The sequence below is a fragment of the Panthera uncia genome, chromosome D4, assembly GCF_023721935.1.
Source record: "Panthera uncia isolate 11264 chromosome D4, Puncia_PCG_1.0, whole genome shotgun sequence".
In the NCBI taxonomy this organism is placed as follows: domain Eukaryota; kingdom Metazoa; phylum Chordata; class Mammalia; order Carnivora; family Felidae; genus Panthera; species Panthera uncia.
Window position 1 is genome coordinate 32,805,173 of NC_064807.1, and position 72,089 is coordinate 32,877,261.

At 36.7% G+C, this 72,089-nt stretch overlaps 1 long non-coding RNA gene across 1 annotated transcript; it reads right to left on the reverse strand.

Moving 5' to 3' along the window:
* Positions 1 to 26,754: 26,754 nt before the first annotated feature.
* Positions 26,755 to 37,682, reverse strand: LOC125921415 (uncharacterized). Its single transcript, XR_007457460.1, has 5 exons — positions 37,648 to 37,682; positions 36,997 to 37,050; positions 30,832 to 30,898; positions 30,619 to 30,757; positions 26,755 to 27,737 (listed from the first exon to the last, which is right to left on the reverse strand). It is a non-coding gene; the product is annotated as an uncharacterized LOC125921415 (long non-coding RNA).
* Positions 37,683 to 72,089: the final 34,407 nt, after the last annotated feature.

The window sequence follows — 72,089 nt, forward strand, 5'->3', positions numbered from 1 at the left end:
ATATGTAAGGTACAGATTTGAAGTTATTTGTAATGTCAAAGTTTATAAGGAATTTACATCTATCATTTTTTAAAAATCTCATAAAAATCAACAAGAAAAAGGTGAGAATCAGATAGAAAATGTGCAGAAGACATAAACACTCATTCACAAAAGAGAAAACCCAAAAGCCTAGCAAGCATATGAATTCATTAGTAACTAGATTTACTAAATTTACCATTCTGGACATTATCAAACATTGGTGGAACTGTAAGAGTATGGAAGCCATCAGGTCCTGCTGGTGAGATGCAGCCTGTGAAATCCTGTAAACCATTCTAGCCAAAAAGAATTAAATGTCAGGTACTATGCCTTATGAACTGGCAACATGCCTCCTGGTATATGTATATCAGAGGAAAGTCAGAGAATGTGTGTAAAGGCAATTAAGAGTGACCTTTTTTTAGATAGTAGGGAGTTGGAAGCAATCAAGTTGTCTACAGTTGGGGGACTGGATAAGTAAAATATGATGGATTCACCCAATGGAATACTTTGAGGTATTAGAAGCAACCAACTAGATGCATACATAGCAACATACACAGATCTTCAGAATCAATGCTGAGTGAATCTAGAAAATAAAAATAAGAATTAGCACATAATTTCATTTGTATCCATTAAAAATATATCTTATATTTTTTTAAAGAATATATATAACAAAAAGAATACATATTAAACATGCTTGAATAGTATTGTTACTTATTAGTGATGTGGGAGATAGGAATAAGAGTTAGGGGCAGCAGGGAAGAGAGGAAGGAAGGAAGGAGGGAAGGAAGGAGAGAAGGAAGAAAGGAAGGAAGGAAAGAAAGGGAGGAGGAGGGAAGAAGGGAGAAAGAGAAAGAAGGACTGATGGAGAGAGGGAAGGAAAACAAGCCAGGCCTTGCATGGACCCATCATGACAGTATGCCATGATTTCCTCAAATTTCTGTAGGAAAGGATTGAGGTAGCAACCCTCAAAAATGCTAAGATCCTGGATATTAGTCATTGCTCCTTCCCCCAGGCAGCACCACTTAGTTATTTTCCCCTTTCTCCTGTGCTTCAGAAGTTCAAGTGGCTCAAATAGCCTCCAGAGGTATTGACAGGGAGAGAGGGAGGGAAGTTACAGATGCTTTGCCTTAGCTAACACCATTCCCCTCTGGCCACTTTGTATACACCCATTTCCTTCAGTTAAGGGAGGGATGAATCATATGGAGCAGGAGGGTACAACAAACTCGGTTTTTTTTTGTTTTTTTTTTTTTTTTTAATATATGAAATTTACTGTCAAATTGGTTTCCATACAACACCCAGTGCTCATCCCAAAAGGTGCCCTCCTCAATACCCATCACCCACCCTGCCCTCCCTCCCACCCCCCATCAACCCTCAGTTTGTTCTCAGTTTTTAACAGTCTCTTATGCTAACAAACTCGTTTTAATTTACTTAACTATGTGTGTTTTCTCCTGGCAAAGTGGTTATAGAGCCAGTACTGGATGATCCCAATGGGAGCATGGTTCTAAGGGAGGAAAGCACTTTGATGCCTCATATTCTTCCATAGTAAACACTTCACATCACCCTCTTATTTTGCTTATGATAAAAAAACTAGTATACCCTAGTAGAAACAAAGGGAAATTTTACCACTTGGAGGGTCATCCAAAATGTTGTTTGGAAAGTAAACCTTACATGCACATTCTCAGACTAAGATTATTTACTGCTTTGAAGCTATCAATAACAGAGACAATTAAATTAGCTAGGTTAAAAGCCCATTTGAGCTGAAGAACTCTATTATAAAATTAAAGTTTGTGGAAAGCGGCACTCACCAGCCCTTCTCACATGAAATTGATGGAGAGGCTCTTTGGGTTTGTTAAAATTCAGAGAGGATTAATAGCTTTTACATTGGAAAATATTACTCTGAAAGAGTTCACAGGCTTTAAAATACTTTACCCATGTTGGGGCGCCTGGGTGGCGCAGTCGGTTGAGCGTCCGACTTCAGCCAGGTCACGATCTCGAGGTCCGTGAGTTCGAGCTCCGCGTCGGGCTCTGGGCTGATGGCTCAGAGCCTGGAGCCTGTCTCCGATTCTGTGTCTCCCTCTCTCTCTGCCCCTCCCCCGTTCATGCTCTGTCTCTCTCTGTCCCAAAAATAAATAAAAAACGTTGAAAAAAAATTAAAAAAAAAATAAAATACTTTACCCATGTAAATGAGGATTGGTTTCATTGTTTTATTTTAGATCTTATTTTTTTTTTTTTTTTTAAGAATCAATAGAGAGGAATGTGGGGGGGGTGGTTAGGTAACTTCTTTGAGAAGTGTATTCTGACTGCTCCCAGAAGGTATGCAATTTGTTTGTCAAAGCCAAAACAGTCAATAAGTCAAGTAAGTCAAAGTGGCTTTGGTTCCGTCTTAGAATAAACACTGAATTTCTTTATTAACTGATCAAATACAAAGTTCAAATGGAACTGCAATGTTCTTTTGTGTGGGAAAAATAATGGATTATAACAAATATCTCAGTTTGGGAGGTATAGCAAGCACAGTTTAGTAAGACATTTTCTTTTTTTTTTTTCTGTTTATTCATTTTTGAGAGACAGATCATGAGTGGGGAGGGGCAGAGAGAGAGGGAGATGCAGGATCTGAAACAGGCATCAGGCTCTGAGCTGTCAGCACAGAGCCCAACTCGGGGCTTGAACCCACGAACCGCAAAACCATGACCTGAGCAAAAGTCAGCCATTCAACCAACTGAGCCACCCCGGTGCCCCACAAGACATTTTCTGTGTCAACCTCCAATCACCCTGGCATATTGACAATGGTGACTGAATTTTTTTTAAGCCTCTTTCCTGAGTCAAGAAAAGAAAATGTGTCCTGGCATCTGGTAGCCCTCAATGTAGGTTGACAAGTGCATTCCAGGCTAGGGTTCCTTTTCTCTGATGTTGGTGGTCTGACACCCTTACAAATTCCTCCCTTCCTTCTTTCCTTCCTTCCTTCCTTCATCCATTCCTCTGTCATATTTCCCCTCTCCCTTTCTTTCTCTTCCTTCCTGTCTTTTTTTTCCCCTTTCTCTCAGTTAATGGCCATTTTCTTTTAGTAACAGCCTAACTTCCCAAAGAATTAATTAAATATTTATATCCAACCCAGATATTAAACCAGTTCTTCTTCATTCCCCTTAATGCTAAACCAGCATTTCCAGTTTCTTCTTGGAGTCTCTACTCAGCCATCTCATATTCAACAATTCCAATACTTAGCATAACACTTTCTAGTTCCATCTACGTTGCTACAAAAGGCCATATTTCATTCTTTCTCATTGCCACGTAGTAGTCCATTGTGTATATAAACCACAGTTTCTTTATCCAGTCATCAGTTGATGGACATTTAAGGCTCTTTCCATAATTTGGCTATTGTTGAAATAAGTCATACAGAGAAAGACAGATACCATATGTTTTCACTCTTATGTGGATCCTGAGAAATTTAACAGAAGTCCATGGGGGAGAGGAAGAAAAAAAAAAGAGGTTAGAGAGGGAGAGAGCCAAAGCATAAGAGACTCTTAAAAACTGAGAACAAACTGAGGGTTGATGGGGGATGGGAGGGAGGGGAGGGTGAGTGATGGGTATTGAGAAGGGCACATTTTGGGATGAGCACTGGGTGTTGTATGGAAACCAATTTGACAATAAATTTCATATTTAAAAAAACAATTCCAATGCTGGTTGTATTATCAGTCTCCTCAAATAGGACTCTCTTTCAAATTCTCTGTCATTCATTTCATATCCACACCTTGTCCCAATCTAGAACCATGGGAAACCACTTCTATTTTCTCACAACCAACATTTTCTCAGCCACCTCCATGTCAAACACTTAAAATTAGGCATCCTGGATTCATTCCCTATCTCCAGAACTCTGTTTTCTGACAAGTTACATAAAATCCCTAGCCTCATTTGCCTCATCTCCATCATATGATACCACCTTCCTAGTACGTTAGGGCTAAAATGAGATGCCCCATGTAAAACATCACACAGTGCCTTACATGTAGTAATATCTATAAATGTGAGCTAGTTCTATTTTCCTCCAATTGTCTTTTAAGTCTGTTTCATCCACTGTGCTATAGCCTTCAGCCTTTTATCATCATCATCCCTTACCAAAAATCAGCTTCTGTCTGGTCTTTGCCCACCTGAAAAATCCCCATCTTATCTGGTCACTGCTCTGCTGCTTCAAAAACCTAATATTACCATGTAATTCTAATGTTCTAATCCATTAATTGTTTTACCATTGTCTTTAGATTGAAGTAGAAACCTTTCATGAAGGTATGTAAGGCACTTCACACTGCCCCCATCTATTATCTGGCCTTGTCTCCCACTTTTTTCCCAATTAGCTCTAAACACAGAGAACCTCCATAGTCCCAACAACAGGCCATGCTCTTTTGCACTTCCCTGTCATTATGCTTCCTCTTCCCTCTTCCTGTAATGTTTTTCCCACCTGTCCCCATATAACATTCTGCATAATCCAGCTGCATTCATGATCACCTACTTTATGAAGTCTTCTTTAACTTCTGTAGGTAAGGTAAGCCCCATCTTTCTCCATGACACTAAAACTCTTTGCACGTACCACTGTAGCACTAAGCATATTGCATTATGATGATATGTTTTCAAAGTAGTTGTTTTTGTTTGTTTGTTTTGTTTTGTTTTCAAAGTAGTTGTAAAGGCAAGTTTGTGCAGAGCACCTGGGTGACTCAGTTGGTTAAGCATTCCACTATTGATTTAGACTCAGGTCATGATCTCATGGTTCATGAGATTGAACCCTGCATCAGGCTTTGCTCTAACAGTGTGAAGTCTACTTGGGATTTTTCTCTCCCTCTCTCTGTCCTCCCACCCCCACCCCATTTGCGCTCTCTCTCAAAAATAAATAAATAAATAAACATTTTTTTAAAGCAGTTTTGTGCAAGAGAGGAAAGAGGGCATTTGTTCAATAATTTAATGATCCTGTCTCATCTAGGCACACTCTACCTCTGAAGATCTTCTATGTCTGTTTTTCTCAGTACAGTTCCCTCCATGATTCTACCAAGAATTCCAATGGGGATGATGAGTTCAGTGATGCTCCTTCAATCATTTGTTACATGTAGTCCTTTCCCCGGTTTATCACCACTCATATTAGAACCTGGTAATTCTGGCCTTCATTCATTTTAGTCAAAGATAAAACTACCCACTAATGGACAAGAGAATTTGGAAAAGCAAATAATCAGAGTTAAGAAACATATAAATATAAATTTATTTATTATTCATAAAGATTGAAATAACGATTGCCTTTTACTAAGAATAAGGCCTACCATATGATACTTTAAATTTTCAAAAGCAATTCTGTACATATTCAGTCTTTTCAACAACTGTCTGTTGTAGACAGGGAAAACATTATTATCTCTATTTTACTAAAGAAGAAATTGAGGCTCAGAGAGGGTAAATGTTTTTTCAAGGTTACAGGGCTAGTGAATAGCAAATCCAAGAAACCATATCATCTGATTAATAGTATACTGTTCTTTCATATTTTTTTAATATTTTTATTTATATATTTCTTCAGCTGGATGCCATCCCATCATTCAGAGAGTTCACTAGAATTACATGTGTTAGTAAACATTTTGTTAAAAATTTCAGAGAGCCTTTAAAAAACTATTGACATATTTTTAAATTGGGTTTTTATTTCATGATAATAAAAACACATGATCATGGTAAGAAACTTGAAAAGAAGTCTTTGAAAGAAAGAAAAAATAAAGTATAATTTTCCCACATAGAAGCAAACATTATTAATATCTTTTGCTAATGTACTTTCAGTCTTCTTTCTGTGCCTGATTTATTTGTTTGCTTTACATTGTTATGGTAGTATTTTGTTCAGTATTTTATTCTGCTTCTTTCATGTATTTTACCATGAATATTCTCTCATATTTTGAGAAACATGGGATTACAAACATTATTAATGTGTAAGAATATTCTGTCTTATGTCTTTGTCAGAATTTAAACAGTTTCTTATTTTTGGTCATTTTCCATAACTTTTTGTTATCCTTTGATTGCTATACTTTATTCCTCATTCACCCTGGATCCCACATTTCCAGATGAAAATCAAATATTAAATATACTTTTATTTATTTATAACCTATGTGCCAGGGTAACAAAATTTTAACTTGAAGTTACTGGAAATATTTGGTACTCTATAGAGATCAGAGCATTTGAGTATAGAGATATCACACCATTCTAGATAAGGTAAGTGAAACCAGTGTTAAACCTTCACTTTGTACTTCTTTCAGAACCAGTAGGTCACATCAATAAGCCATGCTCTTACTCTTGGAAGGACCTGGAAGGTGTAGCTCAGATTCAGCTTAGATTTTCTAGACCCATCTTCCAAAATGGCAATGTGTCCCATGAATCCATAGAACCTTTTTAGCTTTCTGAATATTACCTAAAAGTGAACTTTATTTAAGTGTCTTGCCTCCCTCCCTTCGTCCTCCACAGGTGGAGATATAGCTTCAATGTCTCCAACAGCACCATGAAAGAGAGTAGATAGTCAAAGAATATCACACTGCAAGGGACTTTAAAGTATATCTAGTTCAGGAATTAAAAGTATGTGATAGATCGCCTAGGTTTGAATCCTAGGCTTTTCAATTATTAGTTGTTTGAACTGAGACACGTTCTTTAACTTCCATATGCTTCAGCAGTTTAATCTCCAAAATGGTTATAATAACGTGCTTGCTTTATAGGACTATCATGAGAATTAAATGTGGTAACCCATGTAAAGTACCTAGAACAGTGCCTGACCAATACTAAAATCCTCAATAAACATTAGCTATCATTTGAATCACATAATTTCATGGGATCAGTGATGGGCACCTAGGGTCAATAACCTAGGTCCAATTATTTTTACACTAAACCAAACTTAAAAGAAATGTATTGGACATTTATTTTATAGACATCTCGGCTTGGATTGGGAGAAAAATTATTGTACTATGGTTTGGCAAAGTTTTGCTATTTTTTAAACTTGATCTCTTCAAATTGAGCTCTTCCCAGAATTTGTAAACCCTTGTGTATTACAGAGGAAATTGAATCAATAAATTTCTGATTCACTTACCCTTAACTCATCAAACTATCATTAGAGTTATTTGATGTCTGGGGAAGGCTTATGTGCCTCTATGTGCAGAGGTGTGCATATCTTCCCTTTTAAACCAATAAATCTTTTTTAGCCAGCCATAAATAGCAATGAAATGTCAAAAGATAGAAGCAGCTCTAAGCTCAAAATGGTTGAAAACCAAGTGAGCTTGTTCTAGGCAATTCTCATTCTTCAGTCTGACTTAACAACCCTTGATTTTAATCGATAATTATTTCCATTCCAGAATGTGTGCACTTTCTTCCAGCTAATATTTATTGAGTGTTTGCTATGTGTCAGGTACTACTCTGTCAAAAAGGGAGACAGTAAGAAATTTTTCAAGTTGTCTGTGGACATACTCTGAGTTCACACAAGGAATATTCTGTCTGGGAAAACAAGTTCAAAGGGCATTTGAAATAGAGGGGTTCTTCAGTGACTCAGTTTTGACTTCATGGTCTTTGGCCCTGGCTCTTTCAACTAATTTCTCCATGGCTTTGTACTTGCCAGTTACAAATAAATTTGAATTCCATCTTTCAGTCTTCTGCTAGGCTCTCCATTCATTTTGACCTCCTTTACACCACTGGTTCTGATATCTGTTCAAAATTGGGACTGCTCAGGGCACTGACATCTCAGTTCTTCAGTTTTAACATGAACTACTGCTAGCAGAATGGATACTTATAGATTCAGTACCCATACATCTGGAATAGAGACTAGAAAGAAATAGCAACAAGCATGGTAGGCAGACATGTACCAGAAATAACAAGTGAGGAAAGAATAGAAGAACCATCTGGTTTCTCAAAGGAGAATGAGCAGAGGAGACCCTCAGAATATTCCTAGAACTGGTTTTTAGTTCTTTGCTCAATCTGAAGTGGCCACAAGTCTAAGAATACAGTCAAAATGAAAGGTTTATGATTTTTCTAAGGTGTGAGCAGAGTGGCTTATCCTCAGAGTTTTGTGTCCTGAGAAATACTAGTATTGTTCACAGATGTGATCTTGGAATCATTAATATTTGTTTGAAGTCTTATTTAGCTTTTCTAAGCCTCACTTTCAACTGTGGAATTAGGATCTAACTCATAGAAATTTTGTAAGAATTAAATGTGGGTTTTTTGGTTTGCATGTGACTCATTTAAAGCAATATTCAATTAATGTCAGATACTAATACTATATTTTATTTTCCTTAGAGTAAGAACATACCTAAATAAATCCCAAACAACAAAGGATACTGTTAATGAGGAAATATTATTTATTTTGAGGCATCAGTTGCTTGAATTTTTACTTACTAAGCCATGGAGATAGGTAGACAAATCCATAGTTAACTTCTAAACAGGGAGAAAACATAAACAAGCAAACAAAAATAAATAAATGAATAAATAAATAAATAAATAAATAAATAAAATTAAAATGCTGGACCAAACCAGGGAGTCTGATTAGTAGCAGCATTCAAGCTGAGGTCAGCCTTTCAACCTGCTTGCTGCTAAGAAACGCATCTCTGCTAGCAGTGAATTAAAACATCAAGAAAGAGACAGAACTCAAACAGGCAGTGCCTGGTACAACAGTGCTGAAAACCTGACATAAATAAATAGCAACATTGCTTTTTAAAGACTGAAATAATCAATGCAATGTGCCAAGAAAGATAGAAATTTACTCTTTGCTCACTCTGGATACAAATATAACCTCATTGTGACAAGAAGGTCTCCTGCTTTGTTGGACAGGAGGTTTGGGAAGGGGACAGAGGATCTAATCTGGGGTTTTAGTTTCTTATATAACTTCTTTTTTTGAAATGGTAGGAGTTAATAATAAACACTTTGATAGTATGTTGGAAATAACAGGCCACCCACTGACTCAATGAATTTTGGATTTAAAATAACCTGAGCTATGGAATAAGATTGCAGCAGAGATCTCAAAACAAGTTGCAGTTTTGATGGAACACATACTAAGAGAAACATAAGCATTTGACACTTTTACTATGAGGATTTTTAGGTTCTTCTGTGGGCACATTTTTTTCCCTAAGTATGCCTATGGACATATATATATATACCCATATATTTATATTTACCCATGTATGTATATAAATATTTTCAAATAGTACATGAAAATAAAGTTCCCTATTTACCAAAGTAACAAATATTACTTATGGAAAGTGCAGGAAAGTTGGATAAAATTCAAATTGTGGATAATGTTTGGAAGCAGAACCTCTTTTAGCCAGCATTCAGTGTTAGATTACAGAAAACGGTCTAGCAAGTTTAAGTAGAAAGTTATTTAATATAAGAAAATGGGTGTTCACAGAAACCTTGCAGTACCTGGAGAATCAGGCTCGAGTCTGTTTCTAGGAACAACTTCTAAAGCAATACCATGGAACTGGCCAACAGAAGAGCAAATACCTCTGTCACTATTAATAATCTAGAAAATGACTGAGAAGATAGTGCATTTTGAAATCCCCTACTACATCTCTGGTGTCTGGGAATAATCCACCTCTTCTATAATAAATCTGCCCCAAATTTTTGACTTCTACCCTCTATTTCAACCCCTTGCTAGACCATGGGCCACCTACTTCTTTAGAAAATGCAGCATGTCCATGACTGTGCGGCTACAGAAGGAGTGGAAGCAACAGAAGATCAGCCTCATAGGAGTTATTTTCTGACTTTGAAATCTCATGCATGTGATTCTGAATGGTGGCTCCTAAGCCATATCCAGAATTCCAGCTGCAAGAGTCTGAGAAATTCTCTAGACTTAAACATAGGAGGCACCCTGGAGAGATGTGTTGGTGTACAACCTTGGGAACTTCTTGGGTAAAATCTGAAACAGTCCCATAAATGGAGAGGAAAGGGAGACCAAAGAAAGATGCAGAGCAGTTAGATTGGTAGGTGGCAATTTTAATAAGCAAAGCAACCAACAATCATGGCTTATAGTGGGTGGTCTTAAAACAAATCAATGGCCACTCCCACCCACCAGAATCTTAAAAGTTAGAGGCCTTTAAAAGGATTCAGTCACATACACTTTCCAGATGTTCTCAACAACACATTGCTCTATCAAGACTATGTCCTTGAAAATAGTTCCCATTTGGGAACAGTAGGCAGATCATACATCCAAGGACAGAGGAGGAGCCTCCGATTGCTTGGGCTGAGCTTGCATGTCAATTGCAGTTACACTCTCTCAATTACCTCCTTCAACAAGATGTTGAAATAGATAAGGAGAGAAGGAATCCACTGGATCTTCCACAGCGCCAGTGCAGACAGAGGAAACAACAGTAACAAAGACAAGAAGGCATAAAACTATATACCACATTCAGTAAGAAAGAAATTCTTGTGTGGCTTGGATATAGAGTGGATATCAGGGAATTGGAGGGAGAATTCACAATAGGGAGGGTGAATCAGATTAAGAAAGCAACTTTGTGGCCTACTAAGCACTTTGGATTTTATCCAGTAGGTTCATAATTACCATTTTAGCTAGTAGGTTCATACTTCAGACATTTATATACCACCTATACAACTTTTGTCATCACTATGTACTATTATTTACTTTATTCTTTCCCTTAAAGTGATTTTAAATAGTCACCGTGTTTTTATTTAGCCTTATTCACATAATGTCCATTAAATCACCAATTTGATGTGCTAGCTATGATATGTGTCTTTTCCTAATACAAATCACAGTAAGTGCAAAACTTTTTAAAGAAAAAAAATACACATCACCTAAAACCACCTTCTTCTTTTTTTTTCTTCTAAGTTTTTATTTAAATTCAAGTTAGTTATCATATATATATAGTGCAGTATTGGTTTCTGGGGTAGAATTTAGTGATCCATCACTTACATGCAACACCCAGTGCTCATCACAACACATGTCCTCCTTAATTCTCATCACTCATTTAGCCCATCCCACCACCCCCCTCCCCTCCAGCAACCCTCAGTTTTTTCTCTATAGTTAAGAGTCTGTTCTATGGTTTGCTTCTCTCTCTACTAAAACCATTTTCTGTGTCACCAAATGTTATGAGTACCACAGTTTGAAAAATATGGGTATAGATAGTGAGAAACACTGACAGCCTTATAAACATGGATGTGACAAGATCAGATATGTATTTTAAAGACACTGACAATGAATATGATGAATTAGAGGTAAGTTTAAAGGCATGAGTCCAGGTAAAAATGTAATATTATTTGAATTGGGATAATGTTTATAGGAATGAAAGGAGAAAAGTGAGTAAAGAAAAGTAAAATTCAGAACTGGGACGGATGGGATTCAGTGACTGACAGTTTTAGGAATTCAGAATGATGGAGGAGTTTATATTGACTGTAAAGTGCTAGCTTAGCTGACAACTAACTAGTGGATGGTGCTATATTAAACTAAGGTGGTAAACACCAAAAAAAATCTGATTTTAGAATATGTACCCCAAGAAGTCCAGCTGAACATGTTTAATTTTTAAGTGCATTTGGGATATAACTGGAAATTAACACCTTGATAGCTATCAATTCATGTTTAGAGTTCATAAAAACAGTTCTGGGACACAGTTAAGTTTGTGGAGTCATTGACCTAGCTGCATTTGGTTAGTTAGAGTCATAGAATGGGCATAAGACTTAACTGAGAAAATGACGATGCCAAACTTTAAAGTAGGGTATAAGAAGGGGAACCAGAAAAAGAGACTGAAGAAGAACTCAAAGAGTGATCCACAAGCCATTGAAGAAGAGTTATCAGTAAGAAGAGACTGTTGACAAGATCATATTTCCAAAAAAAAAAAAAAAAAAGAGACTGAAAACAAACCATTAGATTTGGCCATTAGGATAAGGATGTTCTGTAATTGAGCAGTTTGCATAGGGTTGTCAGAGCAGAAGTTATACTGTACTGAGCTGAATAACAATTGGGTTGTAAACAAATGGAGATTGTAACTTTAGAACAGTGATTCTCAACCAGGCATGACTTTGTCCTCCAAGAGACAGTTGGCAATGTCTGGGGACATTTTTGGTTATCACAACTGGAGAAGTGCTACTGATGTCTAGCAGGTGGAGGCTAAGAATGCTAATCTATAATACAGGGCAGCTCCCATCGCAAAAATATCATTTGGCTTAAAGTATCTAGTACCAAAGTTGAGAAATCCTGCTTTAGACAAAAACTTTAAAGTCTGGTTGTGCAGAGAAGAGAAGAAGGATGGTGACTTGTTATGGAGGAAGAATCAACATTTTCTTAGAGAGAGATTTGAGCCTAAGAGAAAAAATTAGTGAAGGAGAAAGAAAATAAATACAGAATAGTTCATCAAGTTAAATTTGATTGTGACACAGTTCGTGGGTTCAAGCTCCATGTCAGGCTCTGCACTGACAGCTCAGAGCCTGGAGACTGCTTCAAATTCTGTGTCTCCCTCTCTCTCTGCCCCTCCCCTCACTCGCACTCTGTCTCTTTGTCTCTCAAAAATAAATAAACAGTAAAAAAAAAATGGTGATAAAAGAGAGTATATTCCAAAGTATAACTGAGGGATGAAATTTGGACAGCAGAAGGAATTTCCACCACTCCCTCTTCCCTTCTAAGATAAGGAGGAAGACAAAGAACAGGCAAAAATATGAATGTAGATAAGTGGTACATGGGAGAGTATTGTCAGTTTATGGCTGAGAAGTAGGAAGCCACATTATCATGAGAGAGGGGGAAGAACATAGAAAACAATAAAAAGAACAGACCTTAAGAAAAATGGTAAAATTTGGAGCAGCGAAAGGTGGGATTGCAAAGAGAACAAAAGAGAGATGTGTAAGTAATCCTTAAGCAGCCCTAAAGAACAAGTTGAGTTTTGAAATTACAAATATGTAAGGGAACTGACTTGCATTTTCTCAGACAACACTCAACAACCCATGAGCAGTATCAGAGAAAACAGATGTTTTGGGGTTGCCAGGATACGGGCTTTCCAAAAAGGTGCATTCACCCGACAGAGATTCTGGTGAAATATGGTTTTGACATGACTGTCCCTATCACAAGTCATGTCTTGAATGTAGTTGTATACTCCCAAATATCTAGGCTATAAAACGATTATTGATTAAAATAATCCTTTGGGGTCAGGAATAATATCTTGCTAATCACTCTTCGACAATAGTTTTAATTCCTTTTTCTTTTGTCATCTGCATAGATGCTAAATAAATCAGGGATAATTGAATGATGAAGCTGATAATCTAAACTGAATTTAGAGTTAGAATGTTCTTTCACACAATACTCATTTTTGGTTCTGCATTTATTTTATTATATTTTAATTTTGCACGCTCAGAACCTCAAATTCTCTTTTTTTCCTACTTTCTTCAGTGTGTCTTAATTCTTTATGGCTGATTTTATCATTTTATTATTAGTGCTCCATTTGCAAGTTGCCCATTCTCTCTAGGTTCTTTTGGGCTCCAGGTTTTATATTGCATGACCTATTAATGATATAGCTCATTTTGTGGCGAATGTTACATCCTTAAGACATTTACAAAAACACCCGATATATCTTCAGTTGTAATTAGGTCAAATAATTCTACAAAATTTCTTTTGTTGATTGATTCTATGGACTCATCATGGCTTTTAGTGCTATTTTTTTTTTTCCTGGCACACAGATAATTATTTCTATTACCATCCTCAAATAACAATGCTTTTCTTCTCCAGTCTTTGTCTGGAGCTGCCCATTAGCTCACTGACATCAGAGTTTCTAAAATGTTGTTTTTGTCCACAATTAATTTACCCCAGAAATTTCAGCTGAGCTGCAAGCATCTGGTTTTCAGCTCAGTTCAGCTATTTTTTAATCCAGATCTCTTATATTTTCAAATAAGCATTTTGGAAGTTCGGGTGCATTCTAGATTGTGTGGAGAGGATCCAATTTGGAGGTATAAGTTTATAAACTTACTAGAATACCGTCTTTTTTTTAAAGTGCAGATATATGTTGATTTCATTGCTGAATGATTTTCTCCTCTTCAGTTTTATCAAACTATAACTAGATATCAGCTGATTTTATTTAAATATTTACTTGCCATATTGACTTGCAGACCTGATCTCAGTCAATATACCTTTTGAGCTTTCTTAAACAAAGAACCAGCTATTTTTATAACTCAATTATAGTAAGTCATAGAACAATAACAATTCTAAAGTATAAATCTCTTGGTTCACCTTGTTAGTATATCAATTAGATTTGACCACTATGAACATTGACTTCCTCTGATCAAGGTTACAAAATAGTTCAACAAACTAAAATTCCTATTTTTTTATTGGTTTCAGAATTCAGTGATTCATCACTTACATACAACACCACACATCACAAGTGTCCTTCTTTAGTATCCATCACCCATCTAGCCCATCTCCCATCTACCTCCCTCCATCAACCCTCAGTTTGTTCTCATATCATTAAGAGTCTCTTGTGGTTTGTTTCTCTTTCTTCTCCCCCACACATGTGTTCATCTGTTTTGTTTCTGAAATTTCACATATGAATGAAATCATATTGTATTTGTTTTTCTCTGATTGGCTTATTTCACTTAGTGCCATACACTCTAGCTCTATCCATGTCAATGCAAATGGCAAGGTTTCATTCTTTAAAAAAAAATTTTAATGTTTATTTATTTTTGAGAGGGAGAGAGAGACAGAGTGTGAGCAGGGGAGGAGCAGAGAGAGGGAAACACAGAATCTGAAGCAGGCTCCAGTCTCTTAGCTGTCAGCACAGAGCCCAGTGTGGCGCCCGAAACCATGGACCACCAGATCATGACCTGAGCTAAAGTCGGACTCTTAACCAACTGAGCCACCCAGGCGTCCCAAGACTTCATTCTTCTTGATGGCTAAGTAATATTCCTTTATCTATCTATCTATCTATACCACATATTTATCCCTTCATCAGTTGATGGACATTTGGGCTCTCTGCATAGTTTGACTATTGTTGATAATGCTGCTACAAACATCAGGGTGCATGTACCTCTTCAAATATGTATTTTTGTATCCTTTGGGTAAATATCTAATAGCACAATTGCTGGATCATTGGGTAGTTCTATTTTTGGTTTTTTGAGGAACCTCCATACTGTTCTCCAGAGTGGCTGCACCAGTTTTCAATCCCACTAACAGTGCAAGAGGGTTCCCCTTTCTCTACATCCTCACCAATACCTGTTGTTTCTTGTATTGGTAATTTTAGTTATTTTGAATTGTGTGAAGTGGTATCTAATCATGGTTTTGATTTGTATTTCTCTGATGATCAGTGATGTTAGGCATCTTTTCATGTGTCTTTTAGCCATCTGAATATCTTCTTTGGAAATTGTCTATGCATGTCTTCTGCTTGTTTCTTAACTGGGTTGGTTATTGTGGGGGGGGGTTGAGTTTGCTAGGTTCTTTATAGATTTTCAATACTATCCCTTATCCAATACGTCATTTGAAAATATCTTCTCCCATTCTGTAGGCTTCCTTTTAGTTTTGTTGATTGTTTCCTTTTCTGTCACAGACTATGAGTCCAGAGTTCTCTCTTGTCCAGAAAGAGAGTAGATGCAGAATTGAATATGAGGGAGGCTAATGTCTGGGAGGAGACAAGAGCCTGAAACAGGGGTTTCGTCTCCATATTTATTGAGCTCACAAGATATTACCCACGTGGTGTATGTGAAGAAAACACGATTTTACACATGTGAATGTGGAGAAAAAAAATCAGACAGTAATCAGTAACTTCTGTGTTTAAGAAGCAAAGGGTCTGGGGAACAAATGGAGTTTGTGATCAAAGTGTACATTGGTGTCAGATGGAAAGTAATTTCCTGCAGGTGATCTAACAAGTTACTCATGATCCCATTACAATATCTAGCTAGCTAACCTCAGGTGTTTTTGTTTTGTGGTGGTGGCTTTCTGCCCTAAGCTCTTTTCTAACCAATTTATATAAATAGAACCTAGTTCCCCATATTTTTTTTTTTTTTTTTGTGCAGAAGCTTTTTCTCTTGATGAGGTTCTAATAGTTCATGTTTGCTTTTGTTTCCCTTGCCTTCTGGAATGTGTCTAATAAGAAGTTGGTACAGTCGAGGTCAAAGAGTTTGCTCTATGTTCTCCTTTAGGATTTTGATGCTTTCCTGTCACATATTTAGGTCTTTCATCCATTTTGAATTTATTTTTGTGTATGGTATAAGAAAGAGTCCAGTTTCATTCTTTTGCATGTCACCATCCAGTTTTCCCAACACCATTTGATGAAGAGACTATCTTTTTTCTATTGCATATTCTTTCCTGCTTTGTCAAAGATGAGTTGACCATGAGAGTTGATGGGGGGTGGGAGGGAGGGGAGCGTGGGTGATGGGTATTGAGGAGGGCACCTTTTGGGATGAGCACTGGGTGTTGTATGGAAACCAATTTGACAATAAATTTCATATATTGAAAAAAAAAGATGAGTTGACCATATAGTTGCAGGTCCATTTCTGGGTTTTCTATTCTGTTCTATTTATATATGTGTCTATTTTTGTGTCAGTACCATAATGTCTTGATGATTACACATTTGTAATATAGCTTGAAATCTAGAATCGTAATACCTCCAGTTTTGTTTCTCATTTTCAGGATTTCTTTGGCTCTTCAAGGTCTTTTTTTGGTTCCATACAAATTTTAGAGCTGTTTGTTTTAGCTTTCAGAAGAATCTGGTCGTATTCTGACAGGGATTGCATTAAATGTGTAGATTGCTTTTGGTAGTATAGACATTTTAACAATGTTTGTTCTTCCAATCCATGAGCATGGAATATTTTTCAATTTCTTTCTGTTCTCTTCCATCTTTCATAAGTTTTCTATAGTTTATAGAGTGCAAAAATTCCCGTTTTTCAATAGATTTAGCTAGGATTCCATTTATTCCTTGAAGATAGAGAAGTTTTGATAGGTAACTCTTTTTAAATTTTTTTTTTGTATTTTATTTTTGAGACAGAGAGACAGAGACAGAACACAGTGGGAGAGGGGCAGAGAGAGAGGGAGACACAGAATCTGAAGCAGGCCCCAGAGCTGTCAGCACAGAGCCTGACATGGGGCTTGAACTCACAAACTGTGAGATCATGACCTGAGCCAAAGTCAGATGCTCAACCTACTGAGCCACCCAGGCACCCCATATGTAACTCTTTTATTTATTTATTTATTTATTTATTTATTTATTTATTTATCATATGTAACTCTTTTTAACATATCTTTTGGAAGTCACCTGGGTGATTCAGTTGGTTAAGCACTTGAATCACATTGGGCTCTGTGCTGACAGTGCAGAGCCTGCTTGACATTCTGTCTCCCTTTCTCTCTGCCCCTCCCCTGCTTGTACTCTCTCTCTCTTTCTCAAAAAAAATAAATAAACATTAAAAAATTACATCTTTTGGGATGTACCAGTCACAGTGGACATGTGATCTTTTTTGTTCACCCCCAAAAAAAATCCTCATTCAGATCCATGGTAACAGTACCAAGGAATTTACTTGAATATCTATCCTGCCCTGTTCAGGGCATAAGATATTTAGGCCACTCAGCTCCAGAACTTGCTTCTAATAGATTTAAGCCAATCCTCATGTCTCTACCACTGGCTACAAGGAGAGACTGTAATGAAAACTTAACTCAGTCAAGTCAATGAGATACAAAGACATATTGGCTTGGGTCTTCAGTGAAAGGTGTTTCCACTTTATTCCTAGGATCTTAATAAGAGAGAAGCTTTCTTTATGTTTCTGAATAAGGAAATACAGTGTTTGGGAACAGACACTCTGGAGACAAATTTACTGGGTTGAAATCATGGCTACTGCAGTTATATGACTTCGGGCAAGTTATTTAATCTCTCTTTTCCTCAGTGTTCTTGTGTGTAAAATGGGAATATTAATCATTACTAGTTATAGAGTTGTTTCAGAAGACTACATGAGCTAGTACTTCTTAAGCACTGAAAACAGTGTCTGTTACATAGTAAGCACTATTACAAGAAATAAATACAGTTCTAGGAAGCTGCTTACAGCTATCCTAGGAGCAGTCACTATCAGCAAGGCGGAAAAGGAAGGTAGAGAGAAGAGATAGAAAGTTAGGACTTCAGTGATTGCATTAACTCTGGGCTTTTCAGTTATATGAATCATAAAGTATGTCTTTATTGATCAAACCTGTTTGAGTTAAGCTTTCTGTTACTTAAAATCTGAATATTTCTTGCAAGCAAGTGAAATGCTACCATCTTTAATTTAACAAACACTATTAAGCATCTATTAGCCTTGGGATATAAAGATAAGTAAGGATGTAGTGTCTCACATTCAACACATATTTATTGAGTTCCTATTGTGCAGTCATTCACGGCATCTTTCATGACTCTAAATAATTATAATGCGAGATGTTATAAACTCTTTTTTTTAAACCTTTTTTAATGTTTATTTTTGAGACAGAGACAGACAGAGCATGAACGGGGAAGGGTCAGAGAGAGAGGGAGACACAGAATCCGAAGCAGGCTCCAGGCTGTCAGCACAGAGCCCGACGCAGGGCTCGAACTCACGGACTGTGAGATCATGACCTGAGCCAAAGTCGGAGGCTCAACTGAGCCACCCAGGCACCTCTGTTATAAACTCTTTAAGACAGACATAGATAAGTTACCCTGGAATTCAGAGAAGTCATGTAGAGATTGGGCTATTCAGTAAGTCTTCTTGAGGCAATACTGTTTTAGGAATCCTGAAATAAAAGCATTGGAATGCCTGGGTGGTTCATTCAGTTAAGGATCTGACTCTTGATTTCAGGTCATGATCTCAGGGTCATAAGAGTGATATCTATTTCAGGCTCTGCACTGGGTGTGGAATCCACTTGAGATTCTCTCTCTCATTCTCTATCTCTGCTCCTCCTCCATTCTCTCTCTCTCTCTCTCAAAATAAACAAATAAATATATAAATAAATAAATTTAAAATAATAGCATCCTTTCTAAATATTGCTCATCTATTCATTCATTCAAGGAGTATTCATTGAATACCAATGTGTGCCAGACTTTGTGCTAGGAGCCAGAGATTAAATATTGAACAAAATTAGACATGATCCTTGTTCTCATGGAGCATCAGTGGAGTGGGGGAAAGTCATTAATTAAATAATCACATAATGATACTACAAATACAACTTTGATAAGTGCTATAAAGAAAGTTCACCAAGCTCCAAGTTCAAGAGTCTGAGATAAAGAAAATGTGAAGGTCACTTATAGATTATCTGCATTTTATAAGTGAGAAAACATATAAAAAAACTATATTGCTCAATATCTCTCATTTATTTGGTGTCATAGCCAGAACTGGAATCCAGTACCCTTGAAACCTTACCTACTGATTTCTCCATTATACCAAATATCATACTATTAGATGACATTATGCATTTTGGTTTGAAATAATCCTAGGACAATCATGGTTCCTAGTAAAGATTTTGTTCTCAGAAGACACAGTATCTATTTCTCATGACCAATTAAAATCAACATTTTTAAGAAAATTATTTCATTAGCAGTCTTCTTTCAGTAAGGTGGCAATGCCATTATGCTAGAATAAGGTATTTTATAGCAGCATAAGAAAGGTTAAGCTCTGGGTGTGGGAGGAGATGAACATCTGTAATACATTTTCAGTACTAAATTAATGTCATTTCCAGTTGTGCTGGCCAGATTTCTTGCCTTTCTTTGACAGACTTAAAGAATGAAAACCACCCCAAATTATGTGTACTGGAGGTCACACGTGGCTTAACTGGACTCTTTGGTTGAAGTGTCGACATGTGGCAATTTTGTAGAAACAAATGATCATTATAGGGGGCATGATAGTCAACACAAATAGGATGCAATTAGCATGTGTCACTACTGACTTCTGGTGGAAACATCTTAATAGACAACAAATAATAAAGGTCAGTGTATTGAGACCAGCTCAGTTAATTAGTTTCTTGTTGTTTCTGGGAAAGAAAGTAAGCTATTTTAATGTTGTTTCCCCTCTTCTTTCAACAGATATCACTACTCCCCATGGGAAGAATCAAGATATTCTCTATGGTGTCTCCCTTATGTAAGGAGGACTACAGTTTTACCACTTTCTTTGCAAAATAGGTTTTGTTTTTTATTGCATTTTTCATGCTCAAGGTTTCCCAAAGCAATTTACAGTAATGAGTTTCAACTCTGGATTGACAGTGGCTTGGTAGGCAATCATGTTAGCCGTTACATATTCAAGGCCTAGTTTACACCAAGCCCTGAAATTAAAATCTTTCTCATCACAAGAGGCAATGTCTCTGGGTGACTTGGTTAATCCTCCTCTCTTTATCCTACCCTGCCTCTCCCTCCCCTCCTCTCTGTTTTTCTTTCTTTCTCAACCCACTTGCCCAGCACAGACACCTGCACTGACAATTTTCAGATGGATGTAAAAGGATATCACTCTTACAGAGATATTTGATGATTAAAGAAACTAATTTGGAGAATGTTCAGAGCATCTTGGAAAAACATCAATACACAGAACCAGCTGAATGCAGCTTGAACTGGGTCTGCATGCAATTCTACCAGCAAGGCTAAGCTTCCCTCCAAGAGACCTACAAATTCAATGTCTTTCCCTTTAAACACTCTATGCCTGGTACTCCTAAGTGCCCCCAGAGAACTCTGCAAATCTCCTATCATAATCTTTCATGATATTTATTGTGTTTATTTGTTTACCTGTTTATACCTCACAGTAGACAGAACTCTATAAAAGCAGCAACCTTGTCTAACTTGTTCATTGTTGAAATAATAGTGCTTACTACATTGCCTGACCTAGAGTAGTTGCTAGTAAGTATTAATGAGAAGGAAGAGTACAGAAAAGAGGGAAGTAAGAAGAAGGGAGCAAAAGTGGATGAGAAGGAGGGAAAAGGATGTAAAAAGTGTCAGGAAAGAAAGAACAATTTTTTGCACATACTGAAATAACTTATGATTGGTCTGATTCATCATAGCCAATCTAGAATATTTAGTTATAAAGGTAACTGGTTTACCTTCTTCCTAATGCAGGAATCTCTTCTATCACAACTCTGATGAAAAGTCATTCAGTCTTTGCTCAAACTCCACAACTTGACCCAAATAGCCTTTGATATTTTTGAAAAGCTTTATTATTAGACCACACAACTTATCTCCTGCACCTTTGTATATTTGTCCCAGTTTGTGCTTCCAGCATTAGTGAAGTAATTCAACCTCTTTTTATGCATGAGATCCTTCAGATAATTGAAAGGTATTCTTTTAAAAAAATCCTAGATCTACCCTGATCATTATCTTGGTCATTGTCTTCTGGGCATCCTCCAGTTTCTCTTGAGCAATGATAGCACCTATCATTGTAAAGAATATTGTAGATGTGCCTTCATCTGACAGTACAGCATTGTTCTCTGCACTGATCAGGATCCTCTACTTCTATTTATGCAACATCTATTGATTCCCTTGAAGCTTCTGGTTCTCTAACACTTCAGATTCTTTTTACATTAATTTTTGTGAATCCATGAATTCTGTGATCTTTATTTTCAATACAGGGTGTTTTTGCTTGTTGTTGTTTTTATTTGGTTTGTATCTATTTTTTAAAAATTCAGAACTTTGCTACTTTTACTTTATCTTGGTTACTTGAGCTTATCGTTTGTGAATATTGATATTTAAAAATGTCCTGATTTGATCATTCATTTCCTATTAATGTTAGAACATGACAGGATATAAGTAAAACAAAGTGCTAGGCTCTGTGCTAGACTTCGAACATACAGAGTTAAATAAGAAAATTCTATCACAAAAAAAATTAGACATTACTAGACAAAAAATAAGAAAATAAAGTCAATGACTTATAGGGCTATATGTAAGTGCAAAGCACTAAGAAAATACAAATAAAAGTATTTCAATCATCTATTGGTAAGAAAACAGAAGGCTTCCTGGAGGAAGTGACAGTTGATATGAATTTTGAAAGATGCGTATGAGTTAGCTAAATGAAAAAGAACAAGAAAATTTCAGGCCAAATAAATAACATAGGCAATAGCTTGGAAGCATGAAAGAAAATGACATAGTCTTTCATCTACTTTATTAGCCTTCCCTTTCATCTTTGTTTCTATCACAAATTTTAAAAACACACACTTTTTTTTTATCACCATCCAAGTTTTTGATGAAATATTTAATATATGCTTATGCTGGCTTTGTATGCCATGGTATGGTAAGAAAATGATTCAGTTGGGACAACTTGACACTCACTTATAACCTGTATTTCTAGAACTTAACATTTGTTTGCCCAAAGTCTCCAAATCAGTGAAAAAGGTTTTGGCCCAAAAGAAAATATGAACTGGTTTTATTCTCCTAATATTTATGCAGCTGGTAAAGAGGAAAAAAAAAGAAGAATACGGGACAGTTGTTCTGGCAATCTTTACCTTCCAGACACTGGGTCATCCGTTTTCTAGCGGATGGGAAAAGAATTGCCACCAGCCAGAGCTTGTCACAAACAGACCACTAAATCTAGAACTCAAGATACTATCAGATTAACTCATTTTAATTTTTTAAATGTTTATTTACTTTTGAGAGAGAGAAAGAGACAGAAAGTGAGGGAGGGAGGGGCAGAGAGACAGGGAGATACAGAATATGAAGTACACTCCAGGCTCTGGGCTGTCAGCAGAGAGTCCGATGTGGGGCTAGAACTCACGAACTACAAGATCATGACCTGAGCTGAAGTCAGACACTTACCTACTGAGCCACCCAAGCACCCCAAGACTGGCCCATTTTAATGAGCTAAGCAATGACTTTCACAGAGATTTAGCCTGTATTAGTTAGAGTAACATCAACACTGATGAAAGCAAAACATAACAAAATAAAATTTCAATGACGTCATACAACAAAATTTAACATACACTTGACTGTTTGATAGCAGTTCCAGTTCAATGGGCATTTCTTTACCTAATGATTCAGGGACCCAGGTCCCAAACATCTTCATGTTCCACTCATCATAATAATGAAGCTTTCAAGATTTTCATGCTTATGCTCATCAGAGTCATGGGATTGGAAAGAAAAGATGGAAAAGAATATTCACTTCTTAACTCCTTTGTCCTAAGAGTGAAATATATTTCTGCTCACATTCAATCAGATACAATCAGTCATGTGACCCTCTCACTGATCGACTGTTTTTATGTTCTCTGGAAAGAAACGGCCAAGTTTTGTTGTCTTCAGTTGAAAACTTTGCCAGGAGTGTCACGAGCTATATAGGGATTTAATTATTTTTATATATTTTAAACACACTCTTACAACCAATTCAAATACTTTATTTAAAAATCAACTGAATATCAGCCATTTATTCAGCACACTTCTTATTTCATTACCTCATAAGAAGCCATCTCTTGTAATTATTAAATTATTACCATTAATTAGTCAATTCTCACTAATACATATTTTAAAGTATAACTTCAAAATAATTTAACAATTTTCAAGCTCATGAAAATGACTTTCTGAAAATCTAATAAACCTGGGAGCATTTGTTATTGCCAGAAAGAAATAGGTTAACAAATAAAAAACAGGAATGGTATAACATTGCTCTGAGATAGACAACATACACTAAGCTTTCTTCCAACACCATAATCAAACTATTTGGTAAAATTACTTAACAGGCTATGCATATACTAACTATATTATTACCTAGTGGATAATATTCCATATTGTTAAAAAAAACCAAGAATATCCACCTTGTCAAATATTTTGCTGAAGGGAAGCAACTCTATGTATAAGCTTACCTCGATCTGCTTGACTCCTAATCCTCTTTTAATACAAACAAACAAACAAAAAAAAGGTGTGCCGTGCCTTTGTAAGAGTAGGTTTTTAACCCATGTTGTCTCCTAGTGAGGATCAAGTTTTTGCCAAAGTGCTCAGGAATTATTTATTGCATTTCAAAGTGATTCTGGAAAGCAAGGAGCTATACCAGTCTGAGATGGCCTGAAATCCATCAGCTACACAGTTGAAGATCCCTAGGGATCTCATGAAGCAGTCTTTAAAAATCCCAGTAAATTGGAACAACCATGGCTTTCAGATTTCCCATTTCTCAGAGTTATTAAGGCATAGGAAGAGAAAGAAAGGAAGTTATAAGGAAGAGAGAAAAAAGGCCCTCATACTAGGTATCCTAGGAGCAAGGATATGGTAGCATGTCATCAGAATTCTGCAGGTGTTTGTCTACCTAGTGGCTTCCTCAAAGGATTTATCTCTTGAGGAAAAAAATGGCTTTGTTCACATTCTGCAGCATCAGAAGAAATGCTTGATTATCTATTTGCAAAGGCATATTATAAACAGATATACCCTTAGACTTTTCCTTCTGGAAAACTACCAGTAAAACTAATCTGATAGGAATTGAATAGGTATATTTCTATGGCAGCCACAAAATAGACAAAATATATAGTTCTTGATACTTTGTCAAAGAACTTCTGTGGCAACTTGTGGGAAGGTAGAGATGGCTTCTATTTCTTGGGTTATTTTAAGATGCCAGAAATATTAGGCTTATATTAAGAAAATGGAATACTCAAGGAATGCTGTCCTCTTTCAATTTTACTTTGATTACTACTCTACTCTAGAGCCCTTTGGGTATTTGCAGTTTGGATTCTTGAATTATGTGACCCAGAATTTTCCTGTCATGAATACTCCTCTGGAAATCCATGGAGGCAGAATACCTTGGTTTGAGTCCTCCTGACTCTTTCATTGATTCTCACTGGGATACACCATTTGATTATTAACTTTATTGAACCTCAGCTATCAACTGCAAAACAGAGATGATGATATTGATCTACCTTACAGGAATGTACAAAACTTAAATAAGATAAGCTATTAGAAAATGCATAAGGTGTTAACTTTAGGATTATCTCCAGAAATGGAGAAATCTTACTTTTTCCATGTAATATTCAGGTAAGAAGAAAGGCAGAAAGCCTTCCCTCTGAAAGCAAAGACCAGTGTACAGTTACAGTTAGGATAATCCCATACTTAATTTCTTTAGAAAGGATGCTTGTCTTTTATGTTTGTAATTATTACTGTTGGTCCTCCAAAAACAGATGCAAATTAGATCAATGACTAGAATTTGGAGCCTGGTGGTATGGAAAAGCATAAATGACACAATGGCTTGTGTCCGGCAGCTGTCATTTCTGAACTGATACATTGTTATCAGTGCTGGAAAAAAACACATGACATCTACTGACACTGATTAAAGCTGATTTTCCCCTGAAATGCTCTCTCACATCTATTGCACAGTAATGAGTCATGCCCAATGTCAGCCTTTCACTTTCTGACTGTCTAAGTACACATCCTTGGATAGGCTCCAGCCAGGCTGACATCTGAAATATAATGAACAATGCCATTCTAAATTGCCAATAAATGTAAAAGTAAATGTGTGAGGAGCCATATGGAACTTGCTATTGTGCTGGATGCTACAATACATTGTTGAGCATTATTTAGCAGTGGGAACTGTGTACAGTAACGGATGGGTGACATAATTCTCAGTGTGAAGGCACCTTGAGCAAAAAAGGCAACTTCTGAAATAATAATCATATAAAAATGTCCACGTGCACTTCCAGACCATAGGAATACTCTGCCAGCTTCTGTGATATATAGCCTATGCAGGATGAGAAGATTTCTAGGTAGCTAGCTGCCTTTTGAGTCAAGTTACCTGCCATCCAGGCAGTTTCTTCTCTGGGCCAGCCACTAGGCTAAACACTTGTGAAGCAGTTTCTGCTCTCAAGAATCCCATTCTGCAGAGAAGAAGACAAACTTAAACACATTATTACAATAGAATACAAGAAGTACATTGTCTGAGAAGTGTCCATGGTGCAATGAAAGTTAAGAGAAAACAGCCATTTAATGAGGTGCTATGAGAGGAGGAAAAGGAAGAGATTGACAAAGGAAACAATAATCAAAGACTTTGGATATGGAATATTTCATAGGGGAAGACGAGGGGAAGGGGTTTTTTGGCAGAAAGCATATAATATGTAGACGCAAGGTGGGGTGAAATATGGCCTCTGTGCATGGCAGCCAGCAGTCTGGATGGCTGCAGCTTGGGAGCCCACGGGGAAGGCGTGAAAACTGAGACAGAGCAGGAGCCAGATTACAAACACATTTGAGAGCTAAAGATAATATATAGTAAATTTAACAGAATTTTGAGATGTTTCCAACAATTATCAAGCACGTGGTAATGTTGGTTAGCCCATAAAAATGCACCTTGCGGATCTCACATTGTCCAGTGAGACTTTTCACTTTTTTAGGTGTATAATGTGTCAATGGAGCCTCCTAGTTCCCAGAGACCCAGTGATGTTCTCTTGGCAGGAATATTCCTACTTTTCTTCTGACACAGAAGCCCGTAGAATGAGTGATTTGGTAGAACTTCATCAAGAAGAGTAAGGTAATGTCCATCAATCAGGAGACTGGTTAAATATTTCAGGGTACATTTAAAATGTAGTACTCATTGCAGTTAAAATGGATGAGGTAGTTCTTTACACATTGACTTGAAAAGATGATCAAAACATGTTGCTAAGTTAAAAAATAGATTTAAAAGATGTGTACAAAGTATTGTAGGAAACACACCACAATATTACTATGACTCTTCTAAGGAGTATGCCTGAGTAAGATGGAGATTTTATTTTTGACTTTATATATTTTTACTTTGCTTATTTGTGTTACAATGAGCTTATATTATTTTACAATTTTCACACTCCCCCTCCTCCCAAAACACAAGAGAACAGAGTATAGAAAGAGAAGCGAAAAGATAAAGGTGCGATATTCACACACACACACACACACACACACAAACCCTTCTGCTTGGAATTCTTTTGATGAGATGACTCCAAACAACCACTCAACAAACTCCTTGGCTAATGATTTTTTTATTGACTTGATTTAATGTATGGTTAAATTAACCCAACTGCCTGGTTGTTTTGGATCCAGAGAAAAAAGCCCATGTTTCTTTTACCCCATGGATTTATTTTCTTTAGGCCCAGCTAGGTCTCCTAGTAATTTTTCCTGTAATAAAACTGTATTGATATAAGACCTCTCATTTTTCAAATTACATTTTAAAAATTTAAGGAAATTGAGGTGAGGCTGGAGGATAGATTCTGATGCTTACAAATTAAAGTGTTAAAGGTAGGATGGGGAAGATTTCCTGAGTGCTATGAGTTAAATCCCTTCACAAGTATTCTTCAAATTAAGCCTGCTAGCAAACTTTGGTGTATGTATGTTAGTCTCTGTTTTAACAATAAAGAGGGGTTAAGTAATAAATTAAGATGACACCTAGTAAGTGACAGATGTTTTGGGATTTTAAAATAGGTCTGTGTAGACAAAAACAGGCATACATTTCATCAAGATGAAAACTGGTTCTAAAGAAATTCATCATAAGTATCAACCCAAGATATCTCAGTAGTCAAAATAACTTAGCAAGGAGAAGGATGCCCATGGAAATAAAATAAACAAGCTACAAAGGGTATGTCCAATCCCATTATGTGCTGAAATCTGTTCCTCCTTCACATCTTGGCTTCTTTTAGGTACAACATTAAATAATGTCTTGAACTGAATTAGAATGGACTGTTTACACACAAATATTAGTATTTTGGTCATGGATTTTTAGGACAAGCCTCTCTACCTCCCAGAAGCTCTTAGTCATCTTCAGGCTACATCCTTGGGGAGCCACATTCGATGACCCTAAGTCTGCTTCTCTGATTCTGTTGTTCCATTTGTCTCCTCTTAATAGTTGAAGCCAATTTGGATTTGAAATGGCTGGGTTCACTGCAGAGATTAAAGAATAATTTTGTTTACTCTTAATTCAAATGAACCCTGGAGCCTCATTAGTTATTTCAGTCCTAAGGCTTTGCTCCAGGAAAGAAACAGGAGATTGTTTTCAGACTCTGAAAACTATAAAGCACAGATCTGGTGTCCTCCCATCCTTTCAATTCTCTTCCTTTTCTTCAACCATCAATAAACAAGACAGGCTCAAAAGTACTGCTAGTGGTTACAAGATTCAATTAGAGTGAGGGAATTTCTTGGGAAGAAGGGATTTGAATTACTTGGAAGAAAAAGAGGGTTGAAGACCCTTAGGATCCTGGAAACAATAGCTGTGGACTGTCCAGAATAAGTTTTTAAAAGTGACATTGTGGGGGCATTATGTGGCCAGACTAATAATAATAGAGATTAATGAGATTCTTAACCTCTTGGGCTTCTGGAAGAATGACACCAAGCATGTTATGGATAATTGGCATGGACGTGCAGGGAATGGTGCTTCACCAAAAGGAATTTGTGGTCTTACCTATAGTTAAATTCCCTTGAAAATCTTTTTGAAGAATCCCACCTTGAAACCCTCTCCTATTCCTTTTTCCTTCAGTACTTGGGTATGTGCGGAATTATCTCCAGCATTGGAACTAACTGGAGTGTCTTTACTTGAGTGTCACGTGAAGATGTTGGCTTCATTTGGCATCCATATTGCATGAGAAACACATCCCATAGTATCCTATATTTGCTCTTCATGTAAGGAGATGCTCTCACTCTGAGAACAGACAGGAAGTGAAACTCACTAAAGGAATAACTGATGCCTCTTCTGGAGCACAGCTTATTGAGTGTAATAACTCACGGAACTGCCCCTGAGATTTAATATTAAAAAAAAAACATTATTGTAGGGGCACCTGGGTGACTCACTCAATTGAATGTCTGACTCCTGATTTTGGCTCAAGTCATGATCCAGGGTTGTAGGATCAAGCCCCACATTGGGCTTCATGCTGAACATGGAGTCTGTTTAAGATTCTTTTCTCTCTCTCCCTTTGTCCCTCCCCAGCTCACGTGAGCATGTGGGTGCTCTCTCTTTCTCTCCTTCAGAATAAAAACATTAAAAAAATAAGAAAGCATATTACTATGAAAAATGTAAAACATACACAAGAGTAGAAAAGGGAATATAAGAAACCTTTATCACTCTGCTAAAACAATCACCAGCTGCCTGACAATGCTATGTAAGTTAATATCCTTATATTTTTCTTTGGATAACTATACGCAGGTGAATTTTTAAAATTTAAATTTGTGAGTGGCATACATTCATCAGCCTGCATTTTAATCATTGGAAAAAAAACTACGCTGTGATCATATTTGAAGCTCAAGCCTGTGGCCCCAGGTCATACCAATTTTAGTAACATTTATAGATTTTCTACACTTATGTAATATCTTGAAACTGGAGGTAGGGAGGAACCCAAGCTGAATTTCCTCAGATGCTAAGAATATAAAAAGACCATATGTAAAGGGATCCCCCAACAATTATCTTTAAATAAAGGGGAAAATCTTTGTAGCAGGCTGATTTCCCCCCTCTCTCCTCACACTGTTTACTCCATTCTCTGTCACTAAAAGGAGTGCAAAGAAGAAGGCTTTATCTTTTCTTTTTCTCTCTATAAGCCTAATTTGAAAGGTGGATTTTGAGCTCATGTCCTTAGTGTCCAGATGAACACTAAGACTATGACCCAGATCAGTCTTTTCTCTTTTTAAATTTATCCTAATCCTCTCATCAATATTTTTTTTAAAAAATCAATATTTTTTTAAAAAATATTATAAAAATATTTAAAAAAATAAAAAAAATTATTTATACCGGCAGTACAAGAATTTGAATTTGATAACCCTTTTAGTATTCCTATGTGTTCTATTTTGAATAGTCAGTGAGCTTTCCTGTTGCTTTGTCAGGATATATTTTGTCCTTTAGAAATTGGATTCCATTCATCTCTATGCTACACTTTTATAATTTGACTCTGGAATTTTTCTAAAAATGGTTAAATGTATGTTTTACAATATTGAAGTTCTGTGAATGGTTTTAACTATATTTCCTAGGCTAAGACAGGATAAGGATTCTTTACCAGGGGAATACTATCACTTCAAGCTGATGTTTTTAAGTGAGCAGGCAAGAAAATAATAATAATAAAGAGGAAATGCACCAAGTATTCATAGGCAATGCTTCTAAAAAACAACCACTTCACCATTGCTCAACATGTAACTTGCAAGATGTCATAGAGATCAATATTACTGGACTGAAAACTCATGAAAAATGGAGATATCTTAGTTCAATCATCCATGTGTTCATTATATGCAAAAAGGAAAACAACTTTTATAACCACATGCCTGAGACCTTAAGCATTTACTGAAATGGAACAGAAACAGCAAGGCCCAGGGCCTCCAGAGCAATTGGATTAGAATGGGAAAATTTTCTCATTGAGATACTATAGGTAAGCTATCAAAATGGCAAGGTTTGAATGGAATAATGCACATCATCAGGAAAGTAAAACAAAAAATCTCCCAAAACATAGCACATGTAACCACAATATATGCAAATGTATTTATTTATAAATCTTAAATTCACCCTATAAATTATGCACTATGAAACGAATATAAAAGGATAACATAAATAAAAATATAAATTAGAACATTTACATTTTCTTCCCAATGAGCATGTTGAACAACACCCTGGAAGAATGTACCTTACCTTGCTGTTCCTTGTTGTAAAGAATTCTTTCATGCTCAAAAACAGCACTCCCTCTGGTTTTCTATATAGTTCCATTATTAACCATATCATTTGATCAAGGAAGTATTGAAATCTATGGCTCAAAAGTTTTGCAACAGATAGAAGTTTAAACTACTATATTACCTTCATGAATTTGTTTTGCCAGGTAAAATTAGCCCTCTGAATAAAGTAGAAACATCTCAGATGTGTGTATTTCAAATAGTCTCAGTCAAAAAGGACAGCTTTTAGGGCCTGGGGTTCCTGGGTGGCTTCTGGACCTTTGCTGTCATAAAAAAAGGATGTAAATGAAGGATAGAAAGCCCATGTGTTGAAGCACATCAACTATCTTTGTCTTACCTGGGCTCTGTTTTTCTTCCCCTCAGTGCAGCTACCATGATGTCCCTGCATGCTGTGGGCATCATTTCTAGAAAAAAGCCAATATTGCTTTAAGGAGTTCCTGATTCCTCACATCATAGTCCTTTGCCTTCACCTTCCCCAAACCACCACAGAATTTCTTAAAGGCTCTATGTTCTGCCTTCTCTCCAGGTTCAAGTGGAGACTAAGTGACATAGAAGGATTAAAGTATCTCATGCTTTCCATTCTTTAAAGAGATGGTTACATTTCTAGTTCCCTTCTTTCAAAAGGAACTGGAATGTTTGAATTTGAAATATTGTAATAGATGGTATAATTTTAGTTCACTGCTTTTTTCCCATCAGGTTAAAAATATCTTTCAAATAATATTCTTCTCATTGGATTTTCTTAGTCTCAGATTGTCTCAAACCGAAATTTGGAGGCTTTTATTAGTTGATAGTAGCTCCTTACTATTAATCATGCTCTTTGATATATACTAAATTTGACTTGATTTATTGAGAGATTGATACCAATGACCTTAGAATGAATAAAAATCATAATCATATTTAATACTGATGCCTGGTTATCATGCTAGCTGCATATTAATAACCTGATGGATTTGATGATGCATTTTAAGTTGAAATATTAGAGATTTTTCTTTTGTTTGTCTGATTCTATGTTTTCTCATGTGTCCATTCTATTTACTTTTCTTTAAAACAGAGGTTTCTCTAATTTATTCCTAAAAACACACCTCTTATCTTTTTTATTGAAGTATGCAGGTAGCTATGCATAGTAAACCATATTTCTCATTAATTTTCAAACTTTGCTTTCTGAGTGAAGAGGTTTGGAGTCCATGATGGGATAGGACTTCATTAAAATCCTGGTTTTTATTCTCAAATTTAAATTTTCAAATGCTTTTCAGCTACATCTCAGATATGTCTATTAAATCTGGATACTTCTTTTCACCCTTAATAGTGCTGAGATATTTATTATACTTATATAAAGTATACGAAAACTGGAGACACTCCATGGTATTGAAAACTGAGAATTCTGACCCAATATGCATGATGAGTCTTAGATTTGACCTGGCTTATTTGGAAAGCTCCTCTGTCAGCAAAATTTGTCTGCCAAGTGAGAACAAGAGGCCTGGCATTGTTTTCAGAGGAATTCAGCCTGTTTTCAGAATGTGAAAACATTCTCATCTAGAGGCTAGAGATTTTAATGACTAAGGTATTTGCCCAAAGATAAGTGAATTGAGTGCAATGGAGAAGGAAGTTGTGTAAATATTTTAGATTTGCAACATCCTGTTTTATCTGTTAAATTTTTATTGTTACTTGTCACCCTCATAAAAGCACTGCATTTTATTCATTTGAAATTAAAATCATAGTGGCTGTCTCTAGTAAAAAGAGATTGAGTGAGATGAGCACCTAGTAGGTCTTAGAGATTGAGCTTACAATATCCATTCAGCTCTCAAAAGCCAATCATGGGATCAGAGTCACCTTGTCAATGATTGGTTTAGAAATAGAAAAATGATCTATTCTTGGTCAATGAGACATGAAGGAGACCATTACGAGAGGGCCTCAGAAATATGTTCTTGCTTTTAAGTAGTAAACATGGAGGAAGACACTTCTTTTCTACTTGCCCTGGACATTGTAGTATCTGCACACAATGGCCAGAATCACTGGAGCCCGCTTGCTGTCAGCCTGAGGTTGAAGTACACATAGAAATGAAGGAAGAGCTAAGGTGTTGGAGAAGCAGAGACCAAGTTTTCACACCTCCCTTCTGATGCTATTCTATCTCAAGGTTTGCAATGTGAGCTATTCATTTTTGTTCTGTTTAAGCTGGGGTTAATTTTCTGTTCCTTGCAAATGTGAAAACATCTCTGATTCAAATAGATCCAAGATCTTGATCCTCAATTAACTGTCTACTATTACCTGTAACTATCAACAGAGAGATGCAAAAAGAAAAGAAGGCCAGGTAGATGTATGCTAGGTAATCTAAAGAGGAGTATATGGCAGATTCCTTTTGTCCAGACAAGGAGCATACATAAACAGCCTCATTTCCCTATACATCAGTAGTTCTTATGTGTGTTCTAAAGACCCTTGGCAGTCTGGTTAATACCAACAGACCACTTTAAGATAAATATTTTTAAATTATTTTTTAAAAAGCATGTAATCACAAATATTATATTGCAATAGTTATCAAAATATGTTTAAAAAACTAAATTTGTGGTGTATATTACACGTGCTTCTTCATCAATGGTTTTTTGTGAAAGACTTGTTGCCAAGTCACATAGCTACTATAATTTCAAAGTACTAAATAAAAATATTTCAAGATATCTGCAAATATTAAGTGATATAAAAAATCAACATTTCCTATTTTATCATGGCCACAGTTTTTGTTAATACTTATGTGGATTATTACCTTCAATTCATAACTGAAGAAAATACTTAATTTTAGTTACAGTTAGTGAAATAATAATATACTGATTTTATTATCCAATTTATAAGCCCTCTAAATTCTATCCAAGGGTAACTTGTTTAGGAACCCCTGTTCCTACCTTTAAAAAAATATTCTAATCCACTTTGAAGACAGACTTTTTTGTTTTGCTAATTGGGCCCACATTAGACATACATAACATTAGAACCACAGATGTGTATACTTGTATCAAATATAAATTAAGATTGCTACCACCTCAACTCTTGGACATTTATGTTCAAAAATCTTCTAGCTACTTTTTTCTTATGATGTTAGTTGGGGATTTTCTAGACATTTACCAAAAAAAAAAAAAAAAAAGAGTTTTGTTGTTATTCGCAGAGAAAATTCCAATTTTTCAAAACTATTTTTCTTTCTGTATAATCTAATATTGGAAAGTTACATGAGTATTGCTTGGAAATAAGCTCTTTGACTAGGTGTTATTGCTAATCTTGGCTAGAACAACAACAACAATAAAAAGGTGAAATTTGTTATCTGCTAAAATGCCTATCCTGACAATCATGATTTCCATTTTATTGGTCCAAACCTCAAATGTAATTCCCTAAAAATCATTTACAGTTTCACTCTACATCAACTTAAAAATCTAGAAAGTGAGAAAACATATTTTATGATTTTGTAGAGTTTTCTCACAAAGCTCTATATTTAATTTAAAAAGAAAAAATAATTTAATACTAGATAGATATCCCCTACCCTCATTCCAAACTCCCATTGCGAAAACATTTCAGTTGGGTTCTGTCCTTCAGCATATCCCAGTAAACTTCGCAAAATGTTCGCATCTTTTCATTTCAAATAGATTTGATGTACAAAAAGTGGTGGCTTCTTTTCATTGAGTAGATAAATTAGTGGAACTATGGAAAAAAAAATATGAGTGACAGGGTCTAGAGGGCCTGGAGGGCAAATATATATATATATGATATATATACATATATATATGTATATATATCATATATATGTATATGTATATATATGTATATATATATATACACACTTGGCAAGTATAAATATGTATTTGGCATATACATACATATATATATGGCAAATATATGTTATTATATTTGTATTGTAGTATACTATAGTATTGTATTATAATGTGTGTGGATAGTTGGAGAGATAGATAAGCAAATTGCCCTTGAGCAATGTTGTGATGTAGCAGTGCTTCAAGCACCCACCCTTTATAAAAGTAGATGTATTTTTAACAATAAGATTCATTTGCAATGAGCAGCCTGATGTTTCAATGTTGTCCATCAGTGTAACTTTTCTATTAATTGAACTCTCATTGTTAGTGGGAGCTGTAAGAAACTACTGGAGGATAGTCTCCTTGGGGTTTTTGTTTGATCAAGTCTTCATCATTTCCTGAAATGGCTAAGCCTCATTAATAGCTACTACTCCTTTCAAAAGAAGCTGCCCTGTTTCTTCACCTGGAGCTTATCAGACTTCAATAATGAATGATGTGGAGGAAACTGCTAGGCATTAGCATTAGAGTCATCATTAGAGACAAGATTATATTGTTAAAAATTATTACAGCCAGAATGAAGATCAGGATAACAGAGGAATATAAGAGGTAACAGACTCGCTTGAAAGAAACATAAAAAATTGGGTGAAATGGAAGCCTTAAAGTTTTCAACTTCTCAAAAGACTGAATTCAATTGATTCCTTTTTTTTTTTTTTTTTTTTTTAGGTTAAGGTTGATACCATACTCAAGATCTGCTTTGAGGATGAAGCCATGAAATTCAATTCTATTTATCAAGTATTTATTCATTTGTGTATTTATTTTTCAAGTAATTTTTGTTATAAAAACAATACGTGGTAGAACTTCCTCAATCTAATAAAGGGCATCTAGGAAAAAGAAACTCACGGTTAACATTGCATTTAATGGTAAGAAATTAATGTTTTCCTCTTAAGATTATGAGCAAGATACTCTTGCCACTTCTATTAAATATTGTACTGCAAGTTCTAGCCAGTGCAGGAAGGCATAAAAAGGATATAAAAGGCATCCAGATTGGAAATGAAGCAAAGCTATCTCTATTCACAGATAACATGATTTTTTATATAAAAAATCCTAAGGAATCCACTAAAAAAACTATTACAACTAATACACAAGTTTGGCAAGTTTGCACAATGTAAGAGCAATATACAAAAATCAATTGTATTTCTATACAATGGCAATAAATTTCTGAAAGTAAAATTAAGAAAATAATTTCATTTATAATATATAAAGGTATAAAACATAAAAGCATAAAGCCTGAACTCTGAAAATTATAAAATATTGTTAATAAAATAAAAAAAGATTAAATAAATGGAAAGGCATCTCATGTTCATGGATTAGAAGATTTAATATTGTTAAGATAGAAATATTCCTCAATTTTATCTACCATTTCAGTGTGATCCTAGCATGACTTTTTATAGAAATCAACAAGATGATCATAAATTTATATTTAAATGCAAGGGACCAGGGTGCCTGGGTGGCTCAGTTTGTTGAGCATTAGACTCTTGATTTTGGCTCAAGTCATGCTCCCAGGGTTGTGGGATCAAGTCTTGCATCGGGTTCCATGCTGATTCTCTCTCTTTCTCTCTCTCCCTCTGTCCCTCTCCCCCATTCATGCATGCTCTCCCTCTCTCTAAAATTAAAAAAATAAAATTAAAGGGACCAAGAATGGCCAAACAATCTTTATAAGAAACAAAGTAGAATCACATTTCTCAATTTTAAAATTTACTACAAAGCTGCAGTAATAAAGACATAGTGGCATTAGCATAAAGATAGACATTTAGATAAATTGGATAGAATTTGGAGTCCAAATATATAACTGCTTGTGGTCAATTGATTTAAAAAATGCTGCCAAGATTATTAAATTAAAAAAAAGTCTTTCCAACAAATGGTTCTGAACAACTGGATATCCATATGCAAAAGAATGCAATTGGACCTTACCACACACAAAAATTAACTTAAAATGGATCACAGACCTACCAAGGCCTAAAACTATAAAACTCTTAGAAAAAAAAAAAAAACACAGAGTGAGTCTTCACAAATCTAGGTAAGGCAAAGCCTTCTTAGAACATTAAAAGTGCAAGAGAAAGAAACCAATGATTGGATGCCATCAAAATTAAAAATGTTTGAGCAAGACAGCAGTGTAGAAATTTCTGGCATGTATCCCTTCCCAGAAACAGCAATATGAACAACTATCCACATGCCAAAGGAAAAAAGAAAAGAAAACAAACAGACAAATGAAAAACCTTCACAAGGGGTAAAGATTCCAGGTGAAGGATTAAAGCACATGGTAGGAGGATAGAACTAAGAAAAGACATAGGAAAGAGGGTAGGAAAAAAAGTTTCACATTATCTCCATCGCTCCTCCCCCAAACCCAGGCAGTCCAGTGAAGAGAAAGACACCCTGTCCATGGGGAAAGGTGCATCAGGTAAGCACCAACTTCATCACAGACCCAGCACTACACCCACATCAGCTCTCACAGTCCCAGGAGGCTCCTGTGAACATAGGATCCTGGGCCACTCAAATGCCAGGCCAGCACCCCATAGATCTAGACTCTAGACTGGTTTACATGGACCAAGGCTCTTGATCTACCCCAGTGCCAAGCCAGTACCCTGTAACCTCAGTCTTCAGGTTAGCCCTCACAGACCCAACCTCCAGGCTGACCCCATGGGATCAGGCTACAGACTCACTTCTGTGGCCCCAAACTCCAGGCTCACTCTGGTATCAAGTTGGCTCCATTTATTCTCCAAGACCAAAATGAAAACCAAGAAAAAAGAAAGGAATTATTATTTACTATTCTTTATACATTCTCTCCACTTACTTCATTTTATACCTTTGGTCATGCTATCCCTTACCTTGAAACATCTTTACCAACCCTCAATTCCACATAGCCAAGTCTTAGCTATACCTCAAATTTTTCTTAAATGTTAACTCTTTCAGGAAGCCTCCAAGGCAAGAGTAGGAACTTTCTCATCTCTGAATACCTCTAGTACTTTATGGCTATTTTTTATGCCATTTGCTACCTTGTATTATAGTTATTTTTCAGCCTGTTCTGATCCATTTCTTCTATTTCAGTTCCCAGTAATTGATACAGTAGCTAAGGGGCTTTATTTTGCCTGAGATTTTCTGTCACTTCTAATGTTCTCCTATCAACAGTTCATTTGTGTTTATTCTATGAAAGGATGTCTTTTGTTATTTCATGTATGTATTCATATTTTCTGTCAATTGTTTTACTGTGCCTTTTATTAATTATATAGTAGCACAAAAAATGAGTCTCATGTTTTGGCCTATCAAAATCAACAGTGAGATGAAGCCACCTGAATTTTCTTTGGGAAACTTACTCTTGTCCCAAGGAATCCTGTTGAGGTGAGTGATGGAATTCCAAAAAGGAACATAGAATGAGGAGGGAAACAATTCCCATTGTTTCATGCCTAGGACTAGATAAGAAATCATAGGGATGGTTTTCATCTGCTGCCTTCTGAACTGAGGAATGATTTTTAAAGTATTTACATACATTACAAATAAGCAGGAGAGCTTCCAGCTTCTAGCAATGCTTCTTCCCAACTAAAATGAATTCACAGAAAAGAAGACTGTGGCAGTATTTGCATTTCAGATTGACTAGCAGGCCTATCCAAACTTGTTCAGCTGGTCAGCTAATGCTGATGGCTTAAGACATCAATGCATTGTCAAGGAGAACTATTACAATTAAATTCTCACACCCCACTCCCACCATGGCACGTACCTCATGGCCATAATCTGGATTTATAACACAGCTTTAGAACTGGGAATAATCTGGCTTCAAATAAAATATCTAGGTAACCTAAGAAAAATATTTCTTTCCATTTTGCAGTAATACAAACTTTTCATCCAAGTCCCATAAAACTCAAATCCTGCTACTTCTGTGCCAATCCATAGTTGAGAAAACTTGAGTTTTAAAGATTGGAAATGTACTGAGTTAGTTTTCCTGACACTGCAATTGGCTGTTTGCATGCCCATTAGGTTTACTTCCCAAATGTACTGTGAGTTCAAAATCACTTGTGCCCTGTGAATATAATCAGGAAATGTCACTGGGGCATGAAAGAGTCCAGGACAACAAAAGCTCACACACTGTAGCCTAGGGAATTTTATTTTGCATTTTTACTCCCTCCCAGTGGAGAATAAACTCCCAATTAGAAAAGGAATACTAGTATGAGAACTTTGTCCTATTTCATTTGCTTGGGTTTAATGCTTAAACCCATTAGATGCATTTGCTCACAGCAATTGTTGCTGACACATCTCAGAGTATAATCAAGTGAACTGATGTTTCAAAGTTAGTAGATACTGATCAAGGACAGACTATACCTAAAGAATCAGTTTTCTGTGATGGGAAAGGGGAAGGTGGGTGTTAGTGCCCAGTTTTCCACAATTCACTAGTTCACTAGTGCAGCATGTTCAATCATGGGAAGCTGCTCCTTTATGTTTTTGTTGTTCTTGTTTGTTTGTTTTGCTTTTTGTTTTGGGGTTTTTTGCTTTTGTTTTTTGCTTATAAAATTATTCTGGAAAAAGACAAACATTTACAAGATAGATAACCAAGGATTTCACTTTGCCTTCATGGATCCTACATAACCTAGTGATTCTCTACAGTTCTGAATTCAAGATTCCTTATGTTGCTATGTGGAAAACAATGAAGGTATAAATCATTAATATCTAAGCTCAAACCATAATCAACCAATTTTGGCCAGTTTATTCAAATACCTGCTTAGTCTAGTAAAAACTAGTACAGGTAAGTTACTTGCTCAAAGGTTTTCTTCCAAGTGAGGTTTACCATCAGAATACCTTGGGGAGGTTCAATAAAACATTCATATTCCTAGTCTCCACCACAGCCTTAGAGTCAGAATTTCGAGGAATTTGGGTGATTAACATGCATATGTAAAAATCACCCTCAAAAAATTCTGACTTAGGGGCGCCTGGGTGGCTCAGTCGGTTGAGCGTCTGACTTTGGCTCACGTCATGACCTCGTGGTCTGTGAGTTCGAGCCGCGCGTTGGGCTCTGTGCTGACAGATCAGAGCCTGGAGCTTGTTTAGGATTCTGTGTCTCCCTCTCTCTCTGACCCTCCCCCGTTCATGCTCTGTCTCTCTCTGTCTCAAAAATAAATAAACATTCAAAAAAATAAAAAAAATAAAAAATAAAAAATTCTGATTTATAGCTAGTTCTGAGGACCAAAAAGTAAACCACCCTTCTTTAGCTACTGGTCTATGGATGTTGAAGAAATATCGCAGTGTTCTTATAGTTCCTTAAGTTTTGATTAGCTTATTCCTTTTATTGCTTATGAAGGAAGTAAAGTATGGCAAGTAATAAGTTTTCTAATTCAGTAAATTGATTGTTGCCCCCTGCTCCCTAATAGTCCACAACACTGCATCATTTTCTGACATTCCAAACATACACTTTTTATCTTGTTATAGTGGCATATGTAAGCATAATTAAAATATTGAAATTATTCTCTTCCTCAATGGTAAGTTGCTCAAAATTCAAATTTTTTATGCCCCTACAACATATTTTACAGTTTGAGAAGCTTACATTGTAGTAAAGATACAATAAAAAGTAAAAAAAAAAAAAAAGATATAATTTTAAGTAGTGGTAACTTCCATAATAATAATAATAATATTAATATTAATAATAATAAAGCAGAATATGGAGATAAAAACTATAGGAATGATGGCAAGATTCAGGGAAGGCTTTTCTGAGGAGGAGACATTTCAGATAAGAAAACAGTACCTGTTATATTTTTATAACTGGAATAAATATTAATTGAATGAATGGATAATGATAAGGAAAGAAAGGGAAGGGTAAAAAGGGGAAGGTTATGAAGGGTAAGGTCTCATAAAAGTCTGTACTATGAGCGTATACAGAAATACAATTTTGATATGTCCTAGGAATGCCAAGAAGATCAGTATGACTGAAGACATATCAGCTGAATGAATTAGGTGCCTAGTGATAGGATATAAGCTATGAGAAATAGGCTGGAGCTGAACAAAGTGGGCCTTGGAGGTCATGATGGAGTTTGGACTTTATTCTATGGACTGATGGAAAATTACTGGGGAACTTTAGTCAGAGAGGTGGTATGATTTGATTTATGTTATATAGAGATTGCTCAGGCTGCTGTGAAGAAAATGGATTAAGGTATACAAAAGTAAAAGCACAGAGATCAGACAAGAGACCATTGCAGTGTTCCAGGACATGGTAGAGGTTGCAAACTTGGTGAAAAGAGCTCAAATTCTGCATATAATTATAAGGTGGCCCAATAGATGTTGCTAATGGATTGGCTATGGAGGTGAAAGGAGAGAGGAGAGTCACCAACAACTACGTATTTGGCTTGAGAAACTGGGTAGATGGTATTACTGGTGAGCTCAGAAAAACTAAGGAGAAGCAGGGTGAGGAGGGTGAGGAACCCAGAGTTCTGTTTTGGACTTATAAGATCAAGTTATCATCAGGCTTCAAGCCAGATGTTACTCCAGGCAGTTGGATTCACAAATCTGAAGCTCAGGGCTTTGGTTGGACAGAGAGGTTGAAAATTATCAGCATAGTACACATCTGAATTGGTCTTGCATCCTCCCGCCTGCTTTTCTGCTTTCTTTTCTCTAATCTCCATAATTATTCCCATATTCTCTTTCACTACCATTCTCACTGTTCTTTTGCCTCCTTTGTCCTATATGCATACTTTTAGAATAACAGGCCTCATTTTTTTCTATATATATTTTTTCACCATGGAATTTGTTACTTTCAGCTTAGAAATACATGTTCCCACCAGAAGATGTGAATCTACTGTTAAACTTGTCAAGTCACTACCCACTCTCTGGTCTTCAGTGTTTTCTTTGGTAAAGCAGATGACAGTAGATGGGGAGATAGTGGGATGCCCTGTGTCCCACTTTAAGCCTGTTAGATCTGATTCCATCATTGTTGTAGATGATAATGTTTAGATAGAATCACATTCAACAAAAGTGTGTATGAACAGAAATGGAAGTGTGGAATCCACTGGAATCATTTTAAAATGACAGATGATTTTAAGTTACTTTCTGTCACTTGATTCAATTTTCCATGTAACTTATGTGGGCCAAGGAAATTCAAGCAGAAGTGATTGTGGTTTAAAGCCTAAAATTAAGGCTTAATATTATGTTCTGTCTTGGTATCTTTAAAAATCAAGAGGGCTCCAAATGGCCTAATCATAAGCTCCTTTTCCCCCTGCATCCTCAAATAGGATCCCTTAGCCAAATAATCCTTCTTATCAAAGGGGTCAAGGGCAGTCCTTTTTGTAGCAGGTTTCAATTCTTTGCCAGAAATTATTCAAACAAGCCAATTATGAAATTACTTAATTCATTAATTATGGAATGCCAAATACATAAATATTCAAGCAAATCAATGATATTCTCCTGTGGGAACCAGGGGCGTCTCATCCCCTAGACATGACAAAGTGTGCCTGCCATAGCCCGTGCTTGCCCAGTGTGTTCCTGAGTGCAACTCTCATGTGACTCTGCATTATGTGCAGTGTCCTATTCCCCTGGGCAGTGGGTATAAGTGACCAATAAACTGCTGTTGATTTTATCTGTCCAGGGTAAGGGGTTACATATTCAATCATTTCCATAATCTTACAGTGGGAATCCCTCCCTTAACAATGGGTGAGTAGGAAGCATTTCAAATAGTGATGTAGAACACATCTGTGTGAAAAATTTTAAAGCTAGTGTATGCCTTTTATCACTTTCTTTTTTCACTGGACATCACAATGTCCCAGATGGGCTGCTCCTTCAGCCTGAGCCTAATTAAAGAGGCAACCCTGACAGACAGAAATGAGGAACGAACTAACCTTGCTCAGTACAAACCCAGAGAATTTGGAGTGTTTGTTCCTTCAGAGTAATTCAGAATAACTCAACATAACTTAGCCTAGGCCAAGTTGAAACAGACTTGTGATGGGAGCAAAGGCTAATGGCAAATAGGGAGCTTATAGGTTCTGGGATACCAAAGAGAAGAGGAAACGAACTGCCTTAGTTCTGTACCCAACACAGCTAGTTTATATTCCTTGTTTCTTTGATTTTAATCTCTATCGCAACCTTATATGGCCAATATTTATCTTTCACCTTAGATAAGGTTAGGAAACTTGCTCAGCATCAAACATTTAGGGTAAGATTTCTCAGTGTGAGTGCTACTAACATTCTGGGCTAGATAGTTCTTTTTTGCAAGGAAATAAGAGGAAGCAGGCCCTCCTGTGCATTGTAGGATGGTCTCTTCCCAGAAGCACCTTCCCAGTCATGACAATCACAAATGCCTCCATACATTGCCAAATGTCTCCTTGGGGACTAAAATGAGGCTGATTGAGTAGAGTGCAGTAGAATCACAGGCCTGAATTTAATAACAAGTCTATCTGGCTCAAATGTCTCTTCTCTTTCTCTTAGGCCCTGTAGACAACTGAGGTTATGCAAAGGAAGAAGACTTGGCCCCTTCTTAACCTAGCCTGGCACCTACCTTGAGAGTTCAGTGGATCGGAAAAGGAGACAGATTCTTACTTCCCTCAACGACTTACCAAAACTGCTATCTGGCACTAAGCAGCACAGCTCACAGTGTGTAAAAGCTCCATATCTTATTACCAAAGACCAGAGCCATTCATCCCCACAGAGGATGTTCCTAATAAATTATAGGTCTGAGCGAGAGAGTGATGAGCCTGAAGAAGGGTCATGATGAGTTTCTCTTTACTGCTATTAAGAAAAATAAAACTGTGGTTAACCACATGGGCCATATGGGGAATAAATCAAGGAAACTTAAATACGTACTAGGAGAAATTTCTGCGGCCAGGAATGCAACACAAGCTTGCTTTTCTGCCAACATGCTAAAAGACTTGTGCTTGACTCATGGTGAACTGTGTCCATGGCTGGCAGCCAGAAGACCTCTGGTTGAGGTCGTGTGCATGAAAGGAACAAATATACACTGGGCAGACTCCTGCCTCCTCATTAATGTGCAGAAATAACACTTTAGCTAGCTAGGGCTTGGAAAGGCAGGCTAAGACTCTGAAAACTTCAGTTACTACAAATCAAAATGATCATATATTCCTTATGCTCTGAGGAGAAGCCACAGGAGCACCTGCCTTTGGAACCCTAGGATGGTTTCCTGTTATGTTCTATACAGAAAAGAAGTAATTCCACTTTCCTACTGCTATCTAAGCAGGCTGAGTGTCTCTCTTCCTCATGGAGATGGCTTCTTCAGCTTTTGCTGAAACCCTGCTTTCTTTGAAGCAAATGCTTATATGAAAGGAAAATTCCACAGTCCACAAGGACTGAGAAAAAGGATTCTATCATGTCCCCTATTGGATCCCTATCTTTCCCATCACTCCAAGTTCCAAAGCCCCCATTTCCCCTTCTTCCTGCAACCAACAAAACCATATCCTCAGTAAAACATCCCAGGCACACACACCACAGGGGCTACCAGCCCAACAGGCGTTTAAACTTGACTCTTCTTTAGGTTTAGCTAACTACCATGGTTAGTTACAGTTAACTTGCAGATGAAGAAAATGGGTTGGAACTGCCCTTTTCCATTTTTCAGACTCATTCCTTTAAGTTCCTGAATGGAAGGATTTTCCCTTGAAGGTTCCCACTGTTACTCATTTCACTGTAATTCATTTAGTTGACAGGTTGGTGAGAGGAATGTTGCATAGAATATGACTTACTCAGCTATTTACTTTGAAGAATAATTCAAATTCATTATGACATGTATGTGTTGAGGGGGGAGGGGACATCTTAAAAATTTAAGTCTAACATATTATCATGCATCATGACGTTATTTTTCCAGAAGAAAACAGCTGACATTCTCCTGGGGAATTATTCAGTGCTTGATGAAGGCCTTTAGATAAACAGAATCAAGACAGGGTGACATATAATATGAGGTTCCCACTGCAGCATCATAGCTAACAGCGAAATTCCTAGGTTGCTCAGCCATGTGTTTTTGATAGTGTGCATTTTGGTTAACTGTTATTGCTTAGATGTGCATACAAATGTACAGAATTTCAGCTGTCTCAAATTCTCTGCTTTGAGGATATGCTTAATCCTCTTTAAGGATAAGTAATTTTTATTATTTTAGAGTCAATCTTCTATCGTGTAGTAGTTTCCATTCATGTGTGTGTGGTTTGCCATGGGTGAGCAGTGTGGGCTCCAGGTTGGTAAGAAGCATTGTCCAAAGAGGTTCTTGCTGCTTGAGCAACCTCCTTCCTGGGATAAAGGAAAGGAAACATTTTCAGACCTTGGAAATTTATCTTTGTTTAGAGCAATTGCACCAAACATATGGGTCTTTAAAGGATGCCTGAGGTTCTAATGTGCTTATCTAAGTGTTGAATATGGATGTGGTACATTTCTATGAGCCCTAGATTTTAGAGGGTTCATAGAGGGTTTTTTTTAACAGTAGTTGAAAAACTTTCTTGAGCGTTTCTTCTACTTTTTTGTTCATTTGCTCGTTTTTTTGTTCCATTTGTTTTTTTATTCTTTGTTTCAGAGTGACTTTCTCCCCTACCCTTGGATGCATAACATCTCTTTGAATTTCCTGCCACAACTGTTTCGATAAAAGGATTGAAATTCAAGAAGAGTCTTGGATTTTCTTGGATTGGATTCAGTGATATTGAATAACAGCACACAAATTTATTGATCTATTGCAACATATTTTCCCATGTCTAAATGGCAAAAGTCACTTAATAAAGAGACACCAATCCATTGTTTTTTGTTTTGTTTCTTTTTATTTATGCTTTAATAATTTTACTGCCAATCTCTGATTGGCTGTATATACAACAAGTAAATCATTTAGAAATCAATCAATCATTAAGATGGCCTGTAAAAAAAGCTTTGCATATGTAATTTTTGACCTGATTTTTTAATACATCACAATTCATTTTATTCAATAACATTATGATTATGTTAATGCTAGCAAAATATATTTACAACAAAGGTTTATCCTCAAATTCTTTCTTTTCAACCTCCTAATTTCTGGAGCAGATGAAAGTGCGAATTGTAGAAGTCCCATGTTAACTATGATTTTTTTCACCCAGATAAAACAAACTCTTCATTCTTGCTGCAAGCATGGTGCAGTCTTTCCATGAGAAAAATCTTCCACCTAGACATAGTTATGAATGACATATAATGGCTCTACATTGAAACAGATGCAGTAGTATTCACATTTTCAGAACTTAGAATGAACAATGTTCAGCACAAAATAGATGTTTAATAAATATTTGTTGAATGAGTGAGATGTTACTTGATAAAAGGATGAAGCTACCCCAGCCATGAGAACAAAATTGAATTTTCTGAAACATCCCTAGATACCTTGGAAGTATAGAAATTAATGGATTTGAGGAAGGATGAACAATCCAGAGGCCTAACTTTTTTTTTTCTTTTTTTTTTTTTTTCAACGTTTTTTTTTTTTTTTTATTTATTTTTGGGACAGAGAGAGACAGAGCATGAACGGGGGAGGGGCAGAGAGAGAGGGAGACACAGAATCGGAAACAGGCTCCAGGCTCCGAGCCATCAGCCCAGAGCCTGACGCGGGGCTCGAACTCACAGACCGCGAGATCGTGACCTGGCTGAAGCCGGACGCTTAACCGACTGCGCCACCCAGGCGCCCCCCAGAGGCCTAACTTTTAATAATCCATCATGTTTCCCCATCCCCTTTAACCACCCTAATTTCAATTTTATCATTATAATCATCCCAAAAAGTGATCTTAGGATCTAATACAGGTAGAAATTCAATTAAATGATATGAAATGTCATCACTAGTCTCTCAGTGTACTATGGTCACTTTCTTGCACATGTTAATATAACCAGGAAAAAAAATCTAGAATTGCTTTCAGAAGTTTGCTGTGACCACATTCCCCTTATCCTACCTTTTCTCTAAAATTTTAAGTTATTCAACACTAGATCTTAATGCCACAAACAGGTTAAGGAGGCAGACAGTAATGAAATTGATACATGATTTGGTGTAGAACTATTATAGATTTAGTGATATGCTGATTGTCAAAATGCTTACTACCTGAAATACGTCACAAAATCACCACAAAGTTGAGAAGTTTATGTACTTTATTCAAGTACATAATAATAGACTGAATTACCAAGTGGAAAATTTTCTTTCTAATTATAAATTCAGTCAATTACAATAGTCAGCCTTATGACATCAGCATGCCTTTGAATGATTCTTTGAGCTAATATTGATTGCAGTAATGATTTTCCTAACAAGTCAAGATTGACTTTACAATATGAGTATTGTTACACATGTTTTTCAGGAGCAAGACTTGGAACAAAAGTTAATAACATCATGTTAAGTGTTGAACACTCTGAGTAAAGGTTAACTAAAGGCTAAATGTATCCACTGGAACCCATGAGTTGTAATATTTTTTGCTTTAAGAGTCAGAGAGTACGTTTTAAATAATATAGCTCTGATTTGTGGATGCACAGGTTCATCAACAAATATTTATTGAGCATCTATTTTGTGCCATTGACTCTGCATTGCAGATACAGCAGAGAACAAAACAGAACAAAGTACCTGCTGTCATGGAGCAGGCTCTGTAGGGCCATGCAGGCTTCCACAGGGACTTTTACTATGAGCGACATGGGAAAACATTTGAGGGTTTGAGAGAAGAATAATAAGACTTGATTTGTTTCAAAAGGATCCTCCACAATGTGAAAGATAAATATAGAGACGCAAAGGTTCCAGAAAGGAGACCAGTTAGGAGGCCGTTGCTCTAATCCAGCCAGAGATGGGCATGGGCAATGAGGTTGAATTCTGGATGAACAGAATTTTGCAATAGAGCCAACTAACTGCCTTTGCTGATGAATTGGACACGTGGTAGGAGATGACATGAAGGATGTGTTCCTGAGGAAAAAGAAAAACTGAGTGGCCATTTGCCAAAATGAAGAAAACTGCAGAAGAGAGTGTAGAAGGGAAGATGGAGATCTCAGTTTTGGACTTGCTATGCTCCGCATACTTCTTAGACAACAAATGTTACCTACAGCAAGGCTTTTCTAGTTTATTCTTTACTAAACAAATATCTGTCAAGCACCGACTATGTACTAGGTACTGAGTATACAGTAGAAAACAAAAATAGACAGGCACTTTGCTCATACATTGAGTTTAGGGTTAATCCAGAAATTTGTCATTAAACAAGGAAATATCCAAATAAATGTAAAGTTATAATTTTGAAAAATGATATGAATAAAAGGTACATAATACAGACAATAGGGCTTTGACCTAGATCAGGAGATTAAGAAGGCTTTTCTGAAGAAGTGAAGGTTTAGATGAGATCTTAAAAACAACAAAAATACATTATATGAAAACATGTTTTTGTGATGAACCTCCAACCCTTAATTAAAGCCAGTGTCCACGATGTAGTGGAAATACAGGAATTTGAGACAACCAAAGTTCCAAGCAAAGAAAATGGAAACAAATGGGAAAAAGAATAGTGTAAAAGAAGAACCCATAAAATAGGAAATATGAGAAAAAAGGACTTCAGAGTGAAACTTCAGACCCTTCTACACTTCCAGTTCACTGAAGAGAATGGGTCACCCTTAACACAATGCAGCAAAAGAGCTAATTAGACCATCCACCAACAACAGAATGCTGACCGTTTGTGTGAGTGGAATTATAACATCACTAAGTCTTAAATTTTACACACCATATTTATTGGCAGTTTGTCTTAAATTTCCTTCCCTGTCATCTTTTATTATAAAAGATAGCATTTACATTTTATTTGACATCCTGCAAATATAGGACAACTATTCACAAGAATTTGTTTCTTAAAAAATGCCAGAGTCAGCTTGTTTAGCAATTATTATTTTATTACAACCACATTTCACTATCATTTATTGTCTTTGAAAAATTGAATTCTGACAAAAAATGAGAGAGGAAGGGACTTGACAAAAAATACCTATCCTATCTACAAATATAAGTAACTAGCAATGAGGAGAGCAAAAGACCTGGAAGAACTCCAAGATGAGTTAGAAATTCTGTCAGCCTCGGTGTCCTTTTTGGGTTCCAGTAAATACAAAAAAGGATAGAAACAGTATTGACTGAGTGAAAACATTATCAACATTTTCATAATTTTTTGCCAGCTGTTAACACTGATTCCAGATAACTATAGTGTGTAAGAAAGAGGTAACAGTTTCTATAGTGAATGATTTTCACTGTGAATTTGAACATCAAGACCCTACTGCTTCCCTGAAGCCATACATTTTGTCCATAAGTAGTGGATTGAGTGGATTAGCTGAAGGAGAAATGGAATCCGTGATGATTCCTACTGGAACCTTTTGCCCATCCTGAGCCTCTTTGCAAGACATGTCTATTTGCCTTTCATCAATTCTACTCTCTAACACTGGGAGACTGACCACTGTCTCCTACTGAGAAAGAATCTGAGACTTCTCTGACCTGGCACTTTTTATAGTGCAATTACCCTCTTGGTGTCTCTGTCAGCCTTCTTCCTCCCATCCTAGAATTAAATTTATATAATAAGAACTACTAAAATGTACAGGAGCAACATAAATAGTATAAGCTTTCAGCTAATGCAATTGTTCTGTGCTTTTTCTATTTTACTTTGTTGGTGCAGAAATCTTTGAAATAATTCATAAGTCATCTGATGGCCTTAACGTCAGGGCACCAGGAAAAGTCCAGAGTCAGCTGATTTACCTAAGGCTCTGGAAAAAAATACCTTGGGGGTTAATTCTGCTCAAAATGAGATTAGATTTAAATATTTTCTTCTCTTATTCACTTTTAAAATATGCAAAGAAAAAAAATTACTGTAATGGCCATTTATTGTTCTATCATTCCCGAGTTTGCTATTTTCAAAGCACAAATCCACAGCATTTAAACAGAGCTTAAAGTGCTTTCATAAACTGCCACCAATGCTGAAATCAAAGCTCTGATACAACTACAAAATGTCTTACCTTAAGTTTTTTAATCAATAAGGTTTTTGTTGTTGCTGTTGTTACTTTAAAAAAAAAAAGACACAACTTAGGAGAATTTAGAAAACCTGTGTCTTCCAATTATAATTAGAGCATCTTTGTAGGCTTGTATTGCTGTTGCTAAAGACTATTATACACATGGCAAGATCTTTCATTAAAATTTTTCCATCACTTATCTTCTCCATTGGTGCTGCTGGTAGAGTCTTATTTTTAAAGCTATATGCATGCAACTATCAGAGTTGCAGATAAATGCCTTTAGAACAAAAGATGATGCAGTGCATGGGGTCTTGGTTGCATGACAGGCTGAGAAGTCATTGAGAAAGACATACTTAAGGGAACGATGTTTCCAAAAACAAGTTGGTGGTTTCCCCAAAGTGTTAGATACTTGAGATAGGTTTTAGTTTGGTCAGCTATTGTGATTCAGTTCTTCAGCATTCCAAGGGCATTTTGGGATAGTCTTATTAGATTTTATTTATGGGTGAAGAACTCATGTCTGCTCGTTACCCAATTATCAGTGACTGAAACAAGCTTGACTAATTAGTGTGATACTCCATTTTATACAGATAATTTCAAAAATAAAACCAAAATTGTAGGAGTTGGTACCAGAAGGAAGAGATAATGTGTGGGCTTGTTCCACACAGAAAAGCCTTATAACCTCAGCAATAAATTGTAAGATGGAAAAAAAACGGAAATCATCCTCTGAAAGGCTCCTTTAATTGATCAAGTGATTGGTTTCTACAAATAGAAGTTCCACTATAATGTGTGGCATGTGTGAGGAAGAAGATCATCCCAATTCAAAAGAGGAAAGATTCTAAGAGTTAGATTCTGAATGGCTGTGTTTTTATGGCATTTGTTATGTGGCTTTTTTTATACTCTCTTTTGAGTTACTAAATTACTATGAGTTTCCTTAGTTTTCCTTCATGGTAATCACGAAAAAGAATATATGAATTTAATTACCAGGAGATTTAAGGTTTATTTTATATCACAATATATATACTGATATCTGATTTGGAAAGTTGGGCCCGTCCCTTTACTCTGCCCTTGGGGACAGACCATGCAGGGAAATCACTTGGTGTCATCTAGGGGTTGACAGATATCAGAACCTAATATGTCAGCACTGAAGGGTCTCTAAGATATTTTTTTTTCACCTTCACCTTAGAAAAAGAACAAATGAATAGTCTTGACCACCCCAATAAATAATGGTGATTTCTTTTTTTTACCTACATGATATTATCTAATATACAGCTCACACAGCACATTTAACCTGCTAGATGTTCTTTATCTGCATTCCTCATTTTCCCAGCTACAAAATAAATATCCCTAGGGCCAGAACTGTATCTTACCCAACTCCATCCAGTGTTGGATTTTTAATAGCCTCAATCTTCATTCTCACAGCTTATATAAGTCAGCCAAGTTACATCTCTGAATTTGATTTCTGCCTAGGTAAAAAGTCAGCTCACTGCATAGCTGTAGGGATTAAATAAGACCATGTAAAAGGAAAAAAAAAAACACTTTACAAATTAATGTACATATGATAGTTGTTAATATTACTGAGTGTTGATGGATAGTCCATTAATTGAAGTGCTGTAAGAAGATAAACAGTCTCCAAGGAGGTGTTTGTGACACAGGGAGCAAAGCTTTGGGCATGAGATTGGCAATTTGACATGTAGTGTCTGCACTAACTGTTGCCTCCTTGCCCTTTGATTTGACCAGTATTTCAACTCTAAACTGTGATGGAGCTCTGTGTTGGCAGCAAAACCTACTCCTGCTGCTACAGCTGGAATGGAAAGAAGTCAATTTCCACTGCATTCATTATTGGCATGAAAGAGCTCACTCTGATTCTTTCTTACTCATTTTGCCAAAATGACGCCAGAACTTAGGGTGAACAACCAAATCATTAAAGGTATTTCATGATTTCCAGAGACTCATTTGGCCCGGTTGGTTCTCTACTTGTAGATTTATTCTGTTTCTACTGGTTAAATCACATTATTGGCCAAAGTAGCCTGGGATATGCCCAATTGTCCTGTTTTTCCATGAAGTCTCCCTGGGCTGGTCCATCCTCCCCACAGAGCTTCTCAGAGTCTAAAAGAGGCCAGAGCACCTCTACTTTTTGCATATATGATGATATAATACTAATGTATAATAATTTTAAAAGTGAAGAGATTCAAAACAGGATTACAAACATGTTGTAGTATATTTTAAAAATTTATATTTACTAAATTAATCTTTTATCACAAAAGACTATGATGCTATATAATTGTTATTGATTAGATAAGTATGACATTCATTTTTTAACCATTGTTGGTAATTTAAGAAAGATCTTGTTACATTTTCTAGCCCATCAAATGGGTGAACAAGTCAGCTGTGAGTTTATCTCACTAGTTAAAAAAGAGCACAAGAAAAAGATATTGCCTTTGAATATTGTCTTCCACATTCAAGTGTTCAAGAAATCCAGCCTAAGGGAAAATCTATTAATCCCTGAGGATGGAGAGAGAAAAGGCAAAGAGATATTTGACCTTCATGGTGTTACTGAACTGCTGAATTATCCCACTCTACCAGATATTTTCTGTTACATAACCCCATCCATTCCAATTTTTCTGAGCTGTTTTCTGTATAGCTGGAGGAAAAGCACCTGGAAACAGAATTTCCCAGACTTCCTTGCCAGCTGGTTTTTGGTAGCTTCTGTCAAAGGTAAGGCATTTGCAAAGACTAGATGGAGGGAAGAAAGAAGACAGAAGTCATTCTTTCTGTTTCTGGTTTTAGCATTAGAGCAGAGGGAGACTACAGGCAACTATTATTTTCTATAACAACAGCAGGCATATGAAGGTGGCTGGGGATTCCAGAAACACCCAAGGGGACCACAAGCTTTTGGCTTCTGACTTGGCAGTAGCAACAATGGTCCAACAGCAGGAGCGGTGCTCCAGCAGGCTCATTTGCAAGAACACCCAAGAGGTCACCCTTTTGCTTCTCTAGTCTTTCCAACACCTTGGTGACCAATTGCTTGCATTAGAGTCTCTCTGCTTGAAAAATCTACAATGATTTATATTATCCTGTCTCGATGCTGACCGATACACCATATAAAGAATTGCTTTCCCTCCAGACTTCTTGTTAAAAGAAATAGTGAATTTTTCTTAGTTAGAACTGCCTAATTGAAGGTAAAAACATCCTAAGTGAAACTCTGTTTGGGATACATAATGGGCAGGGGAAAGGGAATTTGTCGAGCTACTACTCTATGCCAAGCTTTGTAGAAAATATTTGGTATACATTATCATATGTTTTTTAGTAGAATAATTTTATATACCTTGCCATGTATGTATTTCGCCTGTTGTAATCTTTTTGAGGACATGGATTCTGTATTTATCCACTTTTGTCATTCACCATTCCTTGAACAGTGACTTGCCCAGGGTAGGTTCAATTTATTTTTGGATATTTTGAAACCAAACCAAAGACATGATGCACAATTTTTGTTCTCCTTTATTTTGAAGGACTTGATGTTTCTTTTCACATTTTCCAGCTTCACCAGTAGTCAAAGCAAGTTAGCAGCTACAACTCTGCCTAAGCCCATGTGAAATAAATGTCTGTGAAGCCTTTTATCTGTAGGTTATTTATTTTAACATAAGCAATATCTATTTTTGAGGCAAAACCTAAAAATCTACTTATCAAATTCTGAATTGCTGAACCAGGCTTAGCAGAACTGATGGCTGTTTAAACAACGTAGCTTTCCTTTTAATGGATCCTCATTAAGCACTCTGTACCCTTTCCAAGTGTTCCAAATGAATGAAGTAAAGCCTATGAGCAACTAGTATATTGGCCGATTTCCCTTTGGACAGTTTCTCTTTCCCCACCCTCTCCACACTTGCCAAATCCCACTAGGCAGCCTGCTGTGGCAGAAACCTGGTTACCAGGGAGGTGTAGATGATGAGTTTTCAACAGTTATAAGTCAGCAGAGGAGAAATGTGAATGCTTCAGAAAATCAGCCATCTGGACTTGGAATGAGAATGTAGGGAAGATTCAGAAGGGAAATCAAGAAAGGAGAGAAGAAAGGCACTGCAGGGGCTCTGGGGAGGAGGGCACAGGCTCAGGGACAGGGGGTTCTAATGTGATTTCCCTCGCTTGGCTTCCAGATCAAGGTGGGGGCAGGCACTGCTGAGCAATGAGGTTGGTGGTGGGTCAGAGCTGGCAGACCTAGCTTTCCTCGCTAAGCTGCTTAAGGAGGATGTCAGTGAGGATTCAGAGGCTGGGAGGGAGCCTGAGCATAGAGGGACTGGAGTTTAAAATTGGCTTCCTTTGCTACCTGAGAACTGGAGAGGGTCAAATAAAAGACTAAATGTAATGTTTATATTTCCAACTTAGTTGAAATGAATGTTGTTCTAGAAAATGTGGGAGATGCAGAAAATCGGAAAGAAGTCTCACCAGCCTATCCTCTGTTATCCCACCTCCCAAACATGACCACTGCCAACATGAAGGTATACATCTTTCTACTGCTCTCCTCTGCCAGGGTCTGCATTTGGTAATGATGCTATTTGTACAACTTTGCAATTCTATTGTTTTCACTTAAAGTTATTTGTAATCATTTTCCCTATTTTTTTCATATCACAATTTTTATTATTATAAATATGCATATTATTACATCAAATGTCTGCAACTCCTGATCCATCGATTTATCTATAGTTATATATTTATGCTATTTCCAGTGTTTTTCTTTTAATTTTGTTAACGCTTACTTATTTTTGAGAATGGTGGGGGGGGTGGGGAGGGGCAGAGAGGGAAACACAGAATCCAAAGCAGGCTCCAGACTCTGAGTTGTCAGCACAGAGCCCGACACGGGGTTGGAACCCACCAACCACAGATCATGACCTGAGTTGAAGTCGGACCCTTAACTGACTGAGCCACCCAGGTGCCCGACCAATTTTTTTTCTAAATATAAATAGTGCTGTCATGAATATCTAAATGTAAAGTTTATTTGGTGTTTCAGATTATTTCCTTAGGATAGAGTCATACATGTAGGTTGATTGAGTAAATAGGCAAACATATTTTTAAGTCTATTGACATACTGAATGAATATTTAATTCTATAAAAACTTCTACATGACTTTATAGATGAAATGCTTTTCATCATTCATTATCATTTCAAGCATTTATTGCCCCTCTTCTCCCTAGTATGGTATAGAATACCATAAAAGTTCTAGGTCTCTTTGCCTCCAGAAAAAAAAAAAAATGAAATAAGGATATAGATTATAGTCTGTATCACTGGAGTATGCACCTAACATCACCAGGTTTTTATAGTGAATAATAGCATTTCTGCCCCCCGCCCCAATAGTCATATTATTCAATAAGACTCTAGTTCATTATTGTGGGGCCAAACAGTTGATGTTGAATCTGCAAAAAAAAAAAAAAAAAAAAAAAAAAAAAAAAACCATGTAAGAGAACTCTAGTAAGACCAACATTATACCCACAAGTGACTGCCACCAGGTGAACAGTAGGGCCCTGCAGATACATGAATAACAGAAGTAGAATTAACAGATGCTATGAACTAAATATTTGTGCCTCCTCCTCCAATTCTTATGTGATATCCAAGCCTCAAGGTAATGAATGGTATTGGAGGTGGTAGGTAATTAGGTTTAGATGAGGTTGTGAGGATGGAGCACCAATGATGGGATTAGTGCCCTTATAAGAAGAGAAGTCCTTGGGGCACCTGGGTGGCTCAGTCAGTTAAGCATCCAACTTCAGGTCATGATCTCATAGTTGGTGGGTTTGAGTCCTGCGTTGGGCTCTGTGCTGACAGTGAGGAGTCTGGAGTGTCCCCCTCTCTCTGCACCTTCCCTGCTCTCTCTCTCTCTCTCTCTCTCAAAAATAAACATTAAAAAACAATTTAAAAAAAGAAGAAGAGGAGTCCAGAGCCCTTGCTCTCTCTGCCATGTAATGACATAGCAAAAAGTAATACATCTGCAAATCCCACTAGCTACCAAATCTGCTGGCACCTTAACCCTATATGCCAGCCTCCAGAAACGTGAGAAATGTTTATTGTTAAACTACCCAGTCAATGGTATTTTTGTCACAGCAGCCCAAACCGACTAAAACAACAGATCGTATTGATCCAGTTATAACTTCTCAAACTTTCTTAATTGCCCAAAGATTTCATTTGCTTCCAATTATAACCCCAATTTCACAAATCAAATCACAATAAGAAACATTTTCAAAAGAAATACAGACTTCTTGTTCCTCTCACTAACTCTCAATTACCTCATATTACTTCCCATAATAAGCAGTTTAAGAATATCCATCAAAGTCAATATCATGTAAAGATTTTTCTTATATATTATGAGAGAGTAATTAAACATGAAAATTTTCTCTTTTCTCTCTCTCCCATTCTAGGTGTCTTACTACTTTTAAGAGTGTCATAGGGCTGGGAAGTTTTCATAGTAACAAACCTTAATCACTTGTTTTACATATAGGGGGATTGTGGCATGGCTAAAGGAAGGAATTTAATTAATTCAAAGTTGGAAATGAAAAATCCACCTCTGATTCCACTGCCCACTCTTATTCTTACATTGTTCCTCTATCTTTCAAGAGATGGATTACTTATCTTGATTCTTACTCCATTCTTCTATTGAATGCTTATAAAAAAGAAAATCACCATATATGTATATATTTTTTAAGTAAGGAAATCACTACTTCCAGAAATACTACCCTTAATAATTCATGTTCCCTACAAAGCTACATGTGAAATGAAATGTTTCTAATTTATTATTGTAGATAATGTATAATACAGAGAAAGAAAATAATAGTCTTCGGCCTATCAATCTTAAGTTGAATGAAGCTCTAAATTGTTGGACTCAAGTCTCACTGAAACCAGGATTAGATATATATACAATACCAAAATTTTCTTCATATAAAGTAAGGGTTTTAATCAATAATGCATTAATGCTAAGATATTGTCAACGACCACAAAATTGTACAATAGCCTAATCCTTTCTTTAGTAATAAAATAATTTCAATTATTGCATTGAATTTCTATGAAAAACTCCATGTGATGGGGAGGAGAATATCTTTGCAAAGTCTCTTATTAACCCAGTTTTAACAAGAAGTGCAAAATGGAAGGTAATCAGCCTTTGTGCACAGCATTATGATGATGGTAATAGAAACCATGCAATCACATAGATATTTTGCTCTTTATAACTAGCTCTGAATAATCAGTGATTTTCAATGACAGAAAAGTGGCTATTTCAAAATGCAAAACTACAAAAGTATTGTGATGTTTACATTTAACCCAGATATATTTTCTTTTGATGGTATTTATAAGGAACAAGATTTCAATGGAAGGGAAGAGAACAAAGGTTGTTTCTAATATTTCACATTACTTAAGTACTTGGTTCAGAATCCTAAAAATATATTACTACTTGCATGGTTTTGTTAAATTATTTTTAAAACATTACCTAAAGAATAATATACCCCTCAAACATTGACTTGGCTCTTTTATATTCACCAATATGGACCAAAATATGTGTTACTATTATTATTTTTGGGCTTAAAATACATGGATTGCCAGACAGAGATTGGGAAAAGCACAAGATTTTCAGTCCCCTTTAGTAAAAGGTAGCATGTGGTTTGGACTCATTTCACCATTTCAGGAGAACAATGTGCTCATGGTGTTCACATTCATCTACAACACAATTTACATCATCCTTACCTCCTTTATCAGGCATTCGTCACCAAAGGGACAGGTGCGTGGACTGAGAGGGGCAACATAACATGGATGGAGGTAAGAGTCAATTTCTTGAAGAAAAACTGATAGCATTCACCAAATTCTCAAAGTGATATAGAAACTTGAATTGTCCTATAGATCCCAGACCTTGCAAAGGTTTTCTTTTCTTTTCAGTTAGATTCCTTCTAGTTCTCTGAGTCCTACACTCAAGACCTGTAAAAGTTATATCTTCCTCCTGGACTATCCAAAAGTCCCTTGATGTAGTACTATAGCTAAGATTGGTCTTACTAAAGAAAATTGACTTTCTAAAGATTAAATAAATATTTAGTCTTTCTTAATGGGAAATTACCAAATGACCTCAGACTTTATATAATCCATTCCTAAAATTCCCACTGCCACTATCAGGTTTTTAAATCACCTACAGCTCACAAAAATAGGGAAAAGCATATTTAATTAAAGATTAACTGGTATGCTTTAGAGAGTGTCAAATGGAATATGGAGAAGGAAATGATTAAAACTTGGAAACTTTGAATGATCTCAATGGAAAGAACATCAATGAGAGAAGATTCTGGGAATATATAAAGGAAAATAATTGGAAAGAAGAGCAAGAAAAAATCTTGCATTATATATCTCTATATACCAGTGGGTGGGATTGAGTAACAAAGGACCTAGATATTATACAGCAGAAAGTTCTCTCTTTGAGAAATCTTAGCCCAGAAAGGAGATGCCCAGGTCCAAGAAGTCAAAAAAACGAAATATCAAATGAAATGTTGAGGTCCAAATCAACAGTGAGGGAATGGATAGGATTACTACTCCTTATGGGGCCACAAGCAGGTGTGAGATGTGGAATAAGAAACCTGGGGCCCCAAACATGAGAATGAAAACAAGTTCAATCTGAGATGTTAAAGGATCAGGCAGATCCTAAAAACATCAAGAAGTTTTGACATTTTAAAATCTTCCTTATTTCATTTGACTCAGTGTTTCATAAATGTATCTAAAATAAGATTTAAATTCATTTCTTAAGTAATGCCAGTTAATATTCACAAAACTAGTATTATGCAGACTATACTTTGGGGAATTATTTGCTTTTGACTTATGAACTAGCAGATGCAATTTAATGGTTAAGAAGGCAAGCTCTGGAATCAGAATGCCTGAATTTGAGTCTGCTCTCAAACTTAATTTTCATATAATCTTGGACTTCTAATTTAAACATTTTGCATCTCGGTTTTCTTATCTATAAAATGAGGCTTATAATAGCATTCTTCTTATAATGTTGTTATAAAGGTTAAATTGCATAAAGCCTGTAAAGCACCCAGCATGGTGCCGGGGCCATGGTACACTGTTAGTAAATGTTAGTTGTTGTCATCCTCATGCTCATCCTCATTACTGCCCGTGAATTGGTCCAGCTTAAAAAAACGATTGGTCACAATAAGACAGAATTTTCTTATGGTGACAACCTCCTAATTTCAGTGACTTAATTATGTATCAAAAAGAGAAATGTGTTTATCCTAGTCACCCAGGGGCCCACACTAATGAAACTTCCATTTCGTTGTATGTTTCCATGATTGTTGACCCAGGAAAAAAGGGCATGGAAAATCACACATGGTAATTAAAGCCTCTAACCCAAAGTGACATCAGTTCCTTCAGTTCACATTTTGTTGGCCAAAGCAAGTCACATTTTTATACTCAACTTCAATCCTTGCCAGGCATACTACCTCTTCCTTGTTTTCTTAGTACATATTGGCAGCTAGTACCTATGTTGCTCTTCATTAAGCTGCCCATCATATTTATATCATGTACATATGTAAAGCATGTATTCTGGCCAACTTTTTTAAATGAGAAGTTTTAATGAATACTATCCTTTCTAACTCTCCAATTCTAAGACCATGTGATATATGAAAACATTTTCAGTCCTAAAGTAATATGGATAAATCTTCCCATTGTGTATTTTAGGCCAAAATGTACTTGTTTTTTTATTTGCAAAGTGACCATTAGAATCAAATCCCATTCTTTAGTAATGGTGGATCGGGAAGAAGGAATATTGAAAAAACAAAGCTGGGGTAGAAAGCCAAGACATTTTAAAAACCAAATTATAAAATACTTTCTTATTTAGAACAAACAACTAAGTCAAAACAACGTAAATGATGCAAAGACCCCTTCAATTCCTTGACTCCACCAAATAGAGTTTCTACTGAAATAGGTATTTCAGAGTTGCCCACAATATATAGTAGTCTGTCTAGATGAGTAATTTATACTGGAATGCTTGCTAAAAATGCAGATTCCCACATCTCCATGTCAGATCTGCTGGATTGTTTTCTATGTTGTCATAGCAAAGTGTCTGGGACATAGTAGGTGCTCAATAAATAGTAGCTATTTTTATTATCAGCAGGTAAAAATATTAAACATATTACACCTTTTTAAAAAGAAAATCCATGACAGATGTTTAATGTCTTCAAGGGCAATATCAACATAGCTGTAGCAGAAAGTCAGGTGGGAAGCCTCTGACGAAGGTGATGGTGAGATTAGTGAAGACAAAGGAAGGATCTTGAGTGAACAAGAATGAAGAGTAAAGCGATGAGTCAGACATCTCCAAGTTCCTGAGCCTGGATGACTGATAAGCAGGAGGTAATTCAATGTTCAGAAAAATTAATGAAGGCAACAAATGTTACAAAAGGTTAAAAAGCTAGCAGAGCCATGTGGCAGACCCGAAGCATTTGGGCCAGCCTTAGGAAAGGGACATATGGGGCCAAGGTTTTGAAGAAAGAAATGATGGTAGTTTGTGACAGACATGATACAGGATTGGAGGAGAGTAAGGGCAAACTTTTGAGGTAACCTTGTGATTTGAAGGCAGTGCACCAAGGATGAATGCTGTTTAATTTGCAGGAGAAAAAAAATAGTAGGAGTTGGGTAAACTTTATTTTTCAACTGGTGGAAATGTTACTTCAAATCCATTTTAAATTCTGATGTCTCTGGCTTACTCTATTATAAGAGGAGTTTATACTACGATTTATTATTCAAAGCCAGAGGTTTAATGTCACACACAGGTGATAATTTGAAGTCAGGGCACCCCTGCTGCCTCAAAGTGCTTCTACATGTTCCATGACACTTCACTTTCATCCTCTTCTGCCTCTTCCAGCTTAATATACACTCCTACTCCATGATTCACTGGGGTTTTGCAACAAATCCCTCCCGACAAGCCCACAAATCCTTCCAGACTTAGTGCAAAGTCATGGAGCTGAAATAACCTCCCCAATTCTTGTTTTGAGTTTTGGGTTGTTCTTTCAGGTGTGCAGCAAGGAAGCATCCTGATCAACAGGATTAAAAATCTTAGAGAAAGACACCTAGAAGCATAGTTGGCTCCTCCCCAGAACACAGAGAGCTGTTCACTCCCACATGAATGACAACAACAGGTCTCTGAGAGGTCCTGGGGGCTGGCACACAGCAGAAAGCGCACAGCTTGATTTGCAGATGCCAATTTGAGCTTGCAGCCTGGTTTGTGTTTTGATATGAGGACTCAGCAATTTGGATGAAAAAGTCATAAATGGGAGATGAATATGGAACACAAAACAGCCTGTTTGTAATAAACTGTCACCTATCTTTTGAGAGTCAAGTTTTTTAAGAGGTGAAATGTGGCTGAAGTTGCAAGTTAGAAATCTGCAACAGTTTGCATGTAAGGCCTTGGACATAACTATTTGGGGGAAATATCCTAAGAATAGAGGGATTCTACACATGTCTTATTCTGACTGATTCTTTTCTTGAGGAAACTACCATCAAAATGAAAACCTTTTCTCTAGACAGGATTTGAGCTTGTGTCAAGCATCCAGGTGTATACTCAAGGAAAAAAGGAATGGACAGCTGGAGCATCCTGTTTCAGAAATTCCCAGCGGTATAAATGAGGAGGTCAACCACACACCTCCTGCAAGGAGGTAAGCTTCCTCCCATCAGGTTCATTGTCCACACAGGCTAGAGAAATGTCTTTGATAAAATTCAAAGAGCCTTAAGGATTATAATTAAAAAAGAACACCAGTTTAAATTTTTTCATGAGTGTAAGATCTTCCATGGGAGAGTATTATGGAAACATAATCTCAGCCCCTGAGATTTTGACATAGCTGCTTTGGGGTGGTCCTAGGAATCTGCATTTACCCAGGTGATGCTGAAAAAGTGAGTACACTTAGAGAAACCCTAAATTACAATATTATATAGAGAAAGGGGAGGAATTAATATACTTTCCTTCCTCCCACAGATAATTATTGGACCCTTGCTATGATCTAGGCACTTTGCTAAAGAATAGGGACACAATGGTATATTCCTTTCCTTGGTCTGATTGAATTACCACCAATGAGGTGGCTTAAAACAACAGAAGTTTATTCCCCCACGGTTCAGGAGGCCAGGAGTCCGAAATCTAGCTGTCAGCAGGTTGGTTTCTTCTGGACACTCTGGGGGAGAAAATGTTCCATGCCTCTCTCCTTGCTTCTGGTGGTTTGCAGATGTTCCTTGGCTTGTGGATGCATCCCTCCAGTCTCAGCCTATATCTTCACATCTGCTTCATTTCTGTGTCTCTAGGTTTTTTTTCTGTCTCTCATAAAGACACTAAACTTGGATTTAAGATCCACCCTAATCCAGTATGATTTCATCTCAGTCCTTACCATAAGACCCTATTTCACACAGAAGATCACATTCTGAGGTTCTGGGAGGAAATGAATTTAGGGAGAGCACTATTCAACCCACTACAAATAGTGAGCGAAAATAGAACTGGTTTCTCCCTTCATGGAGCTTATAGGCCATTTAGGAGAGAGGTGTTAAGCAAGTATTCACTCAAGGAAATCTAAAAGTTCAACTGTGAAAGTATAAAGCAGAGGTACATGAGTCATGTATAATCCACCAATAAAGAGCTACTGTATTTGTAATATAAGAATTACAAGGTATGATCACTGCCCTCAAGAAACTGGTAATGTATTTGGGGTGATGTGACAGTTACACATTTATCAAATATAAAATAATAATATACAATGAAGCACTAAACTATGTGGTGATGTTAATGTATTAAATGTTCAAAGAAGGACCAGGTACTGAAAGATTAGGAGAGAGTTTTGATTTGAGCAGGAGGGAGAGGATTCTGGTAGAGGTAGGGACTTCAATTACTCCCTGAAGCGATTTATCACCCAACCCCACGAGAAAGTCACAAAGACACAATAAATACATTCAGCCACACACAGTTGTAGGTGCTGGAACAGTTGATCTAAAAGCCTAGGTGGTCACTTTTACTGTCACCAAGTTTACATTTTTGTCGGTCAGTAATTTCCAAGGCTGCACTTGGTAATGTCCCACTATCTCACCGAACCAATTAAGAGGCTTATATACTGGATCTATTTTTTTTTTATTTTTTTAATGTTTATTTTTGAGAGAGAGAGAGAAAGAGAGAGAGAGAGAGAGAGAGGGAGAGAGAAAGAGAGACATGAGTGCAAGAAGCAGAGGGGCAGAGAGAGGAGACACAGAATTAGAAGCAGGCTCCAGGCTCTGAGCTGTCAGCACAGAGTCTAATGCAGGGCTTGAACTATGAACCATGAAATCAAGACCTGAGCCAAAGTTGGACACTTAACTGACTGAGCCACCCAGGAGCCCCTATGCTTGATCTAATTTAAGTATAGCCATCTTCAGTCTCCAGGGAGGACTGAAATAGTGTTTTACACATAGTAGGACCTTAATAATAAATGTTTGCTGAATTACTTAAGTAAAACAAATCTATTTAAGCAAATGTTCTCTCATTCATCTTTCTCTATCTCCCTGCAATAAAAATAAGGAAGCACTACTGACTCTAGAGAATAGGAAAATCCTGCTATGGGTATTTTCATATTTTTAAAGTATATTTATATTTGATATATTTTTATCCCATGATTTAAATTTACATATCATTTACTGAGCACTTAATACATCCTAGACATTTTGTTAACACTTTGCAACCACTACCCCATGAGCACCTTGCAAACAGATTTTACTATCCTCAGCCTATAGAGCAATCTTTCTGGACTACTAAACCAAGTCTTTCAGACCCCAAAACTCCATGCTAAGTTAACTTGATTTCTGTATTTGAGGAGATGGTTAAGTTTCAACATATTTTATGGTAGTAACTATGCTTAATTTGGACAGACTAGTTATGACCCCAGGTGCCAGACAAACCTTCCTGCTATTCAACCCCACTCTGAGAACCCCATTGTTTTCTCCTATTTCTTCTTGTTTCCTGCTTTGTTATAATTAGATTCCTTTTAAGGTTCTTAACTTTGACTCCTGTTTTTTCCCTTCTCCTTAGGCCTGTCTTCTAACATTTTCTACCATACACTCTCCTCATTTAGAAGCTTCTTTCAGGCCATTTACATGAGTCCTGGAATACCTCGGCCTCAATCCTCTTCTTATTTTTAAGTGGGAATTTGTAAGACCCCAGGGTCCCAAGATCCCTCTGTGATGAATGGTGGGTGGATCTGAATCCAGGGCACTGGGAAACTCATAAGAAAATTGTTGCTTGAGGAGATTTAGAGGCACAAGATCAGACCACATATGTTGAAAGCACTAAATAACCAAAGGCAACAAAGGCCCCAGTTTGAACACTGCTTTTAGAAATAACAGAATCTTGGTTACCCATGAATTACTTCTCAGCGAGCCGGACTGACCAGTGCTTTGCCTGAATGTCCCACAGTGAATCTGCCTATCAAGACTGTTTACAGAGAAATCCCTGCCTCTGAAACTAAACTGACAATTTCTTTTCTGGGTTGTTTAATGCAGCCTGGTATTGTTATGCTAATGTAGCCTCTCTTAATACTGAGGTGACTTAAAGAATGCCAAGATGTGTGGGAGTAGCGTTCTAGAAACCAATTAATAATATTTTCTGGAGTGGAGAAATCATCAATCTATTTGGCAACTAACCAACCTTAAGTGCATCATAGGCTAAGAAAAGATAAATAGTGGGAGGTACTCCTTGGGAGGGAAATGAGGCCCTCAAGCATCAGTAGCTACCCACCAATAATGTAAGGAAGTTAACTCATTTTCAGAAAAATTATATGGTCAGGCATGTCTCCTTAACTGTCCAAGGGAATGAGATTCTGGCCTGCTCATTCCAGAATTTGCTTCTATCAGCAGCAACAATATCCCTATGGAAATACATAGATACAAAGCCATTTTCAGACTTCATAGGTCCTACATCCCCAACTTATAAAATATATTTAAATGCAGCCACATTCTAATTAAATACATACTTTTGGGGTAAAGATTTTGGAAAAGAAATTTATTAATTTGCTTTCAAAAATATGTGACTATAGATCACCCCTATCACTTACTGTAATTTCTCAGAAATCATCATATATGCTGAGATGTTTGCAAATTGTTTTCAAGCATAACAAAACATAATAATGAGTGAAGCTAACATAAGTTTTATTTTGTAGACATGGAAATAAACATCTAAGAAGTTAGATTTTGCAATTTTGTATTTTTTTAAGGCTTTAACCTTTTTAGTAAGACCTTGAGAAGGTTTTAGCCCTAGTCATTTTGTCTGTTGAATGGAATAGATAGAATGGCCCTTTATGGGTACCCTGGTTTCTCTTAGCTTGATTACTCTAGCCATTATGATTTTCTACTATGTGATCCTGCTCTTATTTAATGTTTTCCAAACAACCTCTGATTGTAACTTGAGTACTCAATAACTTTCCAACAGAGACAAAATGTGCTGAGTTATGAAATCCAGTATTGGAAATAATGAATGTGTGTGCATACACACCATTACCACAGTAAAATGCGTTGAATGGTTGCTATATGTCAAGCACAACTGTACACTTCATTCAGTTTATTTTTCTCCCTCTAACTTATGTCTTTGTACTTTATGGAAACAATTGATTATCAGGGAAAGAGAAGAAAGGGCAGAAGAGATAAAGACTAGAGAAATAGAGAAATAGAAGATAGTAGAACTGAGTGGCTCCGTGCTGGATTTCTCTAAAGAGAAAACAGTTTCTACTCCCAGCTCCTCCTTATTTAATTCAGTACAACCTTGGGCAAGTTACTTAACACATCTGAACTTTGGTTTCATTATCCATGAAATGGAACTAAAAATAGTACCTGTTTCAGCAAATTCTTGTGAAAACTGAAGGATTCAGTATTCTAAGAAAAGGAGCAATGGATAATGAACACTGGATAAATAGTAGTTATTGGATGAGCACTGGGTGTTGTATGGCAACCAATTTGACAATAAATTTCATATAATAAATAATAAATCAATAAATAAATAAATAGTAGTTATCACTATGAAATCTACTTGAAAATGTAACCTGATGTGCGATCTCCTTGAGCCATACTACTGAACATTCCTGAGAGGAGTGAGGGTTCAAATGAGTCAACAATTTCTCCTTGGATGTTATGATGCAATGCAATCTATGAAGAGGAAACGTTTGACAGGGTTAGGACCTGGGCAGAGTCTGAATTTTCCAACACTCCTAACACTTCATTTTATTTCTGTTGCTTTGAAGTTAAGAGACTGTAAGGCATTTTTTTCTTACTCCTGAATACACAAAACATCACACAAAGGAGGAAAAACACCCTCCCTGACTTACACATTCTAGAGGTCACAGAATCTTCAAAGTTTCTGTGGGCCAGCTGCTCCTCCATTTCCCAGTACAGAACAGATTTCAGCCCCAAATTCACAACATTCCTTTCATGTCCTTCATTAAAGGATTTTTGCATGATAGGAACTCCAGCTTCATTTCTCTTCTTTCTCTTTTGGCCAATATCTTATCTGGCAGCATTATCAGTTAAATATTCATTGGTCAAATTAGAATTCAGCCAAATGCCTTCCTATTTAAAATGGCTGGGTGAATATAGCGATCATTTGTCAATGTCCCCTTCTGAATTGTTAGTGAGACAGACTTGCACACATTATTTGAGACAGAAAATGAACAGTTTCAGTTGCTATGGTTACAGCTAGGGTATGGGGTAGTTGTTTACAAGTTATCTTTGTTTTTAGACTCTACGCATGTGCACATGCTGTACATCTACATATGCATGCACACACGTGCTTGTGTATTTAAGGCCTAGATATTCTGCAACAGTACCTGTTTCAAATATTCTGCCTGTTCCAATGTTTCCATTAATGCCCTTATCTTTGTTAGATTATTTATCTTCGTTTTCTCTTCAGCAGTTATGATTTCATATATATCACAAAAGGGATATCACAGATATGTTATGGCTACTATCCTCAAATGCTCTGGGAATTAACAGATTTTTGCCTATGCTGAAAATTCATTTCTCAATATCATGATTTATTTTCTTATTTTTAAAGAATATCTGCTTAAACAACAAAATAACCACCCAACAAAAAGTAACCTGAGGAGAGTAGCAGTTTATCAACTTGCTAGATTCCTTAAACTCTGTCCTGGGCAGAGTTCTCAATTGCAGAAAACAGAAACGGAGTCTGGAAGAATTAGGAGAAAAATGACTTTATTAAAAATATGATGCATTCCCTCAGACTCAGGGGAGAGGTAGACCAGCAGGTTCAATCCTAAACTTTCAGAAACAATACCCTAAATTACTCCACAAATTAGTCCGATGAAAAAAAAACAAAAAACTACCAACGTCAAGCTTCAGATACTCCAGTTTGTGTCTCTGTCTTCTGAGAACCAGGAACACAACTTTATTGCATCCAGCATTGTCTGCCATTCCAAGGCCAAAATTCTGTGGGAATCATGCAGCCTTTTAATTATGGCAATCCCAGCTGATGCCAGCTTTACCATTATGTTGATCACTTCTGTGTGATCACTTATGTCTTACTGGAGGAGCTAGATCATTTTATTACACCCTAGCTGGGAGTAGAAGCTGGAAAATGAGTTGTCTGACTTTTACCAGGAAAGGAAGCACTCAAAAGTCCCCCCAAAAAGCAGAGCGCTTCAAAAAATGCTGGAAAGCAGGAAAACATAATAAATGACCACCATAAATACAACCTGATATCTATAATATGGTCTTTTAGTTAAAGCAGACTTTTGGTTAAAATAGTCATTTCAGTCAACTAGCTAATGAATTCAAACAAGGAAGAAACTCTCTATACTTCCATCTAAGGCCAATTCTTCGTGTCTACTATATCCATCTTCTTTCATTTCCTCAAGAGCATTGCTCCAAAAGCACATTAGGAGTTTTATTTCTTTTACCAGATTATTTTCAACAGAATATAAACTTGATGTTAAGTTTCTCATCTTAAAAAACAGGCAATCAAATACCGTTCTATCTTGTGTCCAGTCACTGTCCTCTATCTGTGCCCCATTCTGATATGTTTTGCAGCAAACTCCCAGATAAAGTTGTCTATATCTGTGGTTGTTAATTTGCCTCCTTCATTCCTTCTTTAATTCACTCCAGTCCACTCTACAGAACTTTTTCTTTTTGAATTCCCATTTCTTTTTTTTTTAATTTTTTTAAGGTTCATTCATTTTTGAGACACAGAGAGAGACAGAGTGCAAGTGGGGGAGGAGCAGAGAGAGAGGGAGATACAGAATCTGAAACAGGCTCCAGGCTCTGAGCTGTCAGCACAGAGCCCAACGCGGGGCTTGAATCTACAGACCGCGAGATCATGACCTGAGCTAAAGTCAGCTGCTTAACCGACTGAGACACCCAGGTGCCCTGAATTCCCATTTCTTGAATGAATTCCCATTGCTAAACCCAGTTGATGGCCAGTCCCCATTCCCCTTTATACTTGAATTACCAGAAGCATTCAAGAACATATTAATTTGGCTTCCAGTTCTTCATACTATTTTGGGATATTTTTTTTTCTACCTCATTGGTCACTTTTTATTAGTCTCCCTGTCCAGTTTTTATCAAAACTTTATGTCTAAAACAGTGGAGTTTTTATCAAAACTTTATGTCTAAAACAGTGGAGTACCTAAGGACTTCTTTTCTGTTGACACACTTTCTTAACCAATCCGATAGGATGTATACATGAAAATACCATCCCCACAATGAAGACTGCTACATTTATGTTCTAGAATTTTCTCCTCTGTATGCTAAACTTATGTATACAAAAATCCCATTATCTTTCTTATAAGTCTTGTCAGAAGAATACCTATTAAGGTATTACTGAAATGTATCTGACCAAAAAAGAGCTCTTGATTCCTATCTTCCATACTTCCTCTTTCTTATTTTGGAAAATTCAACCAACTGCTTCGGTCGAAACTGTGTAGGTTAACTTACCATTCTTGTATCTCTACAGTCCATTTCTTCACACAGTAGTGAGAGTGGTTCTTCAGAAATATGATGAAGTTCTCATCATGCGAAATTCTCACATGTTTAGAATAACTATGAACGTTTTTACCTTTGGGGATAAGTCCTAGATGATGTATCTTTTGGTGTCCTCAGGCCACGTTTCCTAATTCATTTAGTATGTTTTCCAAAATTTCAAAAGTGTATATATATTCAGTTTAAGGGGACAGTATGTTTTGATTTGTCTATTGTGAGAGTGACTTGTTCATTCATAACCAGACGAAACTTAGGAAAATACTATCAAACACATAATATATAGAAATTAATGCTCCTTTATATTTGGTGCTTATTTTGTGCCAGACACTAGGCTGAACATTTTATATGTGCAAACCTAATTAATCTTGCAACAACTCAGATTATAAAAATGATGCTCAAACTATGATGTGTCCCTAAGTAATCCAACAAAAGAGCAGCTGACAAAGTTGTTGAGCTTGGATGACAATGGCTATAATGTGATTCTGGTGCCATAGATATCTGGGAGATAAAAGGGCGGCTTGGAACCTACAGTGACCAGAAGTGCCTTATCTATATGCTGATGGTGAGCGGGGTGCCTCCTCTGACTCTTTTTTACTGGCAGCCTAGGTGGGGGAACATGGAGTGTGTGGAGAGGCTGGGGCGCAGCATAACACATAATACTTTCCTTTTTATGGATCTAGAGGAAGATCTCTTTTTTAAAATTTTTTTAATGTTTATTTTGAGAGAGCGAGAGAGAGAGAGCATTAGCAGGGGAGGAGCAGAGAGAGAGGGAAACACAGAATCTGAATCAGGCTCCAGGCCCTGAGCTGTCAGCACAGGGCCTGACGTGGGGCTCTAATTCAGGAACTATGAGATCAGGACCTGAGCGAAGCCAGGGGCTCAACCGACTGAAGCACCAAGGCGCCCCTAGAGGAAGATCTTTTAAGTGATCAAAGAAATACCTCATTCATCATGTAAGGGAAAAACTCCTTGCCAGTGACAACTTCACCAAATAAATGCTTATATATTTTTTCAGAATCTCATATTCCTTTTCTGATGGGGAAGGAGTTGGAGCACAAATAGTCCTCAGTTTATTCTGCCACATTCTTATGTTTTTTTTTTGTTTGTTTGTTTGTTTGTTTTGTTTTTTGGTTTTTTTTTTAATCTAGTACTTCATGTAGAAGAGATTTGATTGTCTATTTGCCCTCATTGGGAAATATCAAATTGACATGAGATTGACTACCTAACTCTCCTGGATTTCAAAGAAGCTTTTTCATGCAAAAGATATAGGAAATAAAGAAAAGTAACACAAGTCATATTAGCAAATATTTTTCTTAACGTATAGGAGTAGAATTAGAATTATCCTGTTTCAAATTAAAATACTGATTTTATCCCCTCTCCATCCCTGTTGTGTCTTTATAGTTTCATTTGCTTCTGGCTTAGAACATTGTAGCAAATAGCGGATGGGAAAGAATCTGCCATTTTTCACCATGCCCATAGTGGAGAGTGATGATAGCTGTGCTCTTGGTCCCCAGTGGAAGCTCCCTTGATAAATGTCAATGAAGTGATCCTTTCCCACCCAGAGAGGAGGTGATATTGTGAACCTGCCACTGTGATCATTAATACTTAACAAGACCTCCTCTTCCTTTTCCAAGGACAGCCCTAGAGAGCATTCACAAAGCCTTGTAATGGAGGAAGAAATCAACATTTTAAGCTAGCTGGACCACTAGGGAATTCATTATGCAGGGTCTGGCCATAGGAATCTTGGTAGGTAGTCTCTTTGGCAAACATGTTGGTAATTTAGTATTTGAAGTGATAACATATCTTCTTATATTTGTAGTTGTATTGAACCTGCCCGAAATGACATCTGGACAGGAATACCAGAGGGTCTCCAAACCGGTCCATATTGACCTGTCTGAATGTATCAGCCAAGTTCAGGGTTCTGATTGAGTCCTCAGGTAAAATTTTAGGTGCCATGGGGAATGTACAAATGAATGATGCCTGGCAGGAGTGTCCTTTTTCTCCCATGACAGCCTTCATGACAAATACCAATGTTGTGAATGAATTGTCCCTTCCCAGACACTAACATATATGGGCCACACATTCCCATGGAAATATTCAATAATGTGAAAAGAAGTACAAACTTCTCTGAAACTCTTTGTACACTTAGATAAGTTTAAATCCTGTCAATAACACAGAAAACAAATAATATTTATTATATGTTATTATATATTATTATTATTATTATTGTTTTAATTAACTAATTCAGCCATGATCACGATCAGTTCTGGGAAGAAAAAAGAGAGGGAAGAAAACTAGGATATTTCAAATATCTATCTTATACTGGGATTCCACAGAGGAATCTTATTTGATAAATGCTGTAATCTAATGAAATGCATATTATCACCCCCATTTTTTAGGCGAAAGAACTGAGAGCTTAGGGAGGTCAAATCACTTCTCAAAGCTCACACCTCACAAAACTGGAGGTGTTGAGAGTCAGAGGCATATCCAGTCATACCTTGCCATTGTTCTTCAATTTGAATTTCAAAAAAAAAAAAAAAACAGAAAAGAAAGTAAAAGTAAAATATAACTAGATACAAAGAACTTCCAAAGGTATTTAACATAAACAGATGTTTGTATTTCTTTAGAAAAGGCTTCGTAAAAAGTTGGCTGCTCTCAGTGAGGCTAGAAATTTGACTTGGTGTACCTAGAAACTAATCCGCCTCTGCAAGCAAACCCCAAATCTCCTATTAGCCTTTTCACTTTAAAAGAAATATAGATCTTATATAATGATACGTATAAGAGATGAGAGTGTTAAATTTTCCCTGGCTGTTTTTTTATTCATGTTTTTAATCAAGTAATACATGTGCCAGATTTCAACATCAAATAATGCTGCAAGTACTACAACAAAAGCTAGCAGCCCCTGTCTCAGTCCCTATGTTTTTGCTCTCCAAAAGAGCCACTTGTAATTCTTGTAACTCTTCTGCTGTTCACATTATCACTATGTAGCACTGCTTAACACTATTTTTCACTGTTTCATTTCAGACATTATCTATTGTTCATGATGTGCATAGAGGAGTGCATAACACCACACACACACACACACACACACACACACACACGTGCGCGCACACACTTCTACTCTTACATTTATATTAATTTACTTAAGGGAAATTACTGTACTCAACAGTGTTCTAGGTAATGTGGGGATACAACAGGATGCCAAAATAGGCCAATTCCTTGCCCTCATTGTGCTTATGTTCTGTGAGAGACAGATAGAAACAAACAAACACAGATATGTACTATTCAGTAGATAACAGCCATGGGGAGGAAATTGCTGAGTGAGAAGATAGAGAATAACAGACAAGGGGTGATGGTTTCAATAAGATTATTTTTGTTTAAATCAAAGTTCAACATTTACATTATTTTGACTATGTAGATTTATCTTACACTTTGCCATATGTATTATGATTAAATTTCATTTCTTGTAAAATTTTTGTTTTCTCTGGAATTAATCACTACTTTGGCAAGAGGATTGGGTGTGGTATTGGTTTGCCTTTCTTTATGTCACTAAATCATTGGCAGACTCTTTTCCAGGTTATAAAATAGTCTTACAAGGGTAAAATAAGGCAAGAAATCTACCAGTTCCACATCCTGCCCACACCCTCTGCCTCCTGCTTGCTCCATGGCTGCCATTTGGCAGCTTTCCTTCACCATCATCTTGAGAAGTCCCTCTCCCATGTGTCAAAGACCATCTTATTTGGTCTATGTCTTCTTCCCTAGTGTAGATCCTCCTTTTGATGGGGCACATTTCCAGCAGTTTCCTGGGGAAAAGTGCATAGGAGGTACATTCTTTTTGAAACACTTCATTTTATTCTAGCCTCATTCTTGA